The sequence below is a fragment of the Lactuca sativa genome, chromosome 4 (assembly GCF_002870075.4).
Source record: "Lactuca sativa cultivar Salinas chromosome 4, Lsat_Salinas_v11, whole genome shotgun sequence".
In the NCBI taxonomy this organism is placed as follows: Eukaryota; Viridiplantae; Streptophyta; class Magnoliopsida; order Asterales; family Asteraceae; genus Lactuca; species Lactuca sativa.
In genome coordinates, this window is record NC_056626.2 from 9,002,342 (window position 1) to 9,074,430 (window position 72,089).

General features: G+C 39.9%; 2 protein-coding genes across 15 annotated transcripts; one reads left to right on the plus strand and one right to left on the minus strand.

Annotated features, from left to right (window-relative positions):
- Positions 1–45,085: 45,085 nt before the first annotated feature.
- Positions 45,086–54,323, minus strand: LOC111910636 (alpha-glucan water dikinase 1, chloroplastic). 8 transcript variants are annotated; one of them, XM_023906463.3, is made up of 32 exons: positions 54,195–54,323; positions 53,610–53,925; positions 53,132–53,173; positions 52,889–52,989; positions 52,712–52,790; positions 52,530–52,621; positions 52,284–52,437; positions 51,845–52,192; positions 51,639–51,746; positions 51,431–51,529; positions 51,188–51,325; positions 50,989–51,077; positions 50,739–50,873; positions 50,061–50,223; positions 49,705–49,980; positions 49,572–49,634; positions 49,423–49,485; positions 49,285–49,344; positions 49,049–49,201; positions 48,889–48,972; positions 48,601–48,777; positions 48,401–48,507; positions 48,088–48,301; positions 47,914–48,017; positions 47,450–47,582; positions 46,802–46,927; positions 46,613–46,723; positions 46,402–46,500; positions 46,153–46,326; positions 45,921–46,013; positions 45,748–45,863; positions 45,086–45,455 (listed from the first exon to the last, which is right to left on the minus strand). In XM_023906463.3, exons 2-32 carry the CDS (start codon positions 53,889–53,891, stop codon positions 45,251–45,253), a joined length of 4,188 nt encoding a protein of 1,395 aa, XP_023762231.2. In that variant the 5' UTR covers positions 53,892–53,925; positions 54,195–54,323; the 3' UTR covers positions 45,086–45,250. The 8 variants fall into 8 exon arrangements, with proteins under 8 accessions (XP_023762231.2, XP_023762230.2, XP_023762228.2 ...); XM_023906462.3 differs by having other exon boundaries at positions 53,132–53,176; XM_023906460.3 differs by having other exon boundaries at positions 51,188–51,328; positions 53,132–53,176.
- A 6,630-nt stretch (positions 54,324–60,953) lies between these two features.
- Positions 60,954–64,151, plus strand: LOC111910625 (methylthioribose-1-phosphate isomerase). 7 transcript variants are annotated; one of them, XM_042900819.2, is made up of 10 exons: positions 60,954–61,715; positions 61,790–62,091; positions 62,253–62,334; positions 62,431–62,573; positions 62,661–62,766; positions 62,889–63,027; positions 63,148–63,236; positions 63,373–63,423; positions 63,504–63,645; positions 63,835–64,151. In XM_042900819.2, exons 4-9 carry the CDS (start codon positions 62,455–62,457, stop codon positions 63,594–63,596), a joined length of 597 nt encoding a protein of 198 aa, XP_042756753.1. In that variant the 5' UTR covers positions 60,954–61,715; positions 61,790–62,091; positions 62,253–62,334; positions 62,431–62,454; the 3' UTR covers positions 63,597–63,645; positions 63,835–64,151. The 7 variants fall into 7 exon arrangements, 6 of the variants coding, with proteins under 6 accessions (XP_042756753.1, XP_042756749.1, XP_042756750.1 ...); XR_006190024.2 differs by having other exon boundaries at positions 61,790–62,573; positions 63,835–63,959; positions 64,037–64,151; XM_042900815.2 differs by having other exon boundaries at positions 62,152–62,573.
- The last annotated feature ends 7,938 nt before the right edge of the window (positions 64,152–72,089 follow it).

Below are 72,089 nucleotides of genomic sequence, written 5' to 3' on the forward strand. Positions count from 1 at the left end.
GTTTATACATATTCATTTATGAAGTCTGATTTGGTAGAGACTGCCTAGAGTGTTATCCCAAACTATACCCATTATAGTTCATTAGAGTTGATATAGAAAATTCTTTGTATAAACCTTTCTGAAAGCGATGAAGTTAGATTTCCAAATTAGGAGTTTCCCTTATGCTCAACATATTACAAAAAGGGATAAAATATTCTAATATGTTTTTAAACATGGAAATCATTAATTGTATTAATAAGTTTAAAACTTAATAAAATACTTCGAGTTTGGCTTGTATTCCCCCTTGTAAACATTAAAAACACAGAAAAATGTAGGGGTATGAACTCACCTCGGGCGATTTGAATGAAAGATCGATACGGAATGCAGGATGTTCAAATGAAGCCTTGAACATGATTTGATCCTAATTAACATGTAATAACACATAAAGGAGTCAAATGAAGGTATTTTTTACTAAATGTGATGGAGAACCACTCTAAGGACTTGGGACTACTTGCACTAGGTGTTAGAACCTTAAAGGATTGCATGAGGGAGGTGTATGGCCACCTTAAAGGTGTGTACCGCCATGGGTGTGTGGCCCTATGGGTTTTTGGCCGTATACTCATTATAAAAGGTGCCTTTGTGGTGTTTTCTGTTGGAATAGTTTCTAAGGCTGCAACTATATTAGGCAAGTATTTGACCCGGTTGTGCATGGTCCTTTTGGGTTGCCTTCACCATAGCAACTTGATAGGATGATTTATTAAGAGAGAATAAATATTATTTATATATTATGAGAATAATATAAAGAATAATAATATTGTTATTTGATTAATATAAGTCATAGAATTACTCGGAATTAATTTGGTGACTTAAAGAGATTAATTAAATAAGAGGGTATAAACTGTCAATTGTTTGATAGTTAAACTTTAGACTGTAAATCCATATAGATATGTATTGGACGGATTCTAGAAGCTAAGGATTGCTTCAAATCGTCCAAGGGGTTATCTAAGGAATGGATTTGGATAGCCTTAAGAGAAGATTATCCAATTAGGGTTTAGGTTGTAACCCTTAAGGAGTCTACAAGTATAAATAGACCCTATGGCATAAGGAAATCGGTACTTCACCTAAAGTAGAGAAGCCCTGGCCGAATTCCTCCCCTCTCCTCTCTCCCAAATCATCCTCCTTGTTATTTGGTGTTTGTAAGCCATTAGAGGAGTGACAATTGTGAATCTTGAAGCTCCAAGACAACAAGATCAACAAGGAATTCAAAGGTATGATTCCAGATCTGTTTTAACATTGTTCTTATTCCTAAATAGTCATTAGAAGTCTTGGATTCAAAGCATGTTTAATTAGAAAGCCTAGATCCAAGCATTAGGGTTTTGCATGCGCACATAGGAAAGTTCTTACGGCTAAAACCCATCAGTGGTATCAGAGCCTAGCTTGGTTTTCATTAAATTGTTGTTTATTTGTCTGAAACTAAACTGCAAAATTCGATTTTTGTGTTTCTGAGTCATGGACTCGGCGAGTTCCATAATGGACTCGGCGAGTTGGCTTGACTCGGCGAGTCCCTTGGTGCACTCGGCGAGTCCAAGCGTCAGGAATGGCCAGATTCGGGGTTTCTTCATGATTATCTTATGGAAACTTACCTTAATCATATTAGATCAACCCTAATCCGATTTTTTGATATATATGACTATTATCTTGATCTAATTAAAGATATTTATCAACTAATAAAATATTTAATTTCCTTATGTGATAATTAATTAATTATTTTGATTATTTTGGTAATTATCTTGAAAGGAATCTTGAATAAATCAAATATAGATAATTAGGATATTAATTGTTAATTGAAATTATTTGTTATTTGATCCTCCATGTTTTAAATGTTTAAAACTTGTCCTCAAGTTTTGAAATTTATATTTTGTGATTAAAAGTTTTAATTTAGACAATTTAAATTTCAAACCCTAGATTTTAAAATGTTTAAAATACAACCCTATACTAATATAATATTACAATAATATATATATATATATATATATATATATATATATATATATATATATATATATATATATATATATATATGTGTGTGTATGTATGTATAACTAAAGTGCTAGTCTTACCATTAGTAGGCCTCATTCACGAAGCCGATCTATAAGGTGGGTATAAGGTTGCGGCCTATAAAATGGAGCTTAATGGGTGTACACTCACACCCACCGCTTGCTTGATCGGTGGAGGGTCGTTAGCCGAACGGGTAGGATAGGGCAACCTCATCCTCTCATTAAAAGCATAATAAGTAATACAAAGTAACTACACATAATTTTAAAATTTCCCAATCTTAGTTACTTTAGGAAAAGTGAATTGATGCAATCCCATGAAATTACACTTTGCACCCTTGCTGAGAAGTTAGTGGAGCGTGTGTGGTTTACCGGCACACTAATTGGATCTAAGCAAAGGTGGCAAAGAGTGATTCATTGTTTATCATAGTTCGATGGAGCGTGTGTGGTTTACCGACACATCGAATAGGTGATCGTTACAATGAAGGCACCATGTGAATTTGCATGGTAATTCACACCCACTTTGTGGTCCTCGGTATCCCAGCCACAAACAAGAGGGGCATATCGAGATTTAAACATGCCATTGAATAGTGTCAATGAATCTCATCCGAACCTAGGAATTCTCAATACATTTAGGACTTATAGTTAGTTTTATGGTGGAGAATTAGTGAATCGTCATTCACTTACCTTCAATTTATTTGCATGTTAGATTACGACATCCCTTTTCTAATATGTAAATATTGTTGTTGGATCCTAGCCCTAATTTTTCTTATTGGGTGATAATTAGGGATTCATATTCTAATCTATATTTGTCCTTTCTATTTGTAGATGTCGAACGCAAACAACGCTGCTGCTAGTTCTTTCACGTTGATGAGCCTTTGCCAAAAGGTCACCTTCGATGGAACGAACTTTAGCGAATGGATAAGATACATTCGGACCATTGCTCGCTATGAGGATAAGGAGTATGTGCTCGATGAGAAGCTCGAGAAAATCAATCCTGAAATCGCTATTCCGGCTGAAATTACCGCTTTTGAAACTCATGAGCGAGATGCAACGAAGGTACATTGCATCATGATAGCCACCATGAACTCCAAATTCCAAAAGTCCTACGAGGACATGTACCCGTACGAGATGCATCAAGACTTATTGGATAGATACCACCAGAACGCGAGACAAGAGCGTTATGAGATTTTCACTAACAAGATTTCCCTTAAGATGGGTCATGGAGAATCTCTTACCGTGCACCTGCAAAAGATGCAAAGGTATGTCGACCGCCTTCGCAAGTTAAATGTTGACTTTGGGGAAGACATGGCAATCGACATGGTGCTTCACTCTTTGCCTCCGATGTACAATCAATTTAGGATGACCTACCACATGAACAAAGAGGAGGTCACCCTAAGTAAACTCCAAGGTCTCTTGAGGGTCACTGAGAGCAACTTCAAAGACAAGTCTGTTGCACCAACTCCCAATCCACCCGATGCTCCTGTCTTGGCTATTGGTCAAGGAAAGGGAAAGAAGAGGAAGGCTTCGTCTAAGAACTATCGCAAGGTTAAAGCCCGATATGGTGCCTATTCTAGTGGGACCAAAGTTGATCCCACTAAGCCCTGTCCTAACCCGAAGGAGGCAGAGTGCCACCACTGCCACAAGATAGGACATTGGAAGGGAAGTTGCCCAGAGTACCTACAAGCCATCAAGGAAGGAAAGATCAAGCCGTCTTTCGCAGGTATATACACAATTAAATCTAACGATTCTAATCATGCTATTTCTTGGGTTCTTGATACCGGCTGTGGTTACCATATTTGTTCTAATGTGTAGGGACTAAGAAGAAGTAGGGATGTGGAGCAAGGAAGGATCAATCTAATCATGGGGAACAGAAGATCGTCGCCTGTGACCAAGATTGGAGTGTATTCTTTAGTGCTTAGGAATAATTTATGTTTAGATTTGAACAATTGTTGCTATTCGCCAGAAATGGCTAGAAACATCTTTTCATTTCATGGTTTATATAGACAAGGTTTTAGATTTTCTTTTAATAATGAGAATGGTTCTATTTTGGCTTATCTAAATGGAGTCTTTTACTTTGAAGCTATACCATGTAATGGAATTTATGAAACAGTTATGATTGTTGATAACTTAGGAAATGATGTTTTGAACATAGATTCTTCCACTAGTATGGATAAAGCATCCTTGTGGCATTGTCGTCTTGGACATGTCAACAAGAAACGCATAGCCCAACTCCAAAAGGATGGAGTGTTGGAGTCATTCGACCTAAGGGAAGATGACACATGTGAGTCTTGTTTACTTGGAAAGATGACTAAGTCACCCTTCACGAGTACGTGTGAAAGGGATGAGGGTCTATTGGACTTAATACATACCGATGTATGTGGACCGTTTAGATCGACCATGAAGGATGGGAACCGCTTCTACGTGACTTTTACCGATGATTATAGTAGATATGGGTATATCTATTTAATCAAGCAAAAGTCAGAAACCTTTGAAAAGTTCAAAGAGTTCAAGAATGAAGTGGAGACTCAATTGGGCAGGAAAATCAAGATGCTTCGATCCGATCGAGGAGGAGAGTACCTAAGTCTTGAATTCCATGATTATCTCAAGGAGTGTGGAATAGTTTCGCAATTGACGCCTCCTAGGACACCGCAATTGAATGTTGTGGCAGAAAGGCGTAATCGAACCTTATTGGATATGGTTCGCTCTATGATGAGTCGTGCTTCACTACCTATCTCTTTTTGGGGGTATGCCTTAGAGATTGCCGCCCATATCCTTAACCGAGTACCTACTAAGAAGGTTGCCAAAACACCTCACGAGATATGGATAGGGAAAGCTCCCTCGTTGGCACATATCAAGGTTTGGGGTTGCGAGGCTTTCGTAAGACGAGATACTCACGACAAGCTCGAACCTCGAAGTGAGCGATGTATTTTCATCGGCTACCCGCAGACATCCTTTGGATATCTCTTCTATAGACCGAAGGACAATGTTGCCTTTGTTGCGAGGAGCGGATTTTCCGAGAGCGAGAACTCATAGGCCAAGGAGACAGTGGGAGGCAAATCGAGCTTGAAGAGATTCAAGAGTCGATAGATGAAGGAACCTCTACCGCTGGCACTCAACCCGAGGAGGAAACTCCGGTTGAATCGATTGACGAATCCTTACCTCTTAGACGTTCCGATAGAGTTAGAGTTCATCCCTAGTTTTATGGTTTTCATATTACTACCGAAGGAGACACGTATATTAGTGATGGTACGCTAATAAATCTTGATGAACCAAATAGCTATAAGGAAGCCATGGCAGGCCCGGAGTCTGCGAAATGGAGAGAGGCAATGGATAGCGAGATCCAATCCATGTATGATAACCAAGTTTGGAATTTGGTTGATTATGTGCCCGGACGTAAGACCGTTGGGTGCAAATGGATCTTCAAGAAGAAGACCGACGTGGATGGAAATGTACACACATATAAAGCGCAATTGGTTGCGAAGGGCTTTACTCAAAATCCCGGAGTTGACTATGATGAGACCTTCTCACCAGTTGTGAAGATTAAATCTATTAGAGTGATGTTAGCTATTGCCGCATTTCATGATTATGAGATTTGGCAAATGGATTTCAAGACCGCTTTCCTTAACGGAAAGTTGGCTGAGGATGTTTACATGGCTCAGCCAGAGGGGTTTGTGGATCCGAAGCATCCGAATAGAGTGTGTAAGGTTGAGAAGTCAATTTATGGACTGTTGGGTAGCAGATTTGTTTTTGTATTGCGTCATTGGGCTCGGTTAATAGTCCAAGTTTTGTGCTCCGGTTTGGGCCTGTCCAACCGTGAGCTTGTAGGGTTTAGTATATAATAATGTGCTTGCATGCATATTAGGTTAACGATCTAGAAGACGATAGCGATTACAATTGTTCTTAGTATATTTTCTTCATCGTTCTTGTAAACCCTTTAATCCTCTACAGTAGAAGTTCTTTATCGAGCTCTTCTGAGGATTGTTGATCAATCATTCGACATTATTCGATCCATTATTGTGTTCTTGCTGTTTACTCTTATATTTATTTACCTGTTTTATAGATCTAATCGATCTTCAAGTTAATATTTAACTTATCAATTGGTATCAGAGCAAGAGGCTGTGTAATCGATACACTTCTTTTCTATGAAAAAGGTTTCGATTAGGGTTATTCCGCAATTACTGATATTTATTGAGCCGTCATCTCATTATTGACGTATCTCGATATTTATTGTTTTGCCCTAATTTGATTTATTACAAGTCTGATCTTTGAACAGGTTATTCGATCATTATGGACGAGTCACAATCCAATCCTATTAATATTTCGAACAGCATTGGATCAACAACGAAGATTCCCATCCTGTACACCCATGATTATGAAGTCTGGGCGCATCACTTTGAAGATTACGGTATAGGATCTGAGGATAATGGATACCTCATCTGGGAAGCAATTGTTTCTGGACCGTTTTCTCATTCTGCAACTTCAAGGATTATTAAAACTCAAAAGGAGTATAATGATCTTCTGAAAGATGTTAAAGATATTATGCAAGATGAAAAAGATAAATTTCAGCGCAATATCAAGGCGTTAAGATTGATCAGATTCGCCCTTCAGTCCGATACTTTCAGGCTGGTGAGTTCATGCACGACGGCAAAAGAAATATGGGACAGGTTACGAGAATTGTACTCCACAGACGAAGATCTTGAACACTCCATTCAAACCTTACTCCTGTCTGAGTTTGGTGAATTCAAGCAAGGAGCCGAAGAAACTGTGACCCAAACGTTCGATCGCTTCAATCATCTTCTTAGCAAGATGATCAAGCACGACATCAAAAGGAAGCTTATTGAGCAGAAGGTTACGTTCTTAAACGGTCTCAGATCCGAGTGGAGAGCAGTTGTGTCCACAGTTAAAGCGCACGAGCAATTTAAATCCTACTCTTTGGCGAAACTGGTGGGCATCTTGAAATCTCAGGAGAAGATTGTGTTGCAGGAGAAAAGTGTGGTTTCAAGCCTAGGTTCGTTGGCCCTCCTGTCCAAAAGTAAAGCTGTCATGGAGGACGAAGACCTTAACTTGGAGGATTATGACCTCACTTCTGAGGATTATGGTATGATGGTGTCAAACCCCAAGAGGTTCATCAAGAAGAGATTTCCCACCAACAAAAACCGAAATTGGCAGGGGAGTTACAGTTCTGAAAAGGTTAAAGATGAACCGAAGGCTGAAGAATCAAAGAAGGAACCGAAGGCTGAGGGTGATTCTGGAGTAAGCTGCTACTATTGAGGAGGAAAGAACCACTACGCAAAGGACTGCGTCCTCAAAAAGATGGCAGAAAAGGATGAGGAAAAGGATGAAGAAGCTTTGTTGCAGAAAAAGCTAGATGAAATTAGGAAGAAGAAATCTACCGCTAACCCTTCTATGAATGCTCTAATTGTGCAGGGTTCGGTTGCTGATGATGAGTTCGGTGGCGTGGAGGTTTGGTCAACCGACTCTGAAGATGATGAAGTGAGAAAGCCTTCTCATGGAAAGGCTTATGTGGCGAAAGAAGAAAGCAGTGGAGGAAGGTGCTTGATGGTGTCTGACGTATCTCAGATGAGGGGATACAACACTGACGGTGGGAGTAATGACGACGCGAAGGAGCAACATAACTTGTGTTTTACAGCCAAACCGCTCAGCGTGCAGTTCAACGAACTTGATGAACTGATCAAGAAGGTACAATCAGTTTTTGTCTCATTTAAAGTCCCACAATGCTCATATGAAAAAGAACTAAAAAGTGTTAATTCAAGAATCTCACATCTAGATAGTAGTTTAACTCAAACTCGAGTCACCAATTCTAACCTAACTGACCAATTAAGCAAGGTGTCTTCGAAGAGTGAGGAACGGCGGATGTGGATCGAACTGAAGGAGTCGGAATTAATCAAAACAAAAGATGAAAACATTTATTTACAAAGAGAAAATTTAAAGCTTTTGAAACAGCGAAATGTTTTTTGTTTGATTGCCAAACGTCTTTACACTAATATTACTCAGCATCATTTGGATTGTGAAATAGGACAAAAGATTCATCGCATGATTTTACTCTTCCTTGAGTTTAAGGAGGATGAAATTGATGCTGAAGCGTATAATTGTGAGAGTGTTATTTCATCTGAGGACGTTAATCCGACGTACATGTATGGACTGGACAAAATCGAATCTTTTATTAAGTCTAAGGACCATAAGGACATGCTTAAAAACCTTTTGGATGAAAACGATAAACTGAAACTGAGAACCGAAACCATACAAAAATTTGACTCTTTAAACGCCAACTTGAGCTCAGAAAATAAAATTGATGTTGAAAATGCATCTGAGCTTAATGAGGACGACAATATGAGTGAAATTTCTGTAGAGGACACGGTTGACTGTTCAGAATTTGTAAAAAGCGAACCTGAAAACCACAAGAATCTAATTCAGAAAATTCAGTGTAGTTCGCTCGTATTTCCCAACAAAAGTCCCCGATTCTTGTAGAGAAGGCAGTTGTGTATCAAAAGGTTAGAACCACTCCAAATCAGGTATACAAGCTCACAGGCGTAACCGAACATCAGACTGCTGAACTCACAGCTATTGTAAACGAAGACAATGCTGATGGCTGCGATGAGTTCTTCTGGTCAGCTCCAATCGATAATGCTGATGAAACAGTAGGTTTATCTGAAAGGACCTCATGGAAAAGCAAAGGCAGATATGTGCCAGAACCCTTAAATAAACCTGATAGCTTCGACGTGCCAAGTACTAGCGGTACGAAAGACATTCCTCAAGAAAAAGGAATTCCTACAAAAGAAGACACTCCTTCTAGTGAAACTTCCTCAGTTCAGAGTGAACCAGCTAAAGAAAAACCGAAACCGAAAGCCAACATCCATCATCAACCGAAGCAGATGAGAAATCAAAAACGGCAAAGGAATCAAAGATACAGGAAGAATCTCTCTGAAAGAAAACAGTTTTGGCAATCTCAGAATGCCTATTTCTCACATCAAGACAGGAACTTAAAGTCCGAGAAAAATCCTGTTGAATCGCAAGAGAGCAACAACAACCGAAAGCAGAGGTTCGGTTCGGAGAAAAACGTCAACCGAAAGCAAAGGTTCAGTTCTGAGAATGATACCAACTGAAGGCAGAAGTTCGGTTCAGAGAACTATATCAACCGAAAGCAAAGGTTCGGTTCTGAAATCAAAAGAGATCAAAACTCTAGGGCCGAACCCTCTAATGATCAAAAGCAAAAGGGTCACCTAGAGTCTCCAGCCAAGAAGTCATCTCAATCTAAGCTCTCTCATTCTAACTCTTCCAATTCTTCAAACACTTCTAACTCTTCTCCATCTCGTCCTAAATTCCATTATGTTCCTTCTCAAAGATCTCAATCATCAGCTAAACAAAAAGGAAAACAGAAGGTTTCAGTGGTTAAACCAGAGTCAAAACCGAAAGCACCAAATCCTAATAAAATTAAAGTTTTTACCATCAAAAAGAAAGATGAAACAACACTAATAAAACGAACATATCTTGTTGACATCTCTCTTACTATTCCTGTTCCTGTGAAAGGCTCACGTGGACCCAAGAAGCTTTGGGTTCCTAAATCTGCTTAATTTTTGCAGTTATCAGTGACGAGCAGTTTGACGAAGAATGGTACATTGATAGTGGCTGCTCGCGTCACATGACAGGAAGGAAGGAAGAGCTAAGGGAATACAGGTCTCTTTCAAATGGTGGAAACGTCAAGTTTGGAAACAACTCCTTCGGCGCCATAAAAGGATATGGAATGATTACTAACGGTGATTTCACGATAAGGAAGGTTGCATACGTGGAAGGGCTACAACACAACCTCATTAGTGTATCTCAGCTTGTTGGAGGTACCGGTCTCAAAGTCTCATTCGACGATGAGGGTTCTGAAATAATTGAGAAGAAGACGAAAAGAGTTATTCTCAAATCGGAGCGTAAAGGTGAAATGTTTCCCCTAAACCTCAAACCCATCAAAGGAAACCCAGTCATCTGCCTGTTATCAAAAGCACAATCTGACGAAAGCTGGTTGTGGCACCGAAGGCTCTCTCATCTTAACTTTAAGGACATTAACAAACTTGTCACTGGAGGTCATGTTCGAGGTCTTCCATTGCTCAAGTTTGATAGAGATAATTTGGGTGCTGCATGCGAAATGGGGAAGCAAAGTCGTCAAAGTCATCCATCTATAATAAACACTAAAGTTGTTGAACCACTTGAATTACTTCATATTGCTTTATGTGGTGCATCATCTATCGAAAGCATCGGCGGTAGCAAGTACATTCTTGTTATTGTAGATGACTTTTCGCGTTTTACATGGGTGTTCTTTCTGAAGCTTAAATCTGAAGCGACTCACAAGCTAAAGGTGTTCATCAAGCAGATTGAAGTACAGCTGAAGAGGGTCGTTCGCAACATCAGGAGCGACAATGGTCTGGAATTCAAAAATAGAGAATTCGAAGAATTCTTGGCAGAAAAGGGAATTAGTCACAACTTCTCAGCTCCCTACACACCTCAACAAAACGGGATTGTCGAAAGACGAAACCGATCTTTGTGTGAAGCAGCCCGAACTATGATAAGTTTCGCTTCCTTACCTCTTTATTTTTGGGCTGATGCTATTTCTGCTTCTTGTTTTACACAGAACAGGTCATATCTCAACAAGCGATTCATGCTCACTCCTTATGAGATTCTCAACAACAGGAAGCCAAATGTGAAATTTTTCCATGTGTTCAGTTCACGGTGTTTCATCTTTAACTCTAAAGAACACCGTAACAAGTTCAATGTCAAAGCCGATGAAGGAATATTTCTGGGCTATTCTCTCACTTCTAAAGCGTACAAAGTATTAAACAAGCGTTCGAGAAGGATAGAAGAAACTTACTACGTGACTTTTGATGATAGCTATGTCAAAAAGCTAAAGGCCAATGAAAACACAGCTGGGGAAATCTTTCCTCAAACTGGCCAAGTCACAGTCTCGATCGCTAATCTATTCGAGAAGTTCATGGAGCTCTTTGATGAACCAGAGAAAGCCACTCTCTCAGAAGCAGGCACAGCAGACAACAAGGTAGATCATATGAAGCAAATTGTCGAAGAAGCTGCCAGGAGAATGAATGAAGAAGGATCAAGTTCTGACGAACCTCCATCAAACAATGCTTCAGTCGAGGGGGAGGATCAACCATCGTCATCTCAGCCGACCTCACATGTTGAGGGGGATCCAAGGTCTCCAACTGCTCCCGAAAGCACTTTGCCAACCGAGAGTGCCTCACCATCCGAAGGTGCATCATCAACGCCCGAAAGCTCCACACCATAAGAAACCTCTGAAGCTCAAGATTCACAAGCCATTCCTGAAAGCTCATCTATCAAGGGGGAGCATGCTGATATGTCTTACGACTATGAAAGCCAGTCCGAACCAGAAGAAATGATAAACGCTGAATTGGATCCAACCTTTGATCCAAACTACCCTCCTCTCACCAAATGGACCAGAGATCATCCTGTCTCTCAAGTTGTTGGTGATGTCTCTGAAAAGGTTCTGACCCGATCTCAACTCAAGGCAAAACATACCTCCTTATTTTCCAAAGTTGAATTCTGCATGTTTAACTCCTTCGTATCAAAAGTTAAACCGAAGACAGTTAACACTGCTCTTGATCACTCCGATTGGGTTCAAGCCATGCAAGATGAACTGAACGAATTCGAAAGGAACAAAGTCTGGCGCCTTATTCCAACTCCAGATGCCTCGGTTGTTGGTCTTAAATGGGTCTTTAGGAACAAAATGGACAAGGAAGGAAACGTAATTCGAAACAAAGCTCGTCTGGTCGTGAAAGGATACTGTCAGGAGGAAGGGATTGATTATGAAGAGACTTTCGCTCCTGTAGCTAGGCTGGAATCTGTAAGAATATTTCTTGCCTATGCTGCCCACAAAAACTTTGAGGTCTACCAAATGGACGTCAAGTGTGCATTTCTCAATGGAGAACTCGAAGAAACTGTGTATGTGGAGCAACCTCCTGCATTCGTGAACGAAAAGTATCCTAATCATTGTTACATTTTGGATAAAGTCGTGTATGGACTGAAACAAGCTCCGAGAGCCTGGTATGAAACGCTTACTAAATTTTTAAAGATGTCCAAATTCAAGCAAGGTTCGGTTGACCCATCCTTCTTTCGTAAAAAGGAAGGTAACCACCTTATGATCGTTCAAATTTATGTTGATGATATCATCTTTGGCTCAACGAATCCTAGCCTAACAGCTGAATTCAGAAAGCTGATGGAGACTAAATTTGAAATGAGCTCAATGGGTCCTATTAACTTTTTCCTTGGTTTAAATATTAAACAGGGACCCGAAGGCATCTTTATTAATCAAGAAGCTTACACGAAGACTCTCCTAGCAAAATTTGGCATGATGGGGGATTCCAAAGTCAAAGTTCCAATGGCGTTCGGCACCAAGCTCACCCCATCCTTGGACAAACCGGCTGTTAATATCACGCTTTACCGTCAGATGATAGGCTCACTGATGTATCTCACTGCTAGCAGGCCTGACATAATGTTTTCTGTGTGTTACTGTGCTAGATTTCAGGCAAACCCACGCGAACCTCACATGCTTGCAGTGAAGAACATTTTACGATATCTCAAGCGAACTACCTCTTTAGGTCTATGGTACCCTTCCAACTCAGGCTTCTTCGTTCAAGCCTACTCAGATGCAGACCTTGGAGGTTGTGGACTTGACAGGAAAAACACCACTGGCGGCTGCCAATTTCTTGACGGGAAGTTGGTTAGCTGGCAATCCAAGAAACAAACGTGCGTGTCTTTGTCTACTGCTGAAGCTGAATACATAGCAGCTGCATCCTGTACCTCTCAAGTGATTTGGATCCAAAGTCAACTTCGAGACTATGGACTCAATATGAACAAGATCCCACTATATTGTGACTCTGAAAGTGCAATTAGGATCTGTCATAACCCAGTGCAACACTCCAAAACCAAACGCATAGCACTGAGGTATCACTTCATCAAAGATCATGTGGAAGATGGAAACGTCGAAGTACACTTTGTTAGAACCACTGATCAACTGGCTGATGTCTTTACCAAAGCTCTTCCTGAAGCATCATTCAACAAAATACTACAAGGGCTAGGTATGATAGAATCAAAGTCAGTACCACAAACTACCTCTCAAACTCAAACGTCAGAAGCAAAATAGACCGAACGTTCGGGTTCGGTTGAGTCATCTGCACTCGCTCATCATTTCAAAGGTAGTTTTCTTGGTTGTAAATTTCATGTAAAAAGTTGTTTATCTATTTTTCTAAGGTATTTCCTATTTAATAGTCCAAAATTTTTCAAAACCGAAATCAACCGAAGGTTTGGGTTCGGTTTTTCAAAATTTTTCAAAACCGAAATCAACCGAAGGTTCGGGTTCGGTTTTTCAAAATTTTTCAAAACCGAAACCGACCGAACGCTCGGGTTCGGTTTTTCAAAATTTTTCAAAACCGAAACCAACCGAACGCTCGGGTTCGGTTTCTAAAATTTTTCAAAACCGAAACCAACCGAACGCTCGGGTTCGGTTTTTCAAAATTTTTCAAAACCGAAACCAACCGAACGCTCGGGTTCGGTTCCAAAGTTTTTTTTCCAATGTTTTTCTTTTCTTTTCCAAAGTTTTTTTTACTCTTTTTATTTTCTTTCTAAGTCTTATTTTTTTTACTTTCTTATTTTTATTTATTTTTTTTTCATATAAAAAACTTCAAAAATATTTTATATTTGCTTTTTGTCTTTAATTTTTATTTTTTATTTGTGTGTTCGTTCGTTTATGAGGAAATTGTTGAATTAGTTAAGTGTCCCTAGAAGCATGCTGCTGTATGTGTCCCAAGCCTCATCAGATTCTGAATAATAGCCTTAATGACTTGGTATACACAAACCTTGTCTTCCCAATTAGGCTACCACATTTATTCTAATCGTGAGCTACCTAACTCTCTTCTCACATGAGATAAGAGTTTCCTGTTTAGTCCTACTTTTCACAGCAGAGGTACTTTGCTTTCTTACACCATCTCCATTACATTTCTCCATTAAATTCGTTTCATCAACGTAACCCTTGAGACTCTCAGAAATTACCACTAAGGTTTATGGTTACTCAAACACTGTGTTTATGATCTTAGTTTCGTGCCACTACGAGCTGAGTGAAACCCAAAATTCAATACCAAATCTGAATTGACGGTGAACAATTAATTTGCTCAAGTTTTCACCAAAGAATTGACGGATGTATCTTCATGAAATCTCAAATTTTTATTTTGTGTGATTCCTATGAAATTGTTAAAAACCATAACATTTCTTCCCTTGGGATCCAGTTTTTATTTTCCAAGCCACTTTAAAATTAATTCCTACCTACTTGTTCAACAGACTACACCGGTCTCACAAGTACTTTGTTTACTTTCTATCTTATTTCAAGATTAGGACTGTTGAATCAAAGCTAAAGCCACCCTAAGGAGACTAATTAAAAGAAGCTTTTCAACACTTATTAATAAGTGTTTGATCGTTATTCAACGGGAAACCACACTAACACTTTAAGGTCTCTCTTGACTTTGAAGGAAGAGATTCGTGCCCGGGATCATTTGTTTCATGTCTTTATTGACATCACATTTATTCCCAAAAAGATTTGCTTTATTTCTTTTCTTTTACACTCTTAGCACGAAAAGCTTTGATTTTCCAAAATTCTGGTACTAATAATTACAGGCTTTTTCCTTGGATCGGTGGTTAATTATAAAGATGTGGTCAAAAAGAATCCACGTGCGAGTATTATTCAAAAGATGCCGTTACAGGGATAAGATGAAGGGTTGCTGACTCAGGCGGGAGTCTAATTAATTTGATTTCAAACAGCGGTAAAAAGGGAACGCATGCGAATTTCAAACGTCCAATCTCCAAATGACGTCGCAGACGCGTGTTCGCATTTGAAACGGTTATTCTCTAAAAAGCACAGAAAAGCGCATGTGGATTTGAAACGGTTTATCAGAAACGGCGCTTGATGGGAGGCGTGTTCCAAGGAATCTGACACTATCTCTCATGCGTGATCATCGCTTACCTTAACTGTCACGCATCAGTCAAATTCCGGAAAAACTCTTCGTATTTCGATAGACGATTTGGGCAGATTTTTCTCTCTCCTTACACCCTCTATAAAAGGCGACATCCTCTCCCATTTACCTCTTTACTGCATCAAAATTCCCAAGAGAGCAAAAATTCCCTGAAACCCTTACTGTTCATCATCTTCTTCCCAACTTCAACAATGGCAGATTCATCCTCCGTTCATGCTACCTCTCACATCCTTCCCATTCGCCCTCAACAGTGTTTGGTAATCGATTTAACCCCTCAGGCATACGACTCCTACATGTTCCCAATCATCGAGTGTCTGAAATATTCGCCCATAGCTCCTGCACTTTCTAGGGTGGAATCGGTGCCCATGGAGCTCTTATCGCAAATTTATGCGACTGCACATTATGATAAAGCGGTCGATAGGATCTTCTTCGAGGTTTCTGATCACAAAGCCTCTATTTCCAAGCAACGATTTGGCTCATTGCTAGGGTTTGTTGCTGACCCTTCAAGGGTTAATCCGGAGACGATTCCGATAGGGCAACTCTACAATATGTTCTACAATATGGGGTACACGGAGGCGCTCTCCTCCGTCGCAAAGTTCAAGAAATCTTGTTTACCGCCACAGTGGAATGGCATGTTCACTGTGCTTTTCAAGGGTCTATCTGAGAGGAGCTCAGGTTCAGATGGCTCCAGTCGACTCTTCTTGTCCATTATGTACGGAGTTTACAACGGTATCAACGTCGACTATGGGTTGGTTCTCTGGCAACAACTCATCCAGAGTTTATCTTCTTCTTCACGACATTCTGAGGTGTCGTATGCAAGGTTTTGGACCCTCATCACTAAGTGGGCGATGGATAAGCACGATGTCCCCACTGTTGTCGTCGCATCGATGTCTTCGATCGAAACATTCCATACCACGAAGATTATCGTCTCAGATGCATCGAAATTTCCTTTCAATGGTTCCATTCCGGAGACCATGTACGCTGATGTCCCAGCTGACAGCAGGATCATCCGAACTTACAAGGAGTTCAAGAAGTCTGGTCCGAGGGATCTCACGCAGGAGATGCTCAAGTCCATTCATGATGCCGATAAGCCTATTTCGAGAGGCAAAAAGGCTGATAAAGGCAAACAGGTGGCCAAAGGGGCTAAAGGCCCATCTCCAAGGAAGAGGAAATCAACGAAAGCTGCAGAGTCCCCGCAGTAGAAGAGGCGAAAGACTCTACCGAAGCGAAAGCTCATTATCGCTTCCTCTTCGAGTGAATTGGAGGGAGAGAGTTCGGATTCGGACGGCTCTCAAAGAGGCGAAACCCCTCCAAGAGGCAACACCCCACCCAGATCACCTACCCCTGACATGGAAATCCATAACTCACCAATTCCCTCTCCCACTCAACCAATCCCTACTTCCATTCCCACCATAAACCCCTCTACCACCATTCCTAAAACCTCTTTCCCTATACCACCACCCATTTTCACCAATGCTACAACAACATCTAGTGCAAAGGTTACAACCAACGTATCTGATACGGGGGTTCATACCAATGCAACCGAACCACCACCAGCAACCGAAACCATACACACAACCGAAACCCAACCACCACCCGAACCTATCCATACTCAACAACCAACCGAGCCTACACCCACTCACACTCAACCTGAACCTACTCATACGACAACACCCCCAGCTTCACCACCACCACCATCTCCAGGTCATGCCTCTGATGGAGATAACCCTTTCCTTGGCGGGGAAAATATGACATTTGATTCGGTCTATTACAGTCTGTTTCAGGTGCAAAGCGACGATGATGAGGAAGCTCCAGTAACAAAGAAGCATCTTAAGGAGCTGCATGAGAAGGTCGACTTGCTCATTGCTTCCTCCTCCAATTCTCAATCATCTCTTTCTGAAGCTGCTCTTCAGAAGATTGTTGATGCCTTCTCCAGGGCTCAGCAAGATTCAGTCGCTTCTGCCACTGCCGCCATTGACGCCTCGACGAAAGCTTGTGAGGCTGCGACCGAAAAAGTCGATAAACTATTCTCTGACGCCTCTATCCTGTTACAATCTTTACAGGAGAGTGCTGCTGCTACTAAGACAACGTTAGAACCAATTGTTCAACAGTTGGCCATGTTCATCTCCACAGAGTTGAAGTCCTTCGCCACCCTTCGTCAAACTTTAATAGACGACTACTCTGCCCTTCGGACCTCTATCGACGAGCGCCTCTCTAAACTCCAAGAGGATCTTGCCTATGATAACTCGTTGATGGACGCTCTAGCAAGGAAGACCACTGCCCTAAAGGTCAAGAGTGCTCAGCTTTCCAATTCTCAACAACAAATTGACGCTCTTCAATCCGAACGCGAGGTGATCAAGACGTGTGTTTCGGATGTACACTCAGCTATATCCAACATCCTTGAAGCGCACGATCCGATACTGAACCATTCTGTGAGGCGAACCCTTGCAGAGAAACTCGCTCCTGCCCTGGATCTGCTCAGTAAAATTGAAGGGCTACCTAGTTTCGTGTCCACTCCGAAACAAGGGGGAGAAAAGGAGTCCGGATCGCAACCTCCTCATTCCTCAAAAGCTGCTCACACAACCGAACCTCCTCCTACAGGCCAAGCCTCTAGTTCGGCTGTGAAGGATAAAGGCAAGAACCTTGCAGAGGATGAAGAGGAAGATGATCAAGAAACTATTGTCGACTTGCTGAAATGCAAAAGTCATCGCAATACTGAAGATGATAACATCCGTGTGGCGCGAGAAGCTGAAGAAGTTGAACGCAAACAGAAAGAAGCCCACGACCTACTTGAGAGCAGGAAGACTCTTTTCCCTACTTGGACACTTGAGAGGATGATTAAGGAGGCAATCGATACTCCGAGTATCTTATGGCTCGAACCGGTAATCTCCTTTGACTGCTACAATTCTGTTGATTCTCAGTTCGACATGCACTTAACCCGAAAGGCGTTCATCTTTCACGCCTTCGCCAACATTGCTGAGATTCCTCATCCTCATCCGGAGGTTGATCGGGAATTGATCGAGTTCTATCTGAAGGCCGCTCAACCCCAGTACCAAACCTGGAGCGCTCAGAAGATAATCAACGTTCGGGTTCTGAAGCCATACACTGTAGGGAGATTTATCAACGTTCGGTTCCAAGTGCTTAGAGGGTCTGCTAAAACCGAACATGCCATATCTTTAGCAGATCTACTGAACCTCAACCCTCATGACTGGATCGTTCTGCACAACATCCTCTTGACTAATGAAGCTGAATATGGTCCGATCATTGACCATCTCAAAAGGATGTTGGTGTGCTATATCATGGAGGTCGCCCTGATGGATCAGGAGATTGCCAATGTCTTCAAGAAGAAACCGAAGATCTCTCATGTTGGCTCGGCCAGTGATCTAAACCAGATGAAGATGGGAAAGATTGACCCACGGCAAAACTCGGTCATATTCACTAGGGCTGAAGGACAGAAATGTCTCTTTGCCTTAGCGGATAAACATCTTTATACCACTACTTGTCTTGAGCATGTGCTGGGGATCATCCACAGGTGTAAAGAAAACACAGCGGATGATATCAAATACTTTGACGATATGATACAGTGGTACATCCGATTCAGACAGACAATTCTCGCCCTTATCTCGTGTCTATTTGATACTGTAAAGAAGAAGGCTCCAGCTGCTGGCCCAAGTAAGAAGACAAAGTGATCTCGTTCCAATTGACGCAAAGGGGGAGATTGTTGGGTAGCAGATTTGTTTTTGTATTGCATCATTGGGCTCGGTTAATAGTCCAAGTTTTTTGCTCCAGTTTGGGCCTATCCAACCGTGAGCTTGTAGGGTTTAGTCTATAATAATGTGCTTGCATGCATATTAGGTTAACGATCTAGAAGACGATAGCGATTACAATTGTTCTTAGTATATTTTCTTCATCGTTCTTGTAAACCCTTTAATCCTCTACAGTAGAAGTTCTTTATCGAGCTCTTCTGAGGATTGTTGATCAATCATTCGACATTATTCGATCCATTATTGTGTTCTTGCTGTTTACTCTTATATTTCTTTACCTGTTTTATAGATCTAATCGATCTTCAAGTTAATTTTTAACTTATCATGGACTTAAGCAAGAGTCTCGCAGATGGAATCTTTGCTTCAATGAGAAAGTCAAAGAGTTTGGATTTGTACGAAGCGAAGATGAATTATGTGTATATGTCAAAGCCAGTGGGAGTATAGTTAGCTTCCTCGTTCTATATGTCGATGACATATTACTCATACGAAACGACATCCCGACTCTGCAGGAGGTTAAGTCCTGGCTCGGGAAGTGCTTCGCTATGAAGGACCTCGGAGAGGCTTCTTACATTTTGGGAATAAGGATAGTAAGAGAAAGAAGTAAGAGACTAATTGGACTTAGTTAGAACACTTACTTAGAGAAAGTACTAAAACGTTTTAGTATGGAAAACTCGAAGAAGGGAGAATTACCGATACAAAGTAATGCCAAGTTGAGTAAGACTCAAAGTCCGAGTACCGAAGATGAGATGGCAGAAATGAGCCGAGTACCATACACTTCCGCAGTTGGCTCAATCATATACGCTATGACTTGTACTCGCCCTGATGTAGCCTTCGCTTTGAGCATGGTTAGCAGATATCAAGGGAATCCTGGCAGAGCACATTGGATTGCGGTGAAGAATATCCTTAAGTACCTTCAGAGGACGAAGGAATGGTTCTTAGTCCTCGGAGGGAGTGATGACTTGAAGGTGCGAGGGTATAGTGACGTCAGTTTTCAGACCGACAGGGACAACTACCGTTCGCAGTCGGGCTGGGTCTTTACCCTGAATGAAGGAGCAGTAACATGGAAGAGTTCCAAGCAGGAAACCGTAGCTGATTCAACGTGCGAATCAGAGTACATTGCAGCGAGCGAAGCGTCGAAGGAGGCAATATGGCTGAAGAACTTCATCGGTGATCTTGGAGTTGTACCTGCCATAAAGGAGCCCATGGAGATTTTCTGTGATAACGAAGGAGCGGTTGCCTTGACCAAGGAACCGAGGGATCATGGTAGATCAAGACATATCGACTGAAAATATCACTTCATTAGACATCGTGTAGAAGAAGGACAACTCGTAGTGAAGAGGATATCATCAGAAGATAACTCAGCAGATCCGCTTACGAAGGGACTGAGTAGGGTTAAGCACTTGCAGCATGCTAGTAGTATTGGGCGGAAGGATTATATTAGCATAAATTAGATAGTATTAGAAACGTGTAATAGATAAATGTAATTAACATTTGATGATTAAATAAAGGAGTTTTATTTATGAGTAATGTTACTGTCTTATGTTAATTGTTTAACTATTGTTTCACTTTGCATGTTTTGACTTCCAGAATAATTGAGTTTATTAGGAATAATAGAATTATTCAAATTGTCCACAATCGTTCATATGTTGGAAGTAGATATGAATGAAGATTGTCATGAATTGGTGTGTAGATTGTCTAAATGGTGTTAGACATAGCAAAGGGTTGCTGCAACGTTCATGAGTGCTTATGAACTAGTTTTGAGCATTGGAACAAACCCGCGCTTGCTGGAATCACCTTATGGAATATGATATAAAAGGGTGATTGCAAGACGATAATATCATATAGTCTTAAAACCTAGATATATGGTTTGTTATGTGTTAATTGATTGTACATTGATAATGCGAAAACGCATCAGTAACTCGGTGTTATAAAACGCATTGTTGTGTATAGTTGGTTAATGAATAAGTAAATGCATATAAGTCGAAGTTTATCTGTAACTTTTATCTAAGAAGGTAAAAGCGATATATCGGCCGCTCGATGATTTGATTTGACTTATGTGTCGGGCCCGGTCAGAACTGAATTGATGTGTTCGATTAAGTTCTATGTCAAATAAATCAGAGATCGAGAAACCTAAATGCTTGACTAACCATTCCATAGGATTGTCAGCATGATATCTAACAGAGGACTGTACGATCCCTTATCTAAAGGACAAGATTGATTAGATCAGAGTTTGACAGCGTCTTTGAGAGCGACGATTGCAAACCGAATTGTACTTGTGCATATAGTTACTAGACTTATCCAAGTGGGAGACTGCTGGAATAGTGTCTAAGGCTGCAACTATATTAGGCAAGTATTTGACCCGGTTGTGCATGGTCCTTTTGGGTTGCCTTCACCATAGCAACTTGATAGGATGATTTATTAAGAGAGAATAAATATTATTTATATATTATGAGAATAATATAAAGAATAATAATATTGTTATTTGATTAATATAAGTCATAGAATTAATTGGAATTAATTTGGTGACTTAAAGAGATTAATTAAATAAGAGGGTATAAACTGTCAATTGTTTGATAGTTAAACTTTAGACTGTAAATCCATATAGATATGTATTGGACGGATTCTAGAAGCTAAGGATTGCTTCAAATCGTCCAAGGGGTTATCTAAGGAATGGATTTGGATAGCCTTAAGAGAAGATTATCCAATTAGGGTTTAGGTTGTAACCCTTAAGGAGTCTACAAGTATAAATAGACCCTATGGCATAAGAAAATCGGTACTTCACCTAAAGTAGAGAAGCCCTGGCTGAATTCCTCCCCTCTCCTCTCTCCCAAATCATCCTCCTTGCTATTTGGTGTTTGTAAGCCATTAGAGGAGTGACAATTGTGACTCTAGAAGCTCCAAGACAACAAGATCAACAAGGAATTCAAAGGAATGATTCTAGATCTGTTTTAACATTGTTCTTATTCCTAAATAGTCATTAGAAGTCTTGGATTCAAAGCATGTTTAATTAGAAAGCCTAGATCCAAGCATTAGGGTTTTGCATGCGCACATAGGAAAGTTCTTTTGGCTAAAACCCATCATTTTCAAGGTCCATACTTGCATCCATGAAGTGTTGTAGGTCTATTCTCAGTTGTAGTGCAAGTTAAGGGTCCTAAAAGTGGGTTTGTGGTCCTAGGTGTGTGTGTGGTCGCAAACAGGAGTGTGCTGCCGCACACAAGGAGTGTGCTACCGCACAAGGGTGTGTGCAGCCCTATACAGGTGTGTGCAGTCGCACACCCCACATGAAGATGTCCAAAAAGTCAATTCTAAGGTGTAGCAAGGCTAGGTTCGTTTCCAACTCGAATATGGAAGTCCAACTTTCACTTTGGAGGGACTTTTAGGAGTGTGCGGCCCACCTTATGAAGGTGTCCGGCCGTACTTCTTCAAAGAGTGAAGAACATGATGATTCAAGGCTTAGATCAATAGGTCCTTCATGTATGATAAGCTAGGTGATGGATAACTCACGTTTTTGAGGCCTTGAGAGGGTTTGCGGTTGAAGAATCTTGAGAGAAAAGGAGTAGTGTGCTGCCAAGGAGTGAAAGGAATGAAGGGAAGGGGTCTACCCTTTATATAGGGGTGGGTGTGTGGCCATGATGGGTGTGTATGGCCGTACACCCATGTGTGCGGCCGCACACTCCTCCAAGAGGGGTGTATGGTCCGGTTTCGTCACTATACAACTTGTTGACTCATTCCTAATCTCGAAACTTGGTTGTACTCAAGCTTAGAACGCTTAAATGAATCCTTAATCTGTGTTATGAGTTAACAAAAATGAGTTTAACTTAGATTAGCTGACTAGATGTACCAGGTAGAAGTTTCGGGTTGTCGCATCATCACCCCGTTAGAGGGAACTTCATCTCGAAATTCAAGGATAAAGATGTAACTTGCAGACTTGGAAATGATGGGGGTACTTTTGTTTCCTTGGATTCTCGTGCTCCCAAGAGGATTTAGGTTGCCGCTTGGCATTCCAGCGGCCTTCACTATCGGGATGTTACATTATTTCATTCGCTTGACTCCTCGATTCGTGTGTCCAAATGAAGCGTAAACTCTTGTCTAGTTCGATATCGTCGAGGGGAACCACAAGTGTCTCATCGGACAGACACTTCTTTAGTTCGACATGAGGAAGATGGGATGAACACTGCTAGGTCCAACGTATTCTTGGATTTAGCTTTCTGCGCTTTCCGAAGCGTATCAGGCCTTTCTAGGGTGAGACCTTTAAAAGGACACAGTCACCAATTCCTGGAATTCCAAGGGTTTTTGTCTCTTATCGGCGTAGTCCTTTCGTATGATCCTTTTCAGTCGCCTCTCGAATGATTTTAGGACATCGTGAGAGTACAGTCGTGGACTTGACTTCATGACTAGTTGTGTGTCGCCCACCTCGGCCCATCACAGAGGGAATCTATACTTACGGCCATAGAGGGCTTCGAACGGCGTAGCCTTAATGCTGGAAAGGTCGCCGTTTGTTGCGAGAAAGTTCAACTAAGGGTAGATGAGTGTCCCACGACGTATTTCCAATTGTCTGGATAGCCCTCTTACTCTGTCCATTTCATTGTGGGTGATAATCTTCGTATGAATATCTTCGGGTTTCGAAGGGAGATGAATTTTTGAAGTTCTCATCTAATTTGTCGTTACGAGTGACGGGAGTTTTGCAATTGAACGATTTAAGACAAAAGGGTTTGGTATACATAGACTCAGTCGGACTAAGCGGGACGACATCGTAGAGTCGCGCGTTAAGTTAGTTTGGAAGGATTGTTTTGTTAGGACATTGCTGCCCTTGGGTGAATGTCTCTGGTATTTGTTGCGTTTGATTTGAAATTGTAGGGTACCGCATGTACGAGGGTTCTGATACTTCGAAATCATGAACTTTTTATGAAATGATTCTTACTAGATCTTCCTATAATCGCTTGGTGTATACAACTCGTGTATAATTATAACTGAACTTAACGTATTCACTAAGCTGCCATAACTTACTCATTAGGGCTTTAAATCTTATAAGAATGTTGTGATTTAATTTGGACGAGGAAATAATCATGATTATGAGAAATTATAGGGGTTTTTGAAAACGTAACCAAACAAGGTTGAGTCCTTCGATGCTTCCTCCTTCTCTGAGGTCAGACTCCTCCTGTTTCCTCATTGTTCTTCTCTGTTGGGCAGTCTCTTTTGAAATGTCCTACACTTCCATAGAGGTAACAGGTTGGACTTGTCCCAACATTGGTAGACGGAGTGATGAACCTAATTAGGGTTCTACAAATGCGGGAGGTGTGCCTCTTCCTGTTGCATCTAGTGCAATGCAGCACTCGGCAGACTCCATGATGATGGTAGTTGCATTTGCTGCAGTGCGGGAGATTTCCCAAGTAGGGTGTGGTTGGTGTTGGAACAGCAGGGTTGACTGGGGTACTGATTGTTCCAATTTGTTGCCTCTCAGTAGGTATTTGGGTCGAACAACTCCCTTTGAACTTTCGTTTTAGGGTGTTAGGTGTGTCCTTTCTAGTAGGCACTTGTTGTTGAGATTGGTTAACACCGAGATTTGGATTGCCATTAACACTTCCACTCATATTTGTATTGTTGGCGTTAAGAACAGCTAAGGGAGCTGCCACCACTACTGTGACAAGAGCTTGAAACGTAGCTGAGTCCATCTGGAGGATTGGTGTCTTACCCGTGGGTTGGTTACGTTTCTTCGGAGGCTTGATTCTACTACATGTTAAGAAAAGAAACTTGTGAGCAACAATGGTTGCCTCTGGATGTATCCCAAATGTTTCTCTATGCATTAAGATTTCCCGTTTTGCTATCTGACTCTCATTGATTCGACTCACATCCCCATGATGTGGTCCTAGTAAGAATAGAAAAGGTTTGAACACAATAAAGTTCACATACAATAAACTTACAAACTCCTTGTTGTTCAGCTCATTGCACTGGCTGGATAATTCTCACATTTTCATCGGCTCTAGACGCTAAGGAGACTTAGCTATAAGAGTAGTTCCATGGATCAAGTCGTCACGGGATTCAACTTGACGCTTGGAAGAAATCCCTGGAATGTCTTTGGGGAAGACATCAGGAAAGTTGCAGACTTCAAGGATGCTCTCGTGGTCTTTAACTTTTTGCATCTCATAAGCCACATGAGTCAGGAATCCATGGCATCCCTTTCGCAGATACTTCTGGGCTTTGGCGTAGGAAATGATACGAAGGTTCGAACAAATTTTATCACTATAACCAGTGAGGGCTTCGTCAGGGGGAAAGATTGAGACAAGTCACCCTTTTGAGTGCAAAGGACATTAGCACGATATGGGGCTCAACCATCTCATGCCGATTATAAAATCGAAGTTTTTTATGGAGACTGATATGAAATTGATAGGGAAAAGGAATGATCGTCTAAGTACATCCTATGATACATGTCTTGAGGCCAAAACAGTGATAGGACCTTGATAAAGTTGCTTAATTTGCATGCTATCGATTCTAAGGTATACTTTTGCAAAGATAATCTTCAACTGAAATATGATTGTTGCCATCATAACTGAAACTGAGATTACAAATATTTCGGAACTCCTGACCTAAAAATAGGTCTAAGTCATTCTAACAGGGAAATATTCTTGGCAACATGAAGGTCATAGATGTTTATGGAAAGGAGCTACTTAGAACATAAATATGAAAGTTATTCCTTAGACCAAAAAGGAAGGATGAGTAGAGTATTCTTCTATCAGTGACGGGCACTCCTCGAACGGATCCTTAAGTTAGCCAGTTGGCACTCCAATGTCAAGCACACGGCTCTCGTATACTATCTGGCGTGCTCGGAGCTCTATGACCTCAGCTTGAGTAGTAGCTAGCTCTTGTTGCAGAGCTTCATTGTCCCTCATAGTTCTCCCGTGAGCAACTTCAAGATTGCAAATGTGGTTTGTGTTGGCATCTAAGTTTGCCTCAAGCTCCATAGTTCGCTGAAGGGTTTCCACACTTAGCTCCACATTGTGAGCCACTCGACAGACTATGATCGGAAGGGCTCTGTATGTGGAGCCTCCCTCGTTTACATTGTAAAAGCGACGATCCCCTTCGTACGGGCGGGGTTGGCTTTGTTCGTGACTCCATCTAAGGATTCCGACCCACATAGGCGTTGGGCCTTCGAACTCAGGTCGGGGATAGGATTTGGTATCGGGGCTACTTGAGGTAGGTTCTCGACTTCGGGTTCTGAGTCATTCTCTTCAGGAAACGGTTCGGCGAATTCATCGTCCAAAGGAATCTCATGGTTCTCTTCTGGCGCTGGTTCGAGCCATCCATCACCTTCTTGGTTGGGAAAGTACGGGTCGCCAGGGAGATGGAATACGGCCATGCTATCTACGCGAGGTGATGGTAAAGGGGTATTTAATAGGCATCAACTCTAATAATACCTCCAATGTATTATATCTACATGATTGATTCCTAAAGAATGGATTCTCGGGTAAGTTTCTGGTTCGGTCTGTAACAGCCCGGATTCCCAGGTATTATTCATTTATATATATTTTTGGTGTTTTGTGAGGAGACTCGGCGAGTTGGAGCCCAAACTCGTCGAGTATGATCGCGGCTATGGGCATGGGTTCGCGTCTGGACTCGGCGAGTCCACGCTGCTTAATGAAACCCTAATCTCCAGGGTATGAGACCTATTTAAAGGGGCTTATGGCCGTCATTTGCAGCCACCAACCCCAGAGAGAACCCTAAAGAGTCTTTGAGCGTTTTGTGAGAGAGAAGTGGAAGATCCTTGACTATTTGTGGGTGTTTTTGCATATAGAAGAGGATCAAGGCAAGAGGAAACAAAAGAAGGTGCTAATCCAGTGATTCCTGAGCTCAAAGACTTCATTTGAGGTATCCATTCGTTCCTTTCTCAGTCCTTGGTGTAAATATTGGAGTTAAGGTTTCTTTGTGGAATGATCCATGGAGTAATTGGCCTCTTCTCGTGTTGGTGCTTTAGATCTGGACCCAAAGAGGTCCAGAGACCCTTTTCCCTCAAGCTTTATGAGTGTTAATGGAGGCCATGAGCTTGGAATAGCATTCTAGAGACCATATCATCAAATAAGGCCTTTGAACCTTTGCATGAGCACCAAGATAGTAACTTTACATGATGTATGTGCTTGGAAGGACTGGATCTATGAGTTATTGGAACGGATCTAACCTCAGGAGTGAGTTTGAGTTTATGCATGGCATAGACTCGCCGAGTCTGAAGAACAGACTCGGCGAGTAGCATGAAGATTGTCCATAACCACTCAGCGAGTGGTCTTGCCGAGTTAAGGGGTTGACTCAGTGAGTCAGGGAGAGTCAGAGAGGGTTGACAGGTGGACTGAGTCAAGCTGGAACTCGCCGAGTTGTTCTTGAGACTCGGCGAGTTGAGTCGTGGTGGCCCCGCAACTCATGCCAGGTGGAACTCGTCGAGTTAGGAAAATACTTGATGTGTCGAGAGAGGATCCGAGGGAATCAGTGGATGCATATAGACTCGCCGAGTCGCTATAGTGCAGTCGCTGAGTCCGGTCAAAGTTGACCGTTGACCATTGACCACTGTTGACCTATGTTGACTTGATAGGGTTAGTCAACCTTAGTTATGAAGTGTTATTTAGAGATATATTGTGTTATAGGAGGACTATAGATCGGGGGATCGAGCACGAGTGATTTCAGGGATTTGCGAGTTACCGAGATACGCAAGGTGAGTCTTCTCACTATACTTTACCTTGAGTAGGTAACCAGAGTTACGTGATAGAGTATTTGTATGCTATGTATATTATGTGTTGCACTGCATCATTCTATGTGATTTATTCTATGCATGTTTATAGAGTTAGAACCTGAGGGTTCACAGAGTATGGGTGTACGGACCCACAGAGTTATAGCCTCGAGTGGCTAATATGTGTTGTGTGGTATTTTGGGGAACTCACTAAGCTTTGTGCTTACAGTGTTTGGTGTTATTTGTTTCAGGTACTAGTGATGACCGTGGAAAGGCGACGGCTTGATCAGTACACACACACGAGATTTTTATTTCATGAGGTCTTGGGATTTTATATGGCATGGATTGAGTTTCAAACATTGATGTTTTATGAATAATAAATTATTTATGTTTTTATAAAATGAGAAAAATTGTTTTGAAATTTACGGTGTTACAAGTTGGTATCAGAGCCTTGGTATGAGCGATTCGAGTACACCTTCGGGCGTATTTGAACTCAAACTGAGGACTTGAGAAGTATTTTCAAAAAGAGCAAAAGATTTTTGGAAAAACACAGAGCAGAGTTGTGTGCACAATCAGTCCGCGCCCGAACGGTGATTTCCCAAAATACCCTCATGTTATGTGATATTGATATTGATATGATGTATTCTCATGCTAGAGTATGCTAGGTACTCTTATTAGGACTAGAGTGGTCTGATTTGTGATGCCTTAGCCTAGGGAGAGGTGAGCTGCTATGAGGTGCTTGAGAGTGAGTAGGTAGCAGCGAGGGGCTTATGAGAGATCGGTTAGAGAGTGGATTATGCATGATAGAGTACTTGGAATTTGGGATCCGATGAGGAGGAATTGGGGTGTATTCTGATACGATGCGGACAGTAGTATTGGACCCGTACTACTGAAAGCATTGGGGCGGTGTACAGCCCAAGTAAGAATCTTCGGAATACCAAGGATCAAGGTGGAATGAGTTGTCGAGTGTGAGTATGCTCGAATGGATTCTAATTTATCGTATGTTGTATTTCAGAGGTAGATCATGGTGAGGACACGTCTTATGCCTGAGAGCAGTAGGGCCAGTGATGAGGAGATCCGCCGGATCATCCATGAGGAAGTGGCTGCGGCCATCAGGGCAGAGATACCAGAGATGTTCGAGTCTATTAAGACCACGTTGATTGAGACCTTCGACGAGCGTTATGTTGCTCTTTCTGAGGCTGCTGTTGCGGCGGCCACCACAGCTATTGCTGCCGCGAGACCGCAGGGTGGTGATGCGTTGCTGTTCCGAGAGTTCAGCAACACAAAACCGCTGGAGTTTGATGGGACCCAGGACCCGGTGACGGCTATGAGATGGATTTCTGACATAGAGGGGTGTTTCTTCACTTGCTCATCTCCTAAGCATTTGAGAGTCCGGTTCGCACTGAACCAGCTTCGCTTGGGAGCGAAGGACTGGTGGAAGTTTGTGACGGCGCACTTTACGCCTGCTGAGCTTTCGGCAGTGACCTGGGAGAGGTTCACTGCCATGTTCCGATACGAGTACGTTGCCCAGGTGGAGAGGGAGCGTTTGGCCCAGGAGTTTCTGACCCTCAAGCAGGGTACTGAGTCTGTTATGGTGATTACCAGGATGTTCCACGAGAGGGCGATGTTCTGCCCTGAGCACGTGTCTACTGAGCAGGCACGTATGAGCCGATATTTGAGTATCTTGAGACGAGACATTCGGGAGTTCGTGGCGAACTCCTTGTACCGTACATTTGCCGAGCTTCAGGAAAATGCCCGAAAGAGGGAGATTGAGCTAGAGACTCAGGCCAGGGAGGAGGCGGAGTCTCAGGGGAGGGATCGGCGACCGGCACAGTCCCAGCCGGCAGCCAAGCGGGCCAAGCCCGCTGATCCCAAATCAGGGAGCCAGAAGGGCCGCACTTGTGGGAAGTGCGGCAAGGGTCATGATGGAGTCTGTAGAGCGGGGTCTTCCTACAAGTGTGGCAAGGAGGGGCATATGGCCAAGGACTGCCCCAAGGGGTTTGCGGTGTGTTTCCACTGCAACCAGACCGGACACCGGAAGGCAGAGTGTCCGCAATTGCGGGGATCATCTCAGGGAGCACCTCAGGGATCTGCCCTTGCCACCATTAGAGCTACCGAGAGTCGGCCAGTGAAGGCCGAGGCACCGAGAGCACAAGGGAGAGCCTTGCAGTTGACCGCGGAGGAGGTTCGCGCAGCGCCCGATGTCGTGGATGGTATGTATTCTTTCGTGTATTTCTTTTGATGTTGAGATATCATGCTTATATTATGTTATGCGTAGGTACTTTTCTTGTGAATTTTGTACCTGCCTTGGTGTTATTTGACTCAGGTGCGAGTCGGTCTTTTGTGTCTTTAGCTTTTAGTCAGCAGATCGGTCTTAGTCGTGAGGCGTTGAGTCGGCCTCTGAGAGTTTCCATAGCTGACGAGAGGGTGATATATGCCACGGAGGTAATCCGCGGGTGCGTATTCAAGATCTTTGGGGTCGAGTTCCTGATTGACCTGGTTCCTATCGCAATGGGCGATGTCTGTGTCATTGTGGGCATGGACTGGTTGAGCAGATTCGGTGCGGTTATCGACTGCGAACGACAGCTGGTGACCATACGAGACCCTAGTGGGGGAGTTCTTACGGTGTACGGCGAGGGTACCCGTTCTGGGTCAGCATTTTGTTCGGCCGCTAGGGCGAGGCAATGTCTACAGCAGGGTTGTAAGGGCTTTGTGGCGTATGTGATGGATTCGAGGGTTAATTCAGAGAGGCCGAGGTCAGTTGAGGAGGTTCCGTTAGTGCGTGAGTTTCCAGATGTATTCCCAGAGGATTTGTCGGGTATGCCTCCCATGAGGCAAGTGGAGTTCAGTATCGATTTGGTTCTAGGTGCCGCGCTTATCGCCAAGGTGCCTTATCGCCTTGCACCTCCAGAGATGCAAGAGTTATCCTCGCAGCTTCAAGAGCTGTTGGGAAAGGAGTTTATTCGGCCGAGCAGCTCGCCATGGGGAGCGCCTATCCTTTTTGTCAAGAAGAAGGATGGTTCACACCGGCTGTGCATTGATTACCAGGAGTTGAACAAGCTGACAGTCAAGAACCGTTACCTGTTGCCAAGGATCGGTGATTTATTCGATCAGTTACAGGGAGTATCTTGGTTCTCCAAGATTGATTTGAGGTCTGGATATCATCAGGTGAGGGTTCGAGATGAGGACGTCCAGAAGACAGCATTCAGGACGCGTTATGGGCATTACGAGTTTGTGGTGATGCCTTTCGGGCTCACCAATGCTCCCGCAGTGTTCATGGATCTCATGAACCGAGTGTGCAGGCCGATGTTGGATCGGTCGGTGATTGTATTCATCGACGATATTTTGGTATATTCGAGATCTAGGGAGCAGCATGAGGAGCATTTGAGGGAGATCCTCGGAGTTTTGAGATCGGAGAGGCTTTATGCCAAATTCTCCAAGTGTGATTTCTGGTTGCGAGAGGTCCAGTTCCTAGGACATCTCGTTAACTAGAAAGGGATATTGGTCGACCCGGCCAAAGTCGAGGCAGTGATGAGTTGGGAAGTGCCGAGGTCGCTTTCCGAGATCAGGAGTTTCTTAGGGTTGGCGGGTTATTATCGGAGATTTATCAGGGACTTCTCCAAGATCGCGGTGCCACTCACCAGGTTGACCCGGAAGTGTATCGCTTTTTCATGGGGCCCTGAGCAGCAGGCCTCCTTTGAGACGCTTCGCCAAAGGTTATGCGAAGCCCCGGTGTTAGCCCTCCCGGAGGGGATGGAGGACTTTGTGGTATACTGTGATGCATCGATCTTGGGGTTGGGAGCGGTGCTGATGCAGAGAGGGCATGTGATAGCATACGCATCAAGGCAGCTGAAACCTCATGAGACGAGGTATCCCACCCATGATCTAGAGTTGGGGGCAGTGGTGTTCACCCTCAAGATTTGGCGTCACTATCTGTATGGGGTTCGGTGTATGATATACACGGACCATAAGAGTCTGAGGTATTTGATGGATCAGCCCAACCTAAATATGCGGCAGAGGAGGTGGTTGGATGTGGTCAAGGATTATGATTATGAGATTCTGTACCATCCGGGAAAGGCTAATGTGGTAGCCGACGCCCTGAGTCGCAGGGCGGAGAGCGCCCCATTACGAGGTGTATGTTTGCGATTGACCGTGATGGCTCCGGTGTTGGACACCATTTGTGGAGCACAAGCTGAGGCCGTAAGATCGGAGAACCAGAAGAGAGAGCGAGTTTTTGGGTTGGTATCGGAGTTTGTTACCGATAGTCGGGGGCTTATGACTTTTCAGGGGCATATATGGGTACCGTTTGTTGGAAGTGTGCGTACCATTTTGATGGAAGAGGCTCATCGGTCGGAATTTTCGATCCATCCTGGGGCCACTAAGATGTATTTGGACCTGAGGAGGGAGTATTGGTGGCCCTGTATGAAGAGGGATGTTGCATGGTTTGTTGAGAGGTGCTTAACCTGCCGTAGGATTAAGGCCGAGCACCAGAGACCGCATCGTAAGTTGCAGCCATTGGAGGTTCCCGAATGGAAGTGGGAACAGATCACCATGGATTTTATCACCAAATTACCAAGGACCGCTAGGGGAGTCCATGCAATTTGGGTGATTGTGGACAGGTTGACGAAGAGCGCCCACTTCCTTGCTATTAGTGAGAGCTCCTCCGTAGAGAAGTTAGCAGAGATGTACGTGAGGGAAGTGGTATCTCGGCATGGGGTGCCGATCTCGATTGTCTCAGACCGGGATGTACGTTTCACTTCCAGATTCTGGAAGAAGTTTCATGAGGAGTTGGGTACTAGGCTGCATTTTAGTGCCGCATATCACCCCCAGACGGACGGGCAGAGTGAGCGGACGATTCAGACGCTCGAGGACATGCTCCGGGCATGTGTGTTGGATTTCTAGGGAAGTTGGGATACGTACTTACCCTTGGCAGAGTTTTCCTACAACATCAGCCATCATTCGAGCATTGGTATGCCGCCCTTTGAGCTGTTGTATGGGAGGAGGTGTCGGACCCCCATTTGTTGGGGAGAGGTTGGATAGCGTGTGATGGGCAGTACAGAGAACGTGCTTCAGACGACAGAGCAGATCCAGCAGGTCAGACAGAGGTTGTTCACCGCCCAGAGTCGTCAGAAGAGTTATGCAGACAGACGCCGGTCCGAGCTTGAGTTTCAAGTCGGCGACCTTGTGCTCCTGAAGGTCTCTCCTTGGAAAGGAGTGATTCGATTCAGGAAGAGGGGCAAGTTGGGGCCACGATACATTGGTCCATTCCGAGTGGTCGCGAGGGTAGGCAGGGTAGCCTATCGTCTGGATTTGCCAATAGAGCTGGGGCAGATTCACGACACTTTCCACATGTCGCAAATGCGGAAATGTATAGTCGATGAGTCGGCAGTGGTTCCATTAGAGGATATTTAGGTGGATGCGAGCCTGAATTATGTTGAGAGACCAGTGGCAATCAGAGATCGGAAGATCAAAGTTCTGAGGAGCAAGGAGGTACCCTTGATTTTGGTTTAGTGGCAGCATCGGAAGGGGTCCGAGATTTTGAGACTCGGCGAGTTGAGTCGCGGTGGCCCCACAACTCATGCCAGGTGGAACTCATCGAGTTAGGAAAATACTCGACGTGTCGAAAGAGGATCCCAGGGAATCAGTGGATGCGTATAGACTCGCCGAGTCGCTATAGTGCACTCGCCGAGTCCGGTCAAAGTTGACCGTTGACCATTGACCAGTGTTGACCTGTGTTGACTTGATAGGGTTAGTCAACCTTAGTTGTGAAGTGTTATTTAGATATATATATATATTGTGTTATAGGAGGACTATAGATCGGGGGATCGAGCACGAGTGATTTCAGGGATTTGCGAGTTACCGAGATACACAAGGTGAGTCTTCTCACTATACTTTACCTTGAGTAGGTAACCAGAGTTACGTGATAGAGTATTTGTATGCTATGTATATTATGTGTTGCACTGCATCATTCTGTGTGATTTATGCTATGCATGTTTACAGAGTTAGAACCTGAGGGTCCACAGAGTATGGGTGTATGGACCCACAGAGCTATAGCCTCGAGTGGCTAATATGTGTTGTGTGGTATTTTGGGGAACTCACTAAGCTTTGTGCTTACAGTGTTTGGTGTTATTTGTTTCAGGTACTAGTGATGACAGTGGAAAGGCGCCGGCTTGATCAGTACACACACACGGGATTTTTATGTCATGAGGTCTTGGGATTTTATATGGCATGGATTGAGTTTCAAACATTGATGTTTTATGAATATTAAATGATTTATGTTTTTATAAAATGCGAAAAATTGTTTTGAAATTTACGGTGTTAAACGGTCGTTATAGCACCCTAAAATACTCCTATAGTATTTTAACCCTTATGTTTGATTCTAGAACTTTTCTGGTACCTAGGTAAGTTTTAGGCTTGCTGCGACACCACAGTCACTCCCAAGACATGTTGATCATGTCTCGAATGAATATAGTTGATCAGGCTATATTGACCCTAGACATGATTACATAACTGCCCAGGTTTAACCGCGATGTCCAACATCCAAATACTTTTGTTTTGTTCTACTTATGACAATGGTTCGGGTACTTAGGTATACTTGTATATTTTTTATAAAAATACTTATATTTTGAAAGTATAGTTTTAGTTTAGAGCACTTAGGCCCCTTAATGTTTATAGTTGTATAGCATGTATGCTTCGGTATACTTAGTTCACTATAAACAAGAGCTCTGATACCAAGCTGTCACACCCCCAAACCGGAACGGTGAAAACGTTTGGGGTGGTTGACGTCATGCGTAGTATCACAACAGTTGTATCATACCAAGCATACTAAACACAACCAAACATTGAATACATATATGAAAAAGGTTTACATTGTCTTAATACAAAATTTTGTTCTTGTCAAAAGTAGAATAGAAAGACGTGACTCTAACGCGCCAACTTCTCCAAAAGTCCTGGAAGTACCTGTCTACTAATCCCTGAGAATACAAACAGTTTTGAAAGAATATCAGCATAAAGCTAGTGAGTTCATAAGCATTTATTTTTGGTGGGAAATGTTATTTGAATCTTTTGAAAAGTATTCTTCAAGAAAATCATATATTTTCTTATCAAAAGCGTGTTTGAAAACCCATTCCTTCCATGACTTCCCAATTCATACAAGGTATGTACAATCCAATGAGTCGTGGAATGAATATGAATATCCATTAGTTACATGTAAAAACAATTACGTTTATGAAAAGTCAAGTTATCCCGGGAAAATCCTATATTTTCCCTAAAAACAGTTATCCGTCCTAGAGGTAGAGATGCAAGGATAGAAATCCCTAATTACTATCAGTATATATATATATATATATATATATATATATATATATATATATATATATATATATATATATAAGTAGTTTTATTACTTAAAATAAAACAATGAAGAGTAGAGTCCGTAAACCAAAGTTAGTTTATACTTATTTGCGAGTCGTATAACCATACTTGATATGACCGAGAGACCTTTATAACGTTCTTCAGGCGTTAAGCTAAATGACATTTGTTCACCCCAGGCATGCCTGCCTAACTGTAGCTAGCAGTTAAGGTGTGGGATTGTCAGTCTCGAATAGATCTATTGATAAATCTCACGCTCTCCCTCCAGGAGACTATGGTTATACTAAAAGGATTTATCCCTATACACCTAAGGGTACAGTATTGAAGTAGCGCTTCACAATTCGGTATAATCTAGTTTACTAGCGGGAAACAGTATAAAACAGTAATTATTCTTGAATAATTGTACTTTATACTCCTAAGAAAATATATAACATAAACAAAATCTGCCATAGTTTATACATATTCATTTATGAAGTCTGATTTGGTAGAGACTGCCTAGAGTGTTATCCCAAACTATACCCATTATAGTTTATTAAAGTTGATATAGAAAATTCTTTTTATAAACCTTTCTGAATGCGATGAAGTTAGATTTCCAAATTAGGAGTTTCCCTTATGCTCAACATATTACAAAAAGGGATTGAATATTCGAATATGTTTTTAAACATGGAAATCATTAAGTATATTAATAAGTTTAAAACTTAATAAAATACTTGGAGTTTGGCTTGTATTCCCCCTGAAAACATTAAAAACACAGACAAATGTAGGGGTATGAACTCATCTCGGGCGATTTGAATGAAAGATCAATACGGAATGCAGGATGTTCAAATGAATCCTTGAACACGATTTGATCCTAATTAACATGTAATGACACATAAAGGAGTCAAATGAAGGTATTTCTCTACTAAATGTGATGGAGAACCACTCTAAGGACTTGGGACTACTTGCACTAGGTGTTAGAACCTTAAAGGATTGCATAAGAGAGGTGTATGGCCACCTTAAAGGTGTGTACGGCCACGGGTGTGTGGCCCTATGGGTTTGCAGCCGTATACTCATGATAGAAGGTGCCTTTGTGGTGTTTTCAAGGTCCATACTTGCATCCATGAAGTTTTCTAGGTCTATACTCGGTTGTAGTGCAAGTTAAGGGTCCTAAAAGTGAGTTTGTGGTCCTAGGGTGTGTGTGTGGTCGCACAGGGGAGTGTGCTACTGCACACAAGGAGTGTGTTGCCGCACAAGGGTGTGCGGCCGTACACAGGTGTGTACGGTCGTACACCCCACATGAAGATGTCCAAAAAGTTAATTCTAAGGTATAGCAAGGCTAGGTTCGTGTCCAACTCGAATATGGAAGACCAATTCTCACTTTGGAGGGACTTTTAGGAGTGTGCGGCCCACCTTATGAAGGTGTGTGGCCGTACTCCTTCAAAGAGTGAAGAACATTATGATTCAAGGCTTAGATCAATAGGCCCTTCATGTATGATAAGCTAGGTGATGGAAAACTCACATTTTTGAGGCCTTGAGAGGGTTTGCGGTTGAAGAATCTTGAGAGAAAAGGAGTAGTGTACTGCCAAGGAGTGAAAGGAATGAAGGGAAGGGGTCTACCCTTTATATAGGGTGGTTGTGTGGCCATGAGGGGTATGTATGGACGTACACCCATGTGTGCGGCCGCACACTACTCCAGGAGGGGTGTATGGTCCGGTTTCATCACTATACAACTTGTTGACTCATTCCTAATCTTGACCTTGGTTGTACACAAGCTTAGAACGCTTAAATGAACCCTTAATCAGTGTTAGGAGTTAACAAAAACGAGTTTAGCTTAGATTAACTGACTAGATGTACCAGGTAGAAGTTTCGGGTTGTCACAACAGAAGCCAGTGTACTTCGTTAGCCGAAAGCTACAGGGCCCTGAACTTAAATATCCCACCTTGGAAAAGTTGGTTCTGGCACTTATTTATGCTGCAAGACGTTTAAGACGATATTTTCAAGCTTACCAAATAGAGGTCCTGACAAATTGCCCGATCAAACAAATCTTACTCAAGCCTGAAACGTCAGGCAGACTTGCAAAGTGGGTAATTGAGTTGGGTGAACATGACATTAGTTACCGGCCAAGGATGAGCATCAAGGGGAAGACATTAGCAGATTTCCTACTCGAAATCCCAGGAGAAGGAGATGTAGCCAAAGACGGAATTATGGCAGTAAAAGAAATCCCAAAGGAAAGTCAAAAGTCGACGTTGTACACTGACGGAGCATCCAGTAGGGAGGGCTCAAGAGCTTGTCTAATCTTAACCAGCCCAGAGGGAGAAGAAGTTACGTATGCCCTTCGTTTCGACTTCCACACCTCAAATAATGAGGCGGAGTATGAGGCACTACTCCCCAGCCTGCGCCTGGCCAAGCAAATGGGGGTGGAGGCTGTAGCAGCGCTGACGGACTCAAGATTGGCTGCCAATCAGGTTAATGGAAGCTTCGAAACTAGAGACAAGAGAATGGAAAGATACGTTAAAACAGTGCGACAACTCACCAAATCCTTCAAGGAATTCACAATCAAACAGATCCCAAGGAGCGAGAATAGGAGGGCAGACGCCCTAACCAAACTAGCGTCGACATGCTTCAACCACTTGTCAAAAAAGGTTCTAGTCGAAGTACTCAAGGAGAAAAGTATAGAGGAACGGAAGATAAGCACACTCACGACAGCAGGACCCACGTGGATGACCCCGCTGATAGACTACTTATAGCAAGGCATCCTTCCTAGTAGCCATGACGAGGCCATAAGAATACGCATAAAGGCACCTTCATACGCACTAATCAACGGGGAGCTGTATTGGAAGGGGTTCACAACCCCATGGCTAAGATGCGTAGATGAAGCCAAAGGGAAAGAGGCATTGCGGGAAGCACACGCAGGCCAAGCAGACGCACATGAGGGGGCACGAGCCTTAACAGGGAAGGTGCTCCGGATGGGGATATACTGGCCTACCAGGCACTGAGACGCAGTAGAGCTAAGGAGAGTGTGTAGGGAATGCCAAGCGTTGGAATAGACATTGTGGGACCATTTCCAGAAGCACCAGGGAGATTAAAATACATGGTCGTGGCGGTGGATTATTTTACAAAGTGGATTGAAGCGGAGCCGTTGGCATGCATAACAGGAAACCACATGATTAAGTTTGTCTGGAAGAACATCACGACTAGGTTTGGCACGCCTAAAACACTGATAAGTGACAACGGGCTCCAATTTGCTGAAAACTCGTTCAAAGAGTGGTGTGCCAGCAAGGGGATCAATTAGCGATTCACATCAGTGGCACATCCACAAGCAAACGGACAGACAGAAGTATCCGACAGAACCATTGTGAACGGGATTAAGAAATGGCTAAGGAAGGCCAAAGGAAACTGGACTGAAGAGATACCAACGGTGCTATGGTCATATAGGACTACCCCGTGGACAAGCACACGGGAAACACCATTTAGTTTGACATATGGAGCGGAGGCAATGCTTCCAGCGGAGGTGATGATAGGCACGTTAAGGACAAGTCATACTGACGAAGAAGCCAACTCTCAGGACCTGAGGCTGAATCGAGATACCCTTGAGGAAAGGCGAGAGAAGGCAAGCATACGCCAGGCAGCGTACAAACGTGCGACAGAAAGATATTACAACCAAAGAGTCAAGGAAAAAGCATTCAGAGTGGGAGAATATGTGCTAAGAAAAAACGAGGCAAGTCGGGCCCAACCTCAGGGTAAGCTGGGACCTGTATGGGAAGGCCCATATAGAGTTGTCGAAGCAAACCAGAATGGGGCATACGCCTTGGAAACGATGGAAGGAAGACAAATACCAATAATGTGGAATGCAAGGAATTTGAAGAAATTCTACTTCTAAAAGAAAGCCCCACAAGAGGACGATAAAGCCAGGATATTCCTCTAAGCTAGCATCGACGGATGGCTCAAGCGCCAAAGCGTAAGAGACCAAGACTGAGACTTGAGTGTTTGAGCACCTTATAAAGGAAAGGTTCTGTTACTCGACGTCTTTAAAGCCTTGTACTTAGTGTGCAAATCTAAGCAATCAAAATGTTGAAACTTGTACTTAGTGTACTCAACTCTTAATTTTATGATTGACGCACGCAATGTTCAGTGCATTAAGTCCTAAATTCTGGCGCATTAAATCATAATGCTTAGTGCATTCAATATTAAAACTTAGTATATTAAATACTCAGTGTATTAAATTCTAGTGCATTCAGCCTTAATACTTAGCGTTTTAAACCTTATGATCAACACATACGAGGCTCAGCACATCAGCTTATGCAGATGCTTAGTGCATCGAGCTATCAATGCATAACCCTTACACTTAGCATAAAGTCGAACGCTTAGAGCGTGGTCCTGTGGCATTAATCAATCTGGCAACTAACAACATATAGAGCAAGGAACACATAACAATCATATAGCATAAACCATCAAAAGTCACACAGGAGTAACATCACAGACAAAGCAAAAAACAACCATACATGGAAGTCCAAGACATAAACATCAAACAAAGCAGCAAAAGTTTTCACACCCCATAGGGGTAGCACACGAAATCTACACACCTCCGATCACATCGTCACCACCACCATCTTCATCACCATTAACATCGCCACCTGCAACCCCAACAACATATCCCATGCCTCCAGCGTTCTCAGAAACAATATCCTCAATAGGGATGAGATTTAGCACCGAAAAACCGGATCGGAACCGGAACCAGAACCGTTAGAACCGGAATATATAGAACCGGTTCCGGTTCCGGGTTTAAAAATTGTCTTTATCCGGGTTCCGGGTAATCCGGGTTTGGGTCCATCGGGTCCGAGTAAACCGGGTCTAAAAACCGGAACCGGTGTTGGAACCGACACCACTTTTAGGGCCGAAACCGGTTTTTGTGAAACGTTTAAAAGATGCATATATCATTCGTTTCAACTCCGATTGACATGAGGTTTTTTCCAATATGTAGTTTAGAGTTTGTACATGATTTTAGACTATAAATTTGCCATTTTTAGTTTTATATTCATCAATTTACAGTCCCCCAAATTCGAGATATCAAAGTTGGAAGTTTTTAGTTTTCAGTTTTTTTGTATTCGGTGAAAGTTTTCAAACATGCATATCTAATTCGTTTGAAGTCGGATTGACATGTGGTTTTTTCCAACTTGTATTTTACATTTTTTACATGAGTTTAGACTATAATTTTATCATTTTTGGTTTAATATTCAATGATTTCCAGTCCTCCGAAGTCGGGATATCAAAACTGAAATATTTTTAACTTTTTAGCTATTTGTTTTTGTACTTTGTATTCTATGAAAATGTTAACACATGCATATCTCATTTGTTTAAAGTCGGATTGACATGCGGTTTTTTCCAGAGTGTATTTTAAAATTTGTACATGATTTTAGACTATAATTTTGTTAATTTTGGTTTCATATTCAATGAGTTACAGTCCCCCAAAGTCGGGATATCAATATGAAAATTTTCAAAGTTCAACCCACGAAGTAGTAAGTAATTACAAAAAAATTCCGGTTTTTCCGGGTTTTTCGGTTCTAAACCCATTTTATCCGGTTCCAACCTACCCACTTTGATGTTTCCCGGTTTTCCGATTCTAGACCCACTTTACCCGGTACCGTACCCGGAACCGGTTCCTATATACCGGTCCGGTTTCCGGTTCTAAATATTCTCGTTAACCGGTTCCGGATTTTCCGGGTCCGGGTCCATCCGATCCGGGTTTGGACCCACTTTCATCCCTAATCCTCAACACAGACTTGCTCATGAACAACAGTTATGACGTCCCCATCACCCTCATCACCCAAACAAGCGTTGGCATCCAAATGACTGCCCGCACCACCTCCACCACCACTTTCAATAACGACATCCTCGTCACCAACAATAGTGTTGTTACCATGATCAACCCCCTCATTACCACCCGCCACATCTTTAGGACTACCATCGGAACCAGAAAAAGCGTAAAGATCACGAACCCCCTGCATGTCCAATTCACCTAATCCTAACAATGGAGCATGATCCATAACTAGCAAATGCTAAGAGAGCCTCATTGACACTAGTAACAGAGCCAGAAGCGGGGGTGTCCACAAGACCTTGGTGACCAGCATCGACCAGAGCTTTACGTACAGAATTCGCTCCGACAACAAAGGCGGCATAACGGATGAGGTCACTGCCCCTGTAAACTTCGGATGCTCGATCAGCTTATCCACGACTCATACAAGCCTCACTCGTAACAACCAGTTCAGATCACGCCGCACAACATTCACTTTTGACTGCAAATCAGCAACTACCCGATCATGATCAGTTGCATCACGTTCAAGACTTTCGACCTGAATCATTAAACCCTCGTTAACCTGAGAGAGAGAGAGAGAGAATCAACTTTCGCTTCCAAACCATACCTGATCTCTTCCATGGCAGCTTTCTCAGAGGCAAGAAGCTGGTACTTCTGCTCCGAACACTGAAGATCATTGTTAAGTTCCGAAATACGGCGCTCTAACTCAATAACACGACCCCCACATCCGGCCTGTGCCGTTTCCACCTCGTTGAACATCTAAATACGTTGTGCTCCGGCAACAAGATAAAACATGGACTGCGCGGCAACGTAGGTCATGTTATGAGAAAGGGCAGGACTGACCATAGTTTCCATATCAGCAGCGGCGGCCGGAGGAAAGGCATGCCGAGAAAACTCCAAATCGTTAGCACGAACAGAAAGACGAGACTCATTGTGAAGATTCCAAGAGGGGATAAAAGGAGAAGGCCCTGAAGACTCCCCACCCAAGTTCTTGATGGGAGAAACGGGGGTTGGATCCGGATCACGAAGGTCCTTTGAAGGAGAAGGATTGACAGAAGAAGAAGGAATGACCTGAGTAGGAACAACGGGTTGCTTATGCACCCCACCAATCCCTTCAGACTGTTGAGCGTCATCATCAGGGATTACAACAACGGCCGCCGGTGACGAAGAAATCAAACTCAGAAGGCGCGAAAAGCTACGCCTAGTCTAAACTCGCTTGGTAGCATTGGGCGCACCGGTAACCATAGGCCTAGCAATGGAGCGGGTTTTGACCCTGATCCGATCCAAACCCTTAACAATTATATAGGTTTGGAGCATAATTTTTGATTTGTTTACCCGTTAACGACCCGTACCCGCTAACCCTTTTAATAAAAGGGTCGGGTATGGATCATCACCAATCCGCTCCGTTTATAACCCGCCCCCATATAAATTTTAGAATTATAAATTTATATTTTATATTGCCTAAAGTTTACATTAAATTCAAATCGGAAGTACAAAGAGAAAAGGCCAAAGACTAAACTGTTTTTACATAGGACTCGAGGACTCAACTTCTAGACTTCCAGTCTTCTCCCAAGAGTCATGATTTCATTTCATTTATATTTCATCATCTAATCACCAATTTCATTTATAAATCAATAAGGTCATTTATCAATCGGAAGAAAGTTTGTAATTGCTATTCTCTATCAATGCAATCGACGGTCAAAAACCAATTGGAAGTAACTACAATAATGATTTTAATTCCAATAGAAAGTCCTCGAGTACATAATGTGTTTTCTAAATCAACACTTAGTTTTATTTAATAAATGTGATTTTATGATTTAAGTAAAATGTGTTTGATTATTCAAAAAACCTACGGGTTACGGGGCGGGTTTGGATATCTGCTGATTCGGTAGATAAGGGTATGGGTTTGATTATTCAAAACCCTATGGGTTACGGAACAGGTTTGGATTGGGTTTTGGAATTTTTTAAAAGGGTTTGGATCAAGGTCGATTCGCTCCAAACCCGCCCCATTGCCACGTCTAGGTAACCGCCTTCCTCATGGCCAGAATGGCTTTCCGCTTGGCTTGCAGCCGCCAAGCATTAGCGATAACGTCATCCTTGCTATCCTCGTCACCCTTGGAGGAAGTATGGTGAGCACCACCCAAAGGCATGACGGAGGAAAGAGGATGAACTGCAATGGGGTCCACTTCGGCAGATGACAGATCTTAACTCATCGATGGAGGAATAGGCATAGCAGTAGTCAGAGCAAACTGATCCAAGCGGCGAGGAGGAGGAAGACGATCGACCAGATCCACTTCCCGATACTCCAATTTACCCTTGTAGCGTTTTCGAAGCACCTCATCCATAGACAAAGGAGACTCGTTGTCTGCAAATAATAAGACATCAAAGAAAGAGCCAGGAGGGGAAAACCTCCAAATAGTAAAACCCTAGCGCTGATAAACAAAGGAAAAACACAGGCACTTACCACCTACGACAAAGAAGAAAACTGCCATTTTACCGCGACACCTCCAAGACGGGCTCATTCCTACACCGGAGAGAAGGGCCTCAGAATAATCCTCGGGAGATACCTAGACATTCTTAAGAAAATCGGTCACTCCCTGGTTATGGGGAAAGAGTTTGGGGGTAGTATCAGCAAAAGTATTAGCACGGTAGCGTCCGCTACCCACCAAACCTTGATTGACCCAAAACCACTTATTTTGCCAGTTTTTGGGTGTTCGGCCGTCAGGCACTAGAGTATGTCCTCCCCGACGAACGGAAAACGTGTATTTATCGTCGATGCAACAAAAGCGGAAGAAGTACTTAAACACGAAGTAATCAGGAAGATACCCGTTAGCCCGACAGATCATTTCAAAAGCAATAACCTTGTTCACAGCATTTGGTGTTAGCATTTGAACGTTGCAACCGTCCCTTTGAAGTACCTCCTCCTGGAAATCAGTTAAGGGGAGACGAAGGCCAGCATCTAGGGTTTTTTTGGTAGATCCCGGCTTTTCCAGGAGGGGGAGAGAGGATAGAAGAACCTGGTGAAGGAAACTCCACACCATCAAGAAAAGTGAGACCATAAGTGGTTTCAAGATGCGAATACTTAGACGCGGAGGGCATAATGTCTAGGGGGGACTTTCCATGGATGGAAAGAAAAGAAAATGGAGTTGAAGAAGAAGAATACAAAGGAAAAGGAAATGTAGATAAGAGTTTATGATGAACACTCTTATAAGAAAACGAAAAAGGCGGGATGGTCAAAATGTCTAACACGGTGACGTAACCGCTGGCCATCATGAGCGGTCATGTCACCATTAAAACCGGAACGGCGAGCGAACGGGGAAAAAAACGTGTAAGGCTATCAAGCCCAGCACGCCGTATCGAGTAGTACAACGCTACATCTACTGGAATGGGGGACTTGATGACGTGCCTAAGCCGGCACGGAAGAGTCACGCCCGTCCGAGAAACCTGGCGCCCTGGCCGAGCCAAGAGAAGCGGACTTAATGCCGCTAGCACCCCTAAGAGCAGGGCGCCCCAGTGAAAGGCTCGTGCCCACCAGGGACGCTCCTGGCGTCAAGACAAATTATACATTCAAGCGACAAGGCAAAGGATCAAATCATTACCGTCGGAGCCAATGACAGTACTCTGATAGAAAGAGGCGCACAATCCTCCAAACAGCGCCTCTAACCTTGTCCTCTAAAAGCGATCTTGTCTCGTACGTATGAGCAGGGTCGCTAAGTATAAAAGGACGCACTCAGGAGCCCTAAAGGTAAGCAATCTTCTCAGAGCAATTTTCACCGAAAGCACCTCAAACTCCATCTAACTTGACCGTCGAAGCGTTCTTCCGGGAGCCTCCTCCCGAGAACGGCTGACGGCTGTTTTCTATTGTGACCTTGCAGATACCTTCTAGCACCATAGCAGAGAACGAGCAGGAGCTGTAAGTGAAGGTCGCATCATAGTGCACACACCATTTGTTTATCCTTGGATGTTTATACTCTGATATATTTTGACATGTGACTTTGATACATGACATATGATTTTTATATGATGAGGATATTTATGATTTTATTAATGGTTTAAAACGAAATTTTGGACTGTATTTTTGAGATGTTTCAATTCATATGTACGGGAACTATTGCATGAATAGGGGAAAATTTTTGTCTTAAAAGATTGCATCCCGCAAGTTGATTGTTTGTTTCTTGATTTACATTTTTATTACGTCTATAAATAATATATAAAATATTGCTTTGTTAACATATGTTTTAACACTTTATTATACAAATAAAACACAAAGGTTTGCATTTCCATTCTCTAAGAGGCAAGGAGTAGTAACTAAAATCGTATTAGTCACGACCAAATCACATGTGCATTTCTTAATGCCGTTATACTTAAGCAAACGACTATTATTATATCAAATTCTTGTTACAAAAAATTTAATCGCATTCCAAAACATTCCATGCTTATAATTTAATCAGTTTTAAGTGGTATGAATATATAAAATTCTCTTTACTTGTATGCTATAGTGCTATACACAAGGATCACATGATTCACATTTGTGGTCTTGTTTGGACAACATATATTTTTCCATCGCGCACTACACCTTCAATGTCTTGAGGACTTCCATATAACTTTTCAATGGCATCTCCCGCACGAGCAATACTTGAGAGTATTGACTTCCGGAAGTCAACATCAACAATCAACGGGTCACACGAATAATCAAGAATAACCTTGTCTTCTTCATCCATTGGCACACTAAAAAAAAAAGGTTGCAAATTAGTCTAGATACTAGACTATGAGCAATTAAGTTATATTTCAAACTCTAAGGGAACATAAGGGTGTGGATAACATTCCCTTCAAGACACGTTTGAAAGGCATGAGGGCAACAGATCCCATGAGAACTCTACAGTTAAACATGTTTGTATGATAGCAGTGCCACGATGAGGGACTCGTGATGTTGTCGAAAGCGGTTATATATGTTGGTGTATGTGTGAGTCTGGGATGTTACAAATGGTATTAGAGATGAAGAATTGTGTTATAGATTTACCTATCATAAAGTCCTGCTCCAGCATAGCCTTCTAGATCTTCACCATTGGAGTCGGATCGAAAGATAATGGATCTCCTTATGAAAAGGCCAATGGGTTTGCTAGGGTAACCAAGTACCTGAAAATTTTGGTGAGAAATATAAAAAATTATTGAAACATAGCTTTGTATGGTTACCTTGGGGGAATCGAGATTGTCTTTCTTGGAAATGAAACTCAAAGCACGACCTGGGTAAGCTCCTACCAAAGTCTCTCCAAGTCCCTTTACAACCTGGGTTAGCTTGAAAGATTAGTCTATGTGATTGTAACAATTTATCATATAGTGAATTGTTATTTCTAAAGGTGTATGTTTTTTTCCCGGTTTTGAAGTTCTCCACGTATATTCTTAGACAGGAGTAAGAGAAGAAAACCTCAGCGTATATCTCTGAAGAATCTCCAGAGGATGGATTTGTGGTATGAATGACAAACGCATAATCAGCGTTTATTATTTCTTGAACTAGGACAGCCATGCAAAGGAAGTCATGATCTAGTTTGACTTTTTTTGTACTGAAGTAAGCTCTCTCATTCCATTTTGAACCCCAAACCTGAAAAAATTGTATAAAAAAGTCAACAAGTAGAAAAAACGGTTTTTTTTTTGAAGTGAGGTAAGTTTTTCCAACCTTCTTTATAGCCATCCATGCTTGTTCCCATCTCTTTTCACCTTCATCACCAGGCCATGGCATTTCAGAGCTTTTCATTTTATCTTTCAGTTCTTGTACCTGAACCAATGCTTGCCATCATCATTTTTTTTATAACTTAATACCACTGCCACTACTTTTTTTTTTTTTTTTTTTTTTTTTTTTTTTTAAATTAAGAATAAGAAAATATTACCAGCTGGGGTGGTGCAGCAAGTTCCAAAACAGTTTTGCGTATCTCCCCAAGGACATCAGATTCTCCTGCTCCTAATTGTTTGTTTAATATTTGTAGTTTTTCTGAGACTCCCTGCTTAATTATTATCATGTTACAAAAAGTAGTTTGCTAAATTTATGTATAATATATAAGTTAATGTATATGGATTACCCGATTTAAATCATCAGAAAGAACTTTCTCAAAAACTCCAAAAGGTAGTGCGACCGAGGTAGGAATACCAACCCAAGATGGGACTTTCCCTTTGAGGTATGCAATATTACGTGATTTGGCTCCAACCTTATAAATATTGTAAAATAATGAGTTTTAAAAATAAAAAATAAAAAAATAAAAAAATAAAAAATAAAAAAAATCAAACTTCTTATATTTTGGTTTGGCAAAAGTACCTCCTTGAGCCATTACATTATCAGTTTTTTACCTAGAAAGTCATTATAATTTTTTTTTTTTCATATAAGCCATTGATATTGAACCTTTTTTTTCCCATATCAGCCATTATTGACCTACAAAAACCAGTTACTAGGTTTGATTTGCTTACATGAACACTTTTAATGAGTTGGCATCTGATGTGAACATTCATTTCTATTGCCACATTAAATGCCACCTCATTAAACATTGTCCATGTAAGCAAATCAAATCCGGTAACTGGTTTTTGTAGGTCAATAATGGCTTAATGAAAAGTAATAATAATAACGACCTATATGGGAAAAAAAAAATTATATTCATAATGGCTTTTTATGTAACAGGATGATAATGTAATGGTTTTTAAGTAAATGAATAGATAAGTATTTATTTAAGCCTGACCATCTCACTGGTGAATTCGTCTGATGATATGGCATAACTACCATTGAACTGCTTTTTAACTAACTTTATAGTTGGTGATGGATCCACTTCTTCCAAGTTGCTTGATCGTGTCACATCCTCCTCTTTCACCTCACTACAATCATATATATACACAAGACAGTGAGTTCTTCATGTTACAAAACTTGATAACACATAGTGGAGTAAACTAGAAATTTGGTCCCTGTGCTTTACTCAAAATCACAAGTTCAGTCCAAATTTTAAAACTGTCTCAATGCCAGTCCTTACATTTGCATTTCATTGCGAATAATATATGATCCTTGTACTTTACTCAAAATCGCAAGTTCAGTCCAAAGTATGAAGTCATTTTTATTGCAACAAAATGCAAACTTTTGGACTGTGTTTGCAATTTTTGTAAAGCACATGAACCGAATTTGTAATTTACTCTTTTTATTATAACGAACGACCTGTAAGTAATATCTGCTGATGTAGGTTTTAGGCTCAATAATTTCCCTTCTTGTGCACGAAGATCATTTAAAATATCAGTGTCAAAACATGTTGCAAAGCAAACCTGCCAAGGATAATATGGTCATTTTTCAAAATCTGTTATGCTGGTTTGAGTGAATGAAATAGACACGTACTTTACTGTTTCTTGCTCGAACAGAAACATGAGACAGGACATCTGGCATGTCGGGTGTGAGTACAGCAACTGTCCCATCTGGTATTTCCTCTTCTCCACTTACGGTTTTTGCAACTAAAATAGTTGGCTTTTCATAAGTTTTGTTTTGAACAGAAAGTAATTCATCTACCACTACAATGTATCCAACTGCTTCAACGGGGCTGATAACCTGCCAGCTGTACACATAATGAAATTGAGTATTTAAAAAATTAAAATAAAAATATTGTGAAGTTGTATAATAAGTTAATAACTAACAAGAGTAAACTAAGACTAACCTCCCTAAATTAGCGACACTACGGAGAATAGGGTCGAGTCGATTCACGAGTGATGATAAAGAAGCAGCTGATCCTGAGCGGATCATTTCTTCGGTGAAAATGCTGACCTGGAAATGGAATGATTTTAAGAATTAATGAAAAAAAAAAGTAATTGAAATCTGAAAACATTGTGCAAAACATGATATTGATAAGTTTCATACAGCCCATTGGTCTAATCCAAGGAGTGCTCCCAGGTACTCAGCAGAAGGTTGAAAAAGTTGATGGTATAACTCTCCTTTGCTAGCAAGTGCAAGTCGGGTTCTATCAAGGACTGATTTTGCAAATAATGCCCAATCATTCTCTCCACTTTTCAACATGGTTAGTGCTCGATCCCATCCCTTCAAAACAAATATTTATTAAAATAAAAATAATAAAAATAAAAAAAGATTTTTTTTAGCATCCTACTTTCATTTAAACAATAAGATTATATGAGCATAATCAGACATTACCTTCCAGCAATAGATAAGATCTTCGTTGTTGTCTGATGAAAGTATGAGGTTCTCAAGAAGAAGAGTGACAAGATACATAATTTTCTGTGAAGTAATGAAAATTGTAAGGCAAAAAATATTCAAATAGTAATGAACTTTTAGTTAATTAAATAAATACTACCTCTGGTTTGGCGTTCTTTAACTCTTCATAGCTTCTTTCAATGGCTGTTCTTACAGTAGAATCAAGGGCAATGTCCATAAAAAGAAGATCCTTGAGACGATCATTTGATGTAGAAAGTAGTGGCTTAAGTTCTGCACGTGCTTCTAGCAGTCCCTAAATAAAATAAAAATAAAATTATTTATATTGTTTGTCATAAACTCAAACTAAAGACGCAATAAGAAAAAAAATTGAAGTACCTCAAGAAGGGGTTCCACGTTCTTATCTTCGACATGCTCCAGGACAAATTGAAGTAATTCCTGTTTTGCCCTTTTGTGAGTTGAACTTGAACAATGAACAGAAGCTTTTTTGGAGTTGAAGAAAATATTAAAAATTACCGGAAAACCAGATGGCAAGCCAGAAATCGGATTTATTTTCACGCCAACCATGAAGCCTTTTCCCTGAGAATAATAAATAAATGTTTTTAAGTGAAGCATTTTGTCAATAAAACAAAAGATAAAGATATGAATTCAAATTCAGACACTACCTCAGATCTATAGCCCATGCAGTTTGAAATTGCAGACTCAAGATCAGCACCAGAATGAACTGCCTGCATGAAAATGAAAATGGGATTAGAGTCTTGTAAAAGATATAACAAAAAATAAAATTACAAGTTTAACCTTTAAGGTTCTCATGTAGTTTCCAAGATCACGCAAAAGGCCCTCCTTTTGGTCGCTTGTGAACTTTGGTTCATTGCGAATGGCCCTATCATAACTTAAAAGTCGTTCTTTTGTTATTCCATTTGAATTCAATGTGTTCCAGTATACACTAATGTCCATGTCACTTTTGATATAATCAATTAGCGCCTGACAGATGATTACGTCATCAGGGCTTGTGTTGTTATGCAACTTTTGATGCCATTCCTCCATCATTCCTCCCTTGCAGTTATTCTTTTTCTATATTCAGGCCAAAATAAAAAAGAATATTAGATTTATGGAAAATTAATGAGAATGATTTTTAAAAACTTTATGTATACCTGGACAACCAGAATTTCATCACGAATACGTTGACCAACATCCCCTTCACCTCCACGTCCAACAGTTGACATGATCATACGAACAAGTTCACTATATTGTGGATAACTTTTATAAACATTTTGAAGCTTGTCAACAAGCCGATCCTGAGCTTGGCTTATCTCACTGAAACAAACATAAGCATTAAAATTATGAGGATAAGGGATAATTTTGGAATTTCACCAAAATTGTAGCCCACAAGAGAAACGAGGATGAGTAAGAAGTCGTTGTTTCTTTTTTACTTATTTGGGCTTAATCTTTTAAGCAGTTAACCTGGAAAGCTATACATGACTATTTTTTTTTACTTAATCTAGACAGAATGACTTAATCAGTTAAGCCAAAAAAACCTGACTTAACCAAACTTTTACCTTATTTGTCCTTTTTTCTTCCCAACTCCTCTCATGTTAAATCCATGAATGTTGTAAAACTGATAAATATTGTAAAAATTGTTGGAATCCAAGGGTAAAATGGTCATTTAGTCTCATTCGGACGCCTAGGAAAGAAACAGACCTTATGTATACACCAATTAATCCAGACAGACACCGTTACCCTTTCAGCCACTTTACCCATACCTGACTTGATGAGTAAAAAAAAAAAAAAAAAGAGAGAGCCCCTAAGCACTGTAAGAAGCTTATTTTTACCGTGGCTTTACGCAGTAGTTTTTATTCCAAATAAGTTGTCTTGTGGCCATAAACCGCATCCAAACAAGAATGCCTGCAAGGCCTAACTCATCAGCCTCCTTGGCTTCTTCCATCAGACCTGCTGCAATATTGAATCTGAGAGGAGCAGGAAGAAGAAGAAGAAGAAGAAGAAGAAGAAGAACACATGATGATTTTTAGCAAAATTTCCTCATGTACATGTAAGTAAATATGAGAGATTTCAAGTGTAAACCTGTGCATAAAAGACTTTTCTGCCTCACTTTCCAGTGATGCTATTTTGTCCAACAAGTCCTTGGCTGTACCCTTCCCATCACCAGCATCCTTCATGAAAAAAAAAAAAAAAAAAAAAAAAAAAAGTTAAAATTAATGAAAATTGGGAAACAAATAATAAATGTCATGATTCTTGATTTTAAGATAAGCTAAAGAGTAACCTTTATTGCTCTCTTGGGCCCAGTGAAGTCAACATAAAAGTCTGAATCATTATTCTTTACCCAATTTTCACAATGACGAAGAACAAATGGCATCCCCACAAAAGTACCTTCTTCAATTTCTAATCCAAACGTCTGTATCTGCTAGATAGTAATTAATATTATAATAATAATTAGAACATTTATTATAATTTTTAACCCAAAGCTATCTAAAATAAAATCAAAAAAAAATTCTTCTTGGCAAACCTTGTTACTGGGATCATCAACACAGATTGTAGAAAATTGTGTTTCAGCAGCCTTTTCTAAAGAAATGGAACCTTCTGGTAACAAACTCACAGGTGGTTTCTGCAATATTGTATATAATAATAATCTATTAGTTGCTTAAATAGTTAAGTGTATCACAATTTATCTAAACTTGTATCCAAACTAATCATAAAGAATATTAAAAACTTGCCAGCCACTCCCCAGTTCTCTCTGACAATGCCCAGTGAAGAATGAGAGGCCCCTCCATGTCTGTTGCCAAATGAACTCTAGTCTTACCTTCAGCTTTTGTTACAAGTACCTTAAAAAGTAAAAAAGTCTTTAGAACATGAAATGCAATAGCTAGCTTTCCTGCATGGTGAAAAGTAAAAAAGTACCAAAGAAACAAGAAAAACTTACCAAAAGCTCTTTATCATAAAGTCTATATGTCTTTTTGTACAGGACATCAGTGTCATTTTGTTCTTCTATGTCTTTAGAGAAAAGCTGTAGTGCTGATAAAGTTTTTGGTTTTATGGTGTTTTTTTCCTCCATAGACTTCAGAGTTACTGGAGTTGGTTTCTTGAGAAGTTGTGTTATATCCCTCTTTTTACGGTTAATTCTTTCAGGAGTGAAGTAAATTTTTTTCTCCTGCTGCTTTTGAACCTTTTTTTGCACGTCTCCTTTGGTAGTTTTGTTCCTTATGTCATCAACAGAACTACCCTTTTCTAGTTCCTTCTGCAACTCTTTTCTTGCTTCTTCAAATTCTTTCTGTTACAATAGCATCATGTCAGTTAAAAAAAAAAAAAGTAGATATGCATATAGATATTAGAAAATCTGTAAGAAGTTATCAATAACTAGCCTTTTCTTGTTCAGGGGTATAGGTTTGTTTCCCATTTCTCTCCCATCTCAGATATGCTTGAATTTGTACAAGGTCTTCAGGAATTTTAACATCAGAAACTGCCTTCTCTCTTAAAGGCAACTTTACATAAAAATTTTGACCATTATCTTTGTACCTACATGAGGGTGTGGGGGGGAAGAATGATGTTATAGTCAAATATGAACTTAAACACCAACAAACTTTGGAAAGATGATAACTTATGCTTACCATCTATTATGTCTTTCATCTACTATTAAAAACTGTATAGCTTCAATTGCAGGATCATCAATCTCTACTTTCAGAAAGGAATCAGAACCAGACTAGAGGAAAATAACGAACAGATATTACTATTCATATGAACCAAAATAAGAGATCACTGAACATGCAATTCAAATTTAAAGGTAGCCTACTTTCACAAAGGGGGTTCTAAGAGCCTCGTTGTTATACACTTTAGTCCCTTCAGGATGACGACTGGGAAGTACCCACTCCCTTGAAAACCACCAAAACCTCAAGAACATTAGGGAAAAGGCATAGACAAATTCTAATGAAAATAAAATCCAATACTAAATTTACTATAAACAACTTACTCTTTTCTATTCTGCATGCCACCCCAATGTAGATATAGATGATCGGTGCTATTAGTAATCTGAATCTCTACTAGTGCAACAGAAGAAACTTTAACGTTGACCTGTAAAATTAAGAAGTAATGTTTTTTTAGTATATGGAGTTCTAGGCAAACTCTATCTAAAGACTTCATGAGAATCCAACAAGTACATTTTTCAAGCATTTAGGGAGCCACAGATAAGTTTCATATCCTAATCGGTTGATACCTGCATCTCAATATTTCCTTCCAGTATGAACTTCCCTCCCAGCTGCTACAAGAAAAATAAGATTCCATCAAACCAGTGCATCTCAAATGAGTATTTTTATGTCTTTGGCTAATTATTTCTAGAAAATAGTACTTCTGTGTAGAGTTTAAGTTGTAAATTTCAAGGAACCTTTTCCGGTTACAGCAGTAAACTCAACCTACAACTAGATAAAAATGTCTTCATATATATGTCCAAGAATCTACTTTAAGTATATACATAAACCAGAAGACACGAATTCAATTTCTGGTTTCAGTTACTTTAAATGACAGATAACCATGCATTAATTTACTACATGATTTTCAAAAATTGCGCTAAAATTCCACTGTCAGTACCTATAAAATGTCCGTGTGTCGGTACTAGCAGAATTCTCAAGCTGTCTAACTAAGGAAGCGTAAATTCTTACACTATGAAAACAAATACTTTAGTTATATGGTATTACCTGAGAAGCTGGATCGGTGGCTAAAACAGCTTGAGGAAGATCAGAAATTACACGATTTATGGGTAACGTCAATTTCCGCACAGTCACTCTCTGACCACGGAAATCGCTAGATAATAAAGAGGGCGAAGATGACGATGAGGACAAGGAAGAAGAAAACCTCCGTATCTGAGAATTCGCTTGAGCTTGAAGTACGGTATTTCCACCAATGCCATTAGAATTTGTTTTGATTTGATGCTCCAAAACAGTTGGCCGAAGCAAACCATGCCCTACCGAACTGCTCATATCCCTTTTCCTTCAACTAATTCAGTATCACCTTCTAACAATTTATCGTTACATAACAAGAATCAGTGCTACCACAATTATCTGTCTATACATATACAGCGGTGATAGACATATAGTTCGCACAGAATTACGCACACACTATGAATTCACGCAAACTTATACAGTAACGAATCATAGAGATAGCCGTAATTAACGTGAAATCGTGAAAACAAGATTGTATTTGAATTTTGATGAACTTTCTTTGAGATTATCAAATGAAGCGAGGAATTGCGGTTAGGATTGATAAAAGGGATGAAATCTTACCTTTGATCAGGATTCTAGAGATATGCAATGCGCATGTGAATATCTCCAGAGAGTGGAGAGGAGTAGGATTGGTTGAGTGTGGTTGGAAGGAGCTTCGGGATTTGAAAAAGTTGGAATGGAGAAGGTGTATCAATTTTTTTCAAAATTTAACGCTGATACTCCAGTGTTTATGCAGTTAACAAATCCTACCCTCTTGTTTTAATAAGTAACAAAAGAAGTCCCTACTATGAGTAATGGTCATGGCCATGAAATTCATCATGCTTGAGTGAGTATAATTTTTAACTAGCCAAGCACAATCAGGTAAAATAATAAAAGATATGACAACTAGATGTGCTTCAATCCCCGAAGATTACTAATAAGTAAGGTAAGTATAATGTCAAAGAAATTCAAAATAGTTATTAGAACTAAGATGTAAATTTATATTGATTTTGCTTATGAATAACTTGAAAACAACCTCATTTGAAGTTGTTTAGATGTATGTTGACATCACTGTATTGATGGTAGCATCTAACTACGATCCTTAGCTACAAGAACATCATCACCATCATGATCCTATTCAAACCACTTTCCTGACTTCGTAGTCCTTACAATTGCTTACATCAAATCTCAACAATACTTTGTATTGATTCAAAAAAACGTCCTCATTTAGCACTAGTCTTGCACCTACTTTATTGATCACATATCTTCCACCTATATTACATAACTATATTTTAATTTTCTTCTCTCTTCACTTTAGTTTTATTTGGTCTTCATGTTGCCATTCCAGTCACAAAGTTTGGAGATTGGATCTATTTCGCTCTCTTTTTATTTGGATAAAGCATATATAGAGTGAGAAAATGTTCTAGATCGAAACCATTAGAGTTGGAATCTTTAAGTGTTGTTTCTCCACATCTGTAACTGTTTCTTTGTTCCATAACTCCTTTCAGGTTCTGTTATTAATATTGTCCACCCTTTTGTTGTTTAAAATACTATTCATACAATAATGGCAATCGTTATAGTCAGGGCCGGTCCAGACGGTGGGCAACCCGGGCGACCGCCCAGGACCCACATCTCCAAAGGGCCCAAAATTTATGGTCTATGTAGTGTATATATAAAAAAAAATTATTACCTAAATGATTTTTAGGGCCTAAAGTTGGTTCAAACTCAATTTAGCTCAAAAGTTAAATAATTTGGCTTGCTTCTTATTGCTAATTGAACGCGTTTACAATTAATAATAAATGATATTTTTTTTGAATTTTTATTTTATTTGTCTTTAAGGGCCCCTTTTTTTATTTTCGTCCCGGGCCCCGTATATGTTTGGACCGGCCCTGGTTATAGTATGCCTACGTCTTGTGCTAACAAATAACTTAACATAGTCATTGGACTTTTCCACATTACTTCGATTATTTCTTTCTTTGTCAGCATCATTAAGAGTTAAGCCTCCTCACATACTCTTTTTAGTTACATTCGCAGCTCCTGTGCAAAACAAAATAATAATAACAATAATAAGCGTGAGTCAAGTCTTATGGTAATTTGATTATCAGTAAAGTGAACAAGTCAAACTCCAAGGGTGGTAAGTGGAATTTAGTGAAAGAAAGAAACATATTAGAGTATGTCATTGTAGCAAAAGTTAAAACGGCATATTTGTAAAAGAAAGGGCAGGATACGTGTTGATCACGATGTTTAGGTAAACGAGCTTTTATCACGTGAGAAATGCACAGAATTCACGAAGAAATAGCATGGGGCCTGTGATTGCCACTCGCACTGATATTTTGAATGTAGACTTGTGGCAAAGAAACGGCCTTCTACTTGGAGTCTTGTACTACATCGCTAGCCTCAAATAATATCTCATTATATCGTCCACGACAAAAACAATTAGATAATTATATGCTTCTAGTCTTCTAGATCTACATAATTCAGTTTTGGGTTGGTTTTGAAACTGTTCAGTCTTTTATTTTGTATGTTTTGAATGTTTTTTTTCCGGTCTGATCTTAGAGTAGACTATTTCGGTCATGTTATACGTCTTTGCTTTTTTAGTTCGAGTTCTGGATTTATTTTTTTTAGTTTGGAAAAGTTTCTTTCACAATTTGCAAAAATATCACAACTTCCATTTTGATATTTTTGTTATTAACCTTATTAGTATTTGCTAAATAAAATTACTTAGGCTTTTACTATACTTTTGAAAAAAATGATCATAAATATGTCATTAGCAGTGATAAAGGAAAAAAAACAAATAAAAAGAAAAATTATTTATGGCAAAACAAACTTGCAAATTTAAGAGTTGACTTTAATTTTGATTTATTTAAAAAAAATCCACAGATTGCTGATATTTAAAAGAAAAAGAAAAAAAACATACAACAATAATAAATAAATAAATAAATATTGATAGGTAGTTGAGAAGAGTGACAAATTGTATTGTTGAAGTATATCACGTTGGGTGAGTGGTTTAGTCCGATTTAATATTTAGTTAATTTTCATTTATTTTTTATTGTTCAAATCAGATTTTAAGACCCACTTAATAAAGTTTTTTGAGATCGGGACATCGGGTTAGTAAAGTTTTTTCAACACCGGTTCGAGACTAATATTATTCTGATCACCTAGAACGATTCGAAACTGCTTCAATACCAACAATTCGATAAAACTAGGGAAAAATCTCCGCTTTGCGGGATTGGATACATCAAAGAAATGGACAGAACGGGAAGATTTTATTGAGTAGTAGCCGATATTAAACAATTGAAACAAAGATGATAACAATAAATTGCAAATCCAAAAGCTGAAAGTCTAGTATGTCATCTCTTTAGCCTTCACTTTTGTAGATCTCCTACATTAATACACAACAAAGCAGTTTATTTATCAAGATTGTTAGTGGACAAAAGAAATTAAATACTCCTATTCACTATATAATATTACCACATAACAATATACTAACCTAATTCAAATAATTACCCAGGTGTATGCGACTTCATTTCAGAAGGGGTCTGTCACAACTAGCATTTTAGGGCTAGCAATCTCTATCCAGATACAACTAGCATCCTTGATGTAACTGTGTAACGCTATGTGTAGTATAAGCTAATTTCAAAATTATACAAGATTATACATCCAGAATTTGTTTCAAGCCAAAACCTTCTTCGTGTAAACCCAAAATATAACTCAATGAGCAATGACCACTCCACCACTTTGGGCCTTAACACAAACTCTCTCGGTCAAAACCCCTTAAAGGGCCAAAACTCTCTTATTGGGCCTAATGGGCCAATAACCCCTCAACTTGGCTCCTTTGGGTCGAAAACCCCACTTTTGGGCCATAATTGGGCCAAAAATCTCTATATAATGCCATATTGGGCCATAAGACCCATATTGGGCCTTATTGGGCCATAAGACCCATATTGGGCCTTATTGGGCCATAAGACCCATATTGGGCCTTATTGGGCCATGAAGAATTATTTCAAGCTTCTTGGGCCGAAAACCATTGCCATTTAACCTCATTAGGCCGCAAACCTGTATATGGGCCATTATGGGCCAAAAAGCCTTATTGGGCTTGAGGAGTGTCGGTTACACTTTAAATCCAAGCCCGAACTCCTTTCTTTCTCCCCTCTCCAAATCCGATCGGCCCATTAAGCAAATAAAATAAAATAAAATAATTGCAAGAGGGGGGTTGACTTATGGTTGACACCTCATTTTTGCATGGAGAATATCCATACATTTACCTTTCATACATCTAGGAGTTAACACATGCAAAAGTCACACAAACAGCTAGCATACTAACATAGCATAAACATGCTTCAGCATTTGTGTCTTCGACCCGCTAAACCCAGTGAGGAAACTGACCTCTGAATCTGAGAGACAACTGAAATAGATCCCGACTCCGAATATCAGCTCAACCCGACACCTAAATAGTAACAAATCCTTAGATTCCACTCAAAATACCTCAGCACCCCCTTTTAGGTCAAACTTGGTCAAAGACAAAAGTCAATGTCAGTGTCAACAATCCATGTTGACCCAACACGCCGTGTTTCGCCATTATCCAAATAGTCGGGGAAAACCCCAGCCAACACATCGTGTTGACTTGCAAACACGCCATGTTTGCCTGAGTTCCAACAACTTAACACATTAAGTTGCCTTCTTCAACTCTAAGAGCTCTAAAGCTCAGATCTAGACCGAAATAAGATTTGGAAGGGTAAAGTTTACAAATTTACCCATAGGGACTATCAAAAAGGGTCCAAAACCCAACCATAAGGCTTAATAGAGCAAGGGCTTAACCAATAAGCACTTAATCGTTAAAGACATAGCCCCAAAATATAGATCTGACTCCCTTGAGCTGGAAAACCACGTAAATTTGCCAACTTTACGTTCATGCATGTCTAAATGAAGCTCTTAAGCTAAAAGGGACTTAATAAGTGACTTAAAACATGCATGCGACCAATTAACTCATAAAGCTTACACCTTTATTTGCACCTTTATGCTCAAAGAGTCCAAAACCAACCCAGATCTGGAATAACAAGCCCTTAAAACGATTTCACCCTCTTATCAACCCAAAAAGGGGCCAAAAGCACAACAAAGCACAACATGGAGAGATCTAGACATCTACAAGTCAAGGTTCAAACTTGATACCTTAGAAAGCTAGCACAAGGGGAGAAGATTTTTTATCCAAAGCCTTTCCACCAAACAAGGCAACTTCAAGATCTCCTATTCCTTCACAAAGGCCAAAAATGAGCACCAAGAGCTTCTTACTAGCTCAAGAACACCACCAACAGACTTAGGGATTGATTTTAGGGTTCTAGTGGCAATGGAGGCTGGTAAGGAAGCTAGCCATGAGGACTTAAGGCCTTTAAATAGGGTGCAACACCCTAAAAATTAGGGTTTCTTCACCAGCCACCAACATGCCGTGTAATGACACAAACACGCCGTGTTGGTCCAATAAAGTTCGCGGTCCAAAGGCCTACCTATACGTCGTGGTGCGGCTTCACCACACGGTGTTCAAAGAGAATTATGAGAACATTTTGGAATCAGTTCATACTTGGAACCGAGTGTTGTAAATCTCCCTCACTTGAATCAGAATTTGTCCTCGAAGTCCGCCGACTCAAATAACTCAGGGTAGTGCTCTCTCATCTCATCCTCGGGCTCCTAAGTCCACTCCGTTCCCTTGCGGCGCTGCCACCGCACCTTCACTAGCTCAACAACCTTGTTCCTCAAGGATTTCATCTTCCGATCCATAATCGTCACCGGCCTCTCAATATAATTCAGGAGGTCATCCACCTGAATATCCTCCAATTGTACCACCGCAAAATCTTCCACTAAACACTTCCGCAGCTGAGAGACATGGAATGTGCTATGAATCTGACTGAGCTCGGCTGGAAAATCTAAACGATACGCAACCCGGCCCACCCGACCCAAAAACCTAAAGGGACCAATATACTTGGGGCCCAGCTTGCCCCGCTTTCTGAACCGGATGACACCTTTCCAAGGTGAAACCTTCAGGATAACCATATCTTCCACCATAAACTCTAAGTCTAACCGGCGCCTGTCAGTATAACTCTTCTTCCGAATCTCTGTTGTCTAGCGCCTGCTGAATCAGTTCGGTGGTCTTGAGTACCACCTCGGTACTCCCTATAACCCGCTGATCGACCACGCCCCAACAAATCGGGGTCCTGCATTTCCTCCCGTAGAGCATCTCAAAAGGAGGTCGATCAATGCTAGCATGATAGCTGTTGTTATACAAAAATTCCGCTAACAGAATATGCTTATCCCAACTCCCACCAAAGTCCAACACACAAGAACGCAACATATCCTCGAGGGTATGAATAGTCTGCTCGCTCTGACCATCGGTCTGCGGATGAAATGTTGTACTGAAATGAAGTCGAGTGCCCAACTGATACTGGTTCATGGTCATGTTGTCTATTGGACACATCACACATTAATGAGGATGACATTTATCCATTTTCTTGATTTTCGCAATTTTGAAAATCTAAGGATCCTTTGTCATTTTGTTCATTCATTGACTTTCAAGCTGAAAATAAGGCACGATTTACCTTATTTAGCGTAAGAAAGGATCACATTTTGTTTGAAGAATCATATGTGGACATGTTGGTAGAACTAGTTGTTGCAGTTAGTTCGCAATTGGTATATGGTGCTTTTATTTGTACAATTTTTTGACAAAAACAATTGTTTTTAAAGATGTAAAATTAGTTAAAAACTAAAAAGTAAAAGTTCAAAAAAGCAATTTGAAATGATTTATAAATTCTAAGCTTTTTATTTAAAATAAAAGCTATATGTCGTAAAGCCGAACAATTTTTTTTGTTGGCAAACTTTTTCTTAAAAGCTAAAGGCTAAAAACTCATAAAAATAATTTTCCGAACACGTCCATAATATGAAGTCTTTGGTACAAAACATTAAAACAATATCATTCTATATACATTGATGATAAAAATATTGATCAACACTCCAGCTTACAAAGTCTTCCTCAACTTATCAAAAGCTTACGCACGACGCTAACTTATATAAATATGTACTAGTAATAAAAGTTTGAGATGTGCTTTATTTATTGTCTTAGTATTTATTTAAATTATTAAAAAATATACCAATTGAATAGTTTATATATCTTAATTTAGTTGGAATATTCATTTCAACGTTCAAGTATCCGTGTGGCACGCAAGAATCTTTTCTATGTGCTGGTTTCCAAATGACCAAATTAACCCTTAAATAGTCAACCCTTTAACCTTGAACCTTCAAGTGTCAACTAGCTACTTCTTTGTGTACTTCCAAAACAGATTAATGGAGCACTACTGTAAAAAGGTTAATACAATACACCATAATATAATACGGATATAAAAAAACCCGTACTAGAAAGGGATATATGTTTCTAATTAAAGGCGTATTATATATACACTTAAATCTGGGGAGGCTTGTCTACAGTAGCTTTTCCATTCACCTTCCGCCATCTGCTGCTTCTTCGACCCTTCCGAGTGTCTCCCACCGCCGTCGACTTCCAATCAAAGACGACCATTCTTCCCCAGCACCATCTATCTTCCAAATTACTAGATTAACCTAACCGTCTTTGTTCTTTACAGTTCAGAGCCAAAACCCTGTCACCACCACCGCCCTATACGTTGTTGCTCTCCGATTATAGGATATCTTTCCAACTACGAAGCCTCCACAAACGCAACCGCGACTCCATTATCGTCTACTTCTTCCCAACGCCCATTCTTTGGTTAAGCCCTAAATACATTCCACCGCTTACTGCTTCGTCTTCCTCCTCAATCAAATTGAGAGCCGCTGGTGTCGTAGAAAGACAATCCTCCACCGCCTGTGTCATCAAACTCAGAGCCGCCAGTGTCGTAGAAAGAGAATCCACCACTGCCATGTCGCCACCTTTAAAGGCTTCCGGTTCGTCTTCGTCGCCAATTCGAAATCGTGTTCTTAGGCCACTCGAAAGGCACTCATTGTCGATGAAATCAAAATGTGAAATCATGTTCTTAGGTCACTGGAAAAGCACTCAAGCTCGATGAAATCATCAATTACGTTCAGTCACTACAAGGTCAAGTTGAGGTAAGTCGATGATTTCAAATTCTTGTAAATAAATCCACCGATTACCATCAAGATGATTGTAGTTCTTCTTGTAGATATTTGAGAAGCTTTTTTTCACCTTTCTACTTTGAATATCATTCGCCTTAAGCCGCCTCCGACTCCGACTCCGTCGATCACCTCACTCACGAGTCACGTCCCTCCAGCAAGTTTCGTCTTCGTCTACATGTGTTCTGCAACTCAATCCAACTTATTTGTAACCAATCTTTAATTTCGTTAAGATTGGTTTACTTTTCTGCTGAATTGCAGTTGCTTCCAATTTCCATCAATGGCATCTCAAGCCGACTCATCTCTGCAAGCCATCTGTTATCACCGTGGCTCACTTTAACTACTTGATCAGGTCCCTTTTCGCCTTCATATTCACTTCATTTCATATAATTGTAACTGTTGTTTTGAGCAGAGAAAACTTCCTCTTGATACGATCTATTTGGAGATTCGAGATGCTGCTGAAGTGTAGTGTTTCCTCAGAACTTTTTCCTGATTTGTTCTACTGTTTCACAGTTGTCCAACAGCTGTGAATCTTTCAGATGCTGCAACTAAACTTACAGAGATTGTAACGAACTCTGCTGCAACTGCTACAGATGTTAATCAAGCGTTCCTTGCAATTCCTCTCTCTCCTTGTAATTCATATCATGTATTCATGTTTGATTTAGTTGCTTTTTGTTCTTTGCTTTTTCAGGCTTACATTGAAGTTGCTGAAGTAATGTTGGAAGATGATGTTGCTTCCAATAAAGCAATCGGGTCATATGGATCTTCTTTCATTCAAATTCAACAAAAGGAATCTAAGAAATTTCCTGTTTTGACACATTGTAATACTGCCAGGTTAGTCATCTCCCTCTCCACATGACAAACTCTAGATCTTGAGCTACATGTTCTTATGATTTGTTCTTTATTGTTTCATTTCAATAGTCTTGCAACAGCTGAATTTGGAACTGCTCTTGGAGTAATCCGTGCACTACATGATGATAGAGTACTAGGAAGAGCTTATTGTACAGAAACCCGTCCATTTAACCAAGTAAACAATCTTCATTATTACATGGAAATATGGAATAGTTCTTTAGTTGTGTGTGCACCCTAAGTGTTCGATGAAATGTCTGACTCGATCAATACTGCTTTTATTCATTTGTGAAAGTGTAGGGATCAAGATTGACAGCTTATAAATTAGTTCATGACAAAATACCCGCGACTCTTATAGGAGATTATGCAGCTGCTGCTTTAATGAAAACTAGATCTATCCATGCTATCATTGTTGGAGCTGATCGTGTTACTGCTAATGGTATGTTATTACTATTTTACCCACAAATCTTTTTTTACTTTTAATCTAAAAAATTAAATTTGATTTTAGGTGACACTGCATAAAAAGTGGAGTTTCTTATTGTTTTATTGCATAAAAAAGGTGTTAAAGAGAAGTTAAAGAAACAGATTAAAGAAGTGGAACTTGCACAATCGAAAGAAGTGTCATTACACTGGTATGGCATGGCAGAGGTGTGTGTATAACAATACAATAGATCATCTTTTTTCTTTATATATTTTTAAATTTCTATTTAAGTTCTCTTAACATATAGTAATATAATATAAGTTACTAACTTTATTTTATTTTTTTTTACATTTTGGTTTTAAGAGTGTTCAAGTTATTGGTGGAATCTATGTGTCCTTCAGCCACTTGGGTGAGGTTAGTACACATATATCTTTAGTTTACCAAATTTTGAAATAGAAATATGACATCATCATCATGTTCTGTTTAATCCTTAGATAAGGACATTTGGCATGTTACATTCAAGATTTAAATGGGTTACTTCAGCTCTCTGCGAACACCTTGTGCCAATGCAAAAAAGAGGAGCCTAAAAGATATCATGGAGATTATCGCACAAGATGTTATGAATGATGGTCACAAGTAAGTCTTATTTTGGATTGACCTTTCAATATTTTGTTGTCTTTTTGTGTCCTTTTCTAGAATACTTGAAAGACTCACGCTCATCATCCTTATAATGGAAGGAAAATGTATTTTCTGCCCTCTGGCGCACACACACACATGATTTTGTTCTTATTATTCCTTTTTCTAATTTTCTATCTGTGCCCCTAGGTGGTGAGGCTTTGTTTGCTTTTGACTATCAAGAATCTGCAATTAATGTGCCTAGAAATTTGAAGTATCACCTTATATATGAGAATATCAAATCCCCCAACTGTCGGTAACATGGTCTCATATAGGTTAGTAATTTTCCAACTATTCACTTATTTCATTCATCATTGTCCTTAAGATTAGATTTTGTTGGTTGTGTAAACAGGACAGTGTTTTGACTCCATATGTTCTCTATTCATAAGAAGGAAAATAAAGATGAAATTTCAATTATATTTTACCTCTAGAAGTTAGAAAATATATCCAGGTGTCTATTGATATTACTTTTGACTGTTGTCCCTTTATTTAGAATCAAAGAACATGAAGTTTGTAATTGGATGCTGAATAGAGCTGGAATGCAATTAAGAATGGCCACTAGGAAGGAGTCTGGGTTTGGTATCTTGACATCTAGTACGGTTTTATGAGTAATCTAGTACGGTTGTATGAGGAGATCGTATGGTGTATTAGATGGGTGTGTGTTTGAGAGGATTCATATCAAGTACGGTTGTGTATGGGTGTATTAGATGTGTATATATGTCGTATTAGATGATTGTATGCGATGGCTGTAAAAAGTAGATAGGATACATATAGTACGGCTAAATAGCCGTACTCTATTAGGCATGTAATCTAATACACCCATCTACTAATACGGCCTCTATGTACGTACTATATTCATAATTTCAACCGTACTCTATTAACCTTTTTCTAGTAGTGGAGCAAAATACATAAACATTATATTTGGAAATCTTGTAAAATTCTTAAGGGTATACCAGTCATTTTCACGGTCTTCGTTTGTTTTCTTTGGTTAATGTTTTTCACAATTCCATTATACAATAAACGCCTAATCAAGCGGATAAGTGAATTAGGGGTGTGGGAGATGATGTAATTGATTTCTTCCACAGAAAGTGAATATCCATTATAAGAGGTTGGATCATCTTTTCGTTGAATATGAAGTAACAACTAAAACTTGGAATAAAATCTTTTGATGGATTGATACTGCAACATCCACTTGTACATCAGTCATAAAATTCTTTTGTAGATTGATTCTTTACGAGTTCCTACAATTAAGTAAGAAGCATAGGATATTGTCAATTTGTTTCAAAACCTAATTCTAGCTATTTCTTTGTAACTTTTAGCACATTGCTAGTTTCGTGAATAAAATTTAGTTGTTCCAAAAAATAAGAGGCATTGGAAGCTATTTTTATGACGACTTGGTGGGTGTTATGGTGGTTTTAAATCGACTAGACCTTTTGTTAACAATAAGCTGACATGAGAAAACATTTTCGATTCTACCTAGTTGCTAGCCGTTTAATAAAAACCGAGTGGTTAATAAAAACAAACCAAGTTATCTTCAACAATATTGACACCTACAACTTGTGGAAGAGTTGACATGTGTAGGACCACATGGTATTCAATCATACAAATTCTAAGTCGACGTTTATGAACAAGTAGCAATTGTCCTGGTGCATTTACTTGCACCAGTTGATGTACAAAGTTATTTTAATAGACAAAATAGTGATATAATAATTTTGTTACCAGATTATTTCGTCTATTGATCGTATTGGACGTAAATTTAAGTATTTAACATGTTGTGGTTGATGTCACTTTATAAATATATAAAGATAGAAATGTTGACTTTTATGGTACGATCAAAAAGTACCAATGATGTTAACTAAATGTCAGAATCTGACTTATATTAAAAGTATCATACTTTATTATTTTATTATTTGTTTAAAAATTTTGAATACCAAGTGAGTATGTTATATGTTTCTTAATTGCATCAATTTGTATATTCGTTTAAAATATGCAATTAGTATATAAATCAATCACCTTAACAGATGACCAAATTAACCCTCATTTAGTCGATTTTCTTAACCATTAACCCTTCATTTGTGAATTGGCAACTCGTTTGTGTACTTTGGATTCACAAAGCGTAACTTAAACCTCAAACATTCGTTTTTTTTTTTATATATGTAACAATTAACAATTTATTGATTATTTTTAATATAACTTTAGCTTTTGAAACTTGTTTGGTTGCAGGAAAGAGTATAATTTAGTATTCAATAAGTTTGTCTTTCGGAATGTTTATATGTACGTTTTAGAACTATTTTAATTATTTTGTTTTGGAAATCACAATAATCCATTATTTATATGTGATAAAGCCATAAGTTATTGATTTCTTTTAGCCAATTTCATATTATTCGAAGCAAATTAATTATCAAAAGACAAAATAAATAACTAGTATTGGCTTTTATCCATTTTATCCTTTAATCCATAATCTATTTATATGTGATAAAGCCATAAGTTATTGATTTATTTTAGCCAATTTCATATTATTCGAAGCAAATTAATTATGAAAAGACAAAATAAATAACTAGTATTGGCTTTTATCCATTTTATCCTTTAATCCATAATCTTCCGTTGGAAATTGAATAATCCAACTCTTGTAAATGTTCACTTTGACAAAAATAACCCAATTTTTTTTTCTATAAAGTAACCACATTTTCTGGAACACATTGTTTCGGAGAGGTCTCCGAAATTCTGGAGTATGATTCCGGAACACTTTTTTAAGGGTTAGATTACTCGATTTTCCTTTTATATAATGTATACTTATTTCGAACAGACCTCCTGAAAATTAGAGTATGATTCAGGAAGACTTTTTTTTTTTAAATTATTTGTGTAAATGTGGTTTGTTTTTGTTATTTTTTGTAGAAGTTTTGTTTATATAATGCAATTGATAATCTTAAAATCAACAAACACAAATAAAGTTATAAACTAAAAGGGTTTATTTGAAGTAATATTACAATGTTCAAACCATCTTATTCCTTATACTCTAAAATATTTCCGTCAATCGCTTACGATATGACATAGCCCATGTACTGCTTAGATTATCTATAGAATACAATTTACCGGTGATCAATGCATCTAGGAGCCAACACAAGAACAACACACAATTCTATCTACTGTCAACCTGTTGTGGTACTTGTGGCGCCTTTTCGAGGGTCATATTAAAACTCTCAAGTGAGATTGAATAAATTGGTTCAGTACTCCAGTAGTTGATACCCACTAATAGTCTGTGGATGGGAGCTCGCATATCGATAAACCAATCCTGGGTTTTTAAAAAGTAGCCAGTTTTTTCAAAGACTATCATATATTGTCATTTGGAAAGTCTTCAAAGCACCCAAAAACCAGTGAGCAATTGGTATATAGATTGGGATGTAAAGTCACAAAAAAGGTTAGAAATAATTAAACATCAAATAACATTTTATTACATACATACTTAGGTAATGAAACTGAAACACAAGTATACTGTATCACAGTCTACCCAAGCTAGGTAAAGGATCCGTCAGGCATGTCACTTCAGTCAAATGCATCAGTGTTGAAAGTTGTCGGTACAATTGTCCATCGAGCAATATCCTATATACGATCCACCAGTAGTGAGATCCAAAACATGATGTGCTGCCAATTAAAAATATTTGTAGTTAAGTAAGTGTTGTTAGTAGAAACGTAGTGCATAAATGAGCAAGCTAATAATGTAACTTACATCACATTCCAACCACCCTGCGTGACTATCTGTATATAAGCTCGTCCAAAATTCAATCATCGGAATAGCAGTAAAAAAACGGTGACTGGACAACACTGAACCATCATGTTGTTTATAAAGAGTGTGTATGGCAGGTTCTAAGAGATTGTCCAACGACGCTAGATGTTGTCATAAAAAATCTTCCATTTTCATTTGTATCCATGGTGACTTATACCATATGGACATTACTTTTTGGCGCATAGAACGCGGAAGTGCTTGCGGGGGCGGTTTGTATTCATCATGTGGAATCTCTTTTACATCCAATGAATGAATAAATGGAAACAACTGCTTAGGGCCATCACGCAGCAGGTTTTCGGGTGTGCTTGGCCTACAATTGTGGTCCAATAAGTCATTGTCATTGTACTATGTGTTACCAAAATCGTCTCCAGGAGTCTTATTGATAAGTTTTAGAACCATGTCTAAAGTAGCGTCATGATATGCTAAACGATGATCATGTGACCTCAACTGCTCGCAACATTCACTGAGCTCAATTTTCAATTGAAGGACCTTGTTTTGCAAGTCACTAATAATTCGGTCGTTGTCAGTTAATGGGTCAGCAGCCGATGGTAGTGGTGGTGGCAGGTGATATGGATCATCTATTTGTGCCTTCTTTTGTCGAGGCTTATGGGTATAAGAGTTTTTGGGTGATAGTGTTAAGGAAGGTGCCACGTCAACTTCAGCGTCAGGAAAATCAGGGCCATCAATCCACACCGAGCTAACTATCCACCATTCAACACACATCTCATCTTCTGTCGGCTCCAACTTTTGTACGAGTCTATTATCCTGATAACAAAATTATAAAACTATAAATAAACATAAATTATAAAATAAATAAATAGTTAAATAAAAAGTAACCATATGTCATCGATTTGTAAAAATTGGTTGCATTCAGAGTTTTTTAAAGCCCTCAGTTTTGACAATGCAAGAGCCCGATGGATCACATTCTGTTGTCGGGTACCAAACAAACTATTCATTGAAAATTTCTCAAGAATCCATATATGAATGTTAGTAAACTAATAAATAAATAAATATTATAATGTTAGCAAACAAAAATAAGTAATAAATTTTTCATCATTTACTTACCTTAAAAGCTTATAAAAAATCCTATAAGGCATAGGTCATTTTTTGAGGCTCGTTCTCTTTCGATTTGACCGAATGTATACGTTTGTCAACCTTATTGAATACAGTTTCTAGATACGAGTATAATTTATCCCAAATTATCTCCCTCCATGGATAACTTCCACATAAAAATATTAATTAACAATTAAAATTCTAAAAAATATTAGTAACGATAAGTAATTATAAAATAGACAACATTATACATGTTGAATTCATCAAGGTTGCATAGAAAATTGAAATACTCTTCTGTAACAGCTTGTTTAGACAACCCCCCATTGAAACCCTTCTCTAACAGGTATAGAAGACATACACGGATTGCATCCTCGTCCGATAACTCATTAAGTGAATGTTCAAACACCTTAATAACATCGTCTAATTTGACCGAGACATTCCTCAGGATCATAGGAAAGGCACGGGAACGGAACACCACATCGGATGCATAAGCAGTAATTAGTCACCAAATTGGAAACGGGTGACGAGAAAAATTCTTTCTTCCCGAAAGACAGCTCGTAACCCCTAATTTAATCACCGTTTCTTGTACTTGGCTTCGGAGGTCGGTGAAAACTTTGTGGAAAAGGACATAATGTAGAAGTAAAGGATCCCCATCTACATTATAAATGTCTAACCACCTCCCAAAACAAGTATTCCGGAATATAGTCTCGCATTTGGTTCTGTCTCTAAATGCTGCAAGAATTTGCTCGTCAATTTTGGGTTTACACGATAGTGTAATGGATGCATTAAAAAGCATGTCGTGTTACACGAATAAAAAAGGTGACACCACTTCATTCTAAACGAAAATGAGCAATATTCAGGACCAGTTCTGGATATGTTCCTCATGTTCCGGATGAGTTCATCATGTTCCGAAACAGTTCCTCACGTTCCGGAGGCATCTGGAATGAACTTTAAAGATCTTGAAAACTACATTTCGATGTAAATCGAAAATACCTAAACATCTAAACTACTTTTCAGTTGGTCCTACAACAATGAAATCTTTAATTTAAACTTCAGAACGTTTTTAGTTCATTCCGGAGGTGTTCTATGAATTCCAGAATACTAACAGTGGAAAAATAGGCACCTTAAACAAACAAGAAAACTATGTAAAGAGAAAAAAAATAACATACATGTTAGGAAGTAAAGAGGGTAACTAGAAAAACTATAAGCACACAATACATAGTATTTACGTGTTTCAGTCAAGGTGACCTATGTCCGTCGACGGGAGAGGAGTATTCTTTTATTTCAGAGCTCTCAAAACAGTGGTTACAAGTACAATTACATAGAGATTCATATTTCACTCTAGAATTCAATATACAAAATGACCTAGCATGCATCCTTATTCATACTTGAGGGATCAGACCTAAAACCCTAATGGGCCAAGCCTATTGGCCCATAGGCCCATGAAAAGGTGTCAACCAATCACAATCCACCATGAAACATCTTCTGAAACATTCTTGAGCATTATAGAGGAATTCATAACATACTTGGCTCAACAAGGCATAACAAAGGAATCAATCTAGTGAATCATGTACCAAGATGGTCCATGTGTTGGATTAAGTGTCTAAGCCCATAACTATTTTGGTATGTACTTGACCCGATTATGAGCATGGTCCTTTTGGGTTGCCTTCACTATAGCAACTGATAGGATGAATTAAGGAGAAAGATGACTAATTATGTTTTATTAATATATTATAAGAATAATATATTAAAGGAGAAATCATATTGTTTGATTAATATTACTCAAGAATCAATTAAGAATTAGTTTTGTGAGTAAAAGAGATTAATAAAGGGGACTAATATTGCAATTATATGATAGTTACAAATTGGGTTATGGATTCCTTATGGAAAGGGCATTGGAAGAAATCTATGGGAAGCCCATATGATTTTCGTCCAAGGGATTTCTAGAGGGACTCCATGGGTCGCTTAAGGCCTAAGCAGAGTATTAGGGTTTCACTTGAAACCATAGCAGCACTCACAAGTATATAAAGACCCCTAAGGCTCCCAAAAACAGCTAAGTGATCCCTAAGGGTTCTTGGATGTTTTTGTGCCTTCTCCTACTTCTTTTTGTTCATCTTGTTGCTCATGGTGTTTGTGATTCCATTAAAGGTGCAACATTTAAGGCATTAAGCTTTCAAGAGTCAAGATCAAGAAGAATTGAGATTGTTATTGCAAGATAACAATCAAGGTAAGATCTAAACCCTAATTCACATGTTAATTCGATTATTGCATGCTAGATCAAGGTTTTATGAGCTTTGGATGATTATTTCATGTTCATTAGACAAACTAGATCCAAAGCTTTAGGGTTTGCATGTATACCATATGATTGATGTAGTGCTTAAAACCCATCAGTGGTATCAAAGTCTAGGCTGTTTGTTTGATTCATTTGATGCTTAATTGTTCAATTCTTGCTTGAAATCGAATTTTAGGGTTTCTGACTGGTAGACTCGCCGAGTCCATGAATGGACTCGACAAGTTCCATTGTGGACTCGACGAGTCCAAGCGTCTGTTGCCAGATTTTTCGATTTTCCTGTCAGATTTTATTGAGGATTGCTTCCAAAACTCATTTTTATTGCCTAAAATCGATTTTTTGAGTTTGGAATGGTTATCCTCATCAAAATTGATGGATTTGGTTAAATATGGATAATATAGGATTATTATTTGTCAAATATTTGACCTAGTAAGTTTAAAAAGTTTCAATTTACACCCTTTAGGTTCTATAGTTTAAATTTGAACTTAAAAAAATTTAGTTTTGAAATTTAAATAGCCAAACCCTAATATTTTGGAAAAGTTTCAAAATTTGTCCTCAAGTTTTGGAATTTAAAATTTTGATTAAAAGTTTAATTTTGAAATATTAAATTCTAAAACCCTAGTTTTTGAAAAGTTCAAATTACACCCTTATGGTTTTATTAAGTTAATTAAATGTATAATTAAAAGAGAGTTAATAAATCCATAATGATATGGTTTATATTTAATTAAATTAAAAGGTATAATTTATTAAATTAGACCATCTAGTATTTTAAAATTATAAAATATTACCTTATACTATATATAAAATTAAAAGTCTAATATTATATATGTATGAGTAAAAAGTCAGTCTTACCGTTAGTAGGCCTCATTCACGAAGCTGATATATAAGGGGTGTTTAAGGAAATTGCCTATAAAATTGTGATTGAATGGGTATCCACTCTTACCCACCGCACTCTTGACTAGTGGAGGGTCGTTAGCTAAACGGGTAGGATAGGACACGACCTTCCATTATAAGTATAATAAAATACAAAGTAACCAGATCTTTTATAAATTCCCAAATTTTAGTTACTTTAGGAAAAATGTGGAGTTGGTCGTTAGTAGAGCGTGTGTGGTTAACCGACACACTAATATGGAACCAATGAAGGATGGCAATGGGTAGCTTGATGTTTCTCATAGATCAATGGAGTGTGTGTGGTTTACCGACACATTGATTAGGTGATTTGTAACATCGAGAGTACCGACCTAATTTACATGGTTATCCACAACTTGTTTGTGATCC

Excerpts from the sequence above, each read along its gene's own strand:
- LOC111910636 (XM_042900810.2), bottom strand. The coding sequence starts at position 53,891 with ATGAGCAGTTCGGTAGGGCATGGTTTGCTTCGGCCAACTGTTTTGGAG. Across the intron at positions 49,345-49,422 it reads GCTTGCCATCTGGTTTTCCG|GAATTACTTCAATTTGTCCT; the intron begins GTAATTTTTAAT and ends AGGGCAAAACAG. Across the intron at positions 46,014-46,152 it reads CTTCAGAGATATACGCTGAG|GTTGTAAAGGGACTTGGAGA; the intron begins GTTTTCTTCTCT and ends AAGCTAACCCAG.
- LOC111910625 (XM_052770144.1), top strand. The coding sequence starts at position 62,392 with ATGTTTGATTTAGTTGCTTTTTGTTCTTTGCTTTTTCAGGCTTACATT. Across the intron at positions 63,028-63,147 it reads TGATCGTGTTACTGCTAATG|GTGTTAAAGAGAAGTTAAAG; the intron begins GTATGTTATTAC and ends TGCATAAAAAAG. Across the intron at positions 63,237-63,372 it reads ACTGGTATGGCATGGCAGAG|AGTGTTCAAGTTATTGGTGG; the intron begins GTGTGTGTATAA and ends TTTGGTTTTAAG.